At 35.1% G+C, this 57,962-nt stretch overlaps 10 protein-coding genes and 1 non-coding gene across 13 annotated transcripts; 6 read left to right on the top strand and 5 right to left on the bottom strand.

Moving 5' to 3' along the window:
- Positions 1-1,939: 1,939 nt before the first annotated feature.
- Positions 1,940-3,165, bottom strand: LOC125865945 (serine acetyltransferase 1, chloroplastic-like). Its single transcript, XM_049546214.1, has one exon. The coding sequence runs from the start codon at positions 3,085-3,087 to the stop codon at positions 1,990-1,992; it is 1,098 nt and encodes a 365-aa protein (XP_049402171.1). The 5' UTR covers positions 3,088-3,165; the 3' UTR covers positions 1,940-1,989.
- A 1,463-nt stretch (positions 3,166-4,628) lies between these two features.
- LOC125864302 (30S ribosomal protein S10, chloroplastic) lies at positions 4,629-7,916 on the bottom strand. The gene is made up of 3 exons (XM_049544219.1): positions 7,556-7,916; positions 7,303-7,350; positions 4,629-5,136 (listed from the first exon to the last, which is right to left on the bottom strand). The coding sequence occupies exons 1-3, from the start codon at positions 7,760-7,762 to the stop codon at positions 4,825-4,827; spliced, it is 567 nt and encodes a 188-aa protein (XP_049400176.1). The 5' UTR covers positions 7,763-7,916; the 3' UTR covers positions 4,629-4,824.
- A 770-nt stretch (positions 7,917-8,686) lies between these two features.
- Positions 8,687-17,610, bottom strand: LOC125864290 (mitochondrial import inner membrane translocase subunit TIM50-like). Its single transcript, XM_049544203.1, has 10 exons — positions 17,254-17,610; positions 15,969-16,057; positions 15,483-15,519; positions 14,687-14,748; positions 14,474-14,587; positions 14,166-14,270; positions 13,987-14,085; positions 10,541-10,697; positions 10,346-10,448; positions 8,687-9,118 (listed from the first exon to the last, which is right to left on the bottom strand). Exons 1-10 carry the CDS (start codon positions 17,519-17,521, stop codon positions 9,073-9,075), a joined length of 1,080 nt encoding a protein of 359 aa, XP_049400160.1. The 5' UTR covers positions 17,522-17,610; the 3' UTR covers positions 8,687-9,072.
- Positions 17,611-20,706: 3,096 nt separating this feature from the next.
- Positions 20,707-24,741, top strand: LOC125864291 (two-pore potassium channel 1-like). 2 transcript variants are annotated; one of them, XM_049544205.1, is made up of 4 exons: positions 20,707-20,854; positions 20,890-20,933; positions 23,070-23,998; positions 24,145-24,741. In XM_049544205.1, the coding sequence occupies exons 3-4, from the start codon at positions 23,100-23,102 to the stop codon at positions 24,293-24,295; spliced, it is 1,050 nt and encodes a 349-aa protein (XP_049400162.1). In that variant the 5' UTR covers positions 20,707-20,854; positions 20,890-20,933; positions 23,070-23,099; the 3' UTR covers positions 24,296-24,741. The 2 variants fall into 2 exon arrangements, with proteins under 2 accessions (XP_049400162.1, XP_049400161.1); XM_049544204.1 differs by having other exon boundaries at positions 20,713-20,933.
- LOC125866462 (U6 spliceosomal RNA) lies at positions 21,185-21,287 on the top strand. Its single transcript, XR_007446519.1, has one exon. It is a non-coding gene; the product is annotated as a U6 spliceosomal RNA (small nuclear RNA).
- A 902-nt stretch (positions 24,742-25,643) lies between the features above and the next one.
- On the top strand, positions 25,644-31,779 carry LOC125864285 (DEK domain-containing chromatin-associated protein 4-like). Its single transcript, XM_049544196.1, has 12 exons — positions 25,644-25,759; positions 26,136-26,750; positions 26,861-26,894; positions 27,898-27,977; positions 28,609-28,668; positions 28,926-29,036; positions 29,152-29,232; positions 29,324-29,389; positions 30,081-30,417; positions 30,612-30,724; positions 31,118-31,148; positions 31,296-31,779. The coding sequence occupies exons 2-12, from the start codon at positions 26,196-26,198 to the stop codon at positions 31,451-31,453; spliced, it is 1,626 nt and encodes a 541-aa protein (XP_049400153.1). The 5' UTR covers positions 25,644-25,759; positions 26,136-26,195; the 3' UTR covers positions 31,454-31,779.
- A 942-nt stretch (positions 31,780-32,721) lies between these two features.
- Positions 32,722-35,920, top strand: LOC125864279 (septin and tuftelin-interacting protein 1 homolog 1). The gene has a single exon (XM_049544191.1). The coding sequence runs from the start codon at positions 32,825-32,827 to the stop codon at positions 35,423-35,425; it is 2,601 nt and encodes an 866-aa protein (XP_049400148.1). The 5' UTR covers positions 32,722-32,824; the 3' UTR covers positions 35,426-35,920.
- A 419-nt stretch (positions 35,921-36,339) lies between these two features.
- Positions 36,340-38,500, bottom strand: LOC125865403 (uncharacterized). Its single transcript, XM_049545597.1, has 2 exons — positions 37,290-38,500; positions 36,340-36,929 (listed from the first exon to the last, which is right to left on the bottom strand). The coding sequence occupies exons 1-2, from the start codon at positions 38,464-38,466 to the stop codon at positions 36,340-36,342; spliced, it is 1,767 nt and encodes a 588-aa protein (XP_049401554.1). The 5' UTR covers positions 38,467-38,500.
- Positions 38,501-40,134: 1,634 nt separating this feature from the next.
- Positions 40,135-41,160, top strand: LOC125865402 (extensin-like). The gene has a single exon (XM_049545596.1). It carries the CDS (start codon positions 40,135-40,137, stop codon positions 41,158-41,160), a length of 1,026 nt encoding a protein of 341 aa, XP_049401553.1.
- Positions 41,161-45,484: 4,324 nt separating this feature from the next.
- LOC125864287 (fasciclin-like arabinogalactan protein 1) lies at positions 45,485-47,097 on the top strand. Its single transcript, XM_049544199.1, has one exon. It carries the CDS (start codon positions 45,629-45,631, stop codon positions 46,874-46,876), a length of 1,248 nt encoding a protein of 415 aa, XP_049400156.1. The 5' UTR covers positions 45,485-45,628; the 3' UTR covers positions 46,877-47,097.
- A 2,828-nt stretch (positions 47,098-49,925) lies between these two features.
- LOC125864294 (nudix hydrolase 2-like) lies at positions 49,926-55,935 on the bottom strand. 2 transcript variants are annotated; one of them, XM_049544210.1, is made up of 10 exons: positions 55,769-55,934; positions 54,323-54,536; positions 53,511-53,576; positions 52,966-53,103; positions 52,389-52,466; positions 52,255-52,305; positions 52,102-52,136; positions 51,060-51,168; positions 50,322-50,556; positions 49,926-50,169 (listed from the first exon to the last, which is right to left on the bottom strand). In XM_049544210.1, coding segments are annotated over exons 2-10 (873 nt in total). In that variant the 5' UTR covers positions 54,482-54,536; positions 55,769-55,934; the 3' UTR covers positions 49,926-50,167. The 2 variants fall into 2 exon arrangements, with proteins under 2 accessions (XP_049400167.1, XP_049400166.1); XM_049544209.1 differs by lacking the exon at positions 49,926-50,169 and having other exon boundaries at positions 50,231-50,556; positions 55,769-55,935.
- Positions 55,936-57,962: the final 2,027 nt, after the last annotated feature.

Raw genomic sequence — 57,962 nt, 5'->3', positions numbered from 1 at the left:
AATCAAATAACAAACAAACAAACAAACATGGATTTCACCTTATGATAGAGAGAAATAAAATTCTCCAATTAACAGAACTTTATAGAGAGAAAATAACTAGTGAGGTTGAATAAGTTTGCAATAGTTGCAGCTTTATTTATCATAAAATTTTGAAACCCTAACCCTAGATTTAATATTTGTGGGGGATTGGGCCGACGGATGTAAAACAGGCCTTTTCATTTGGTTTGGGCTTTTGTATACTAGGCCCAATAAGAGTTTGGGCCTCATTTTATTTTTTGTATATTGGCCACAAGGATTGATAATGTATCTTTGTTTAGTATATATGCAAAGTTATCGAGTTTGCATCATTACCAAGTAATAATAACCAAAGCTTGAAATTCATTTCACTAAATTCTAATTGTGTTTTATTTTGAGTTTTGGAGTAACGATAAAATTATTGATGTGTGACCTAAAGGCAAGGGCGGATCTAGGAGGGGGCGATGGTGTTTACACGAATCCCCTCAACAAAAAATTGTATGGTATATATAAGTTATTTTTATTGTATATCGATAGATTTTGAATCTCTTAAACACAGACTAAAGGTTGACTAAGCGATTTAGGGGGTTTGAAATTCACCTAAAGCTTTCAAGTTTAAATCTTAGGCGCGCACTACTTTTTTATATTTTTTGAACTCCCTTAATTAGTGAAGTTCCTGGATCCATTGATGGCTACCCATTTTTTTCTTCTTTTTGCTGAAAGAAGCATATTGTTTAAAGAAAAGATGAACATTACTTATGTGTAACTTGTAATGTCTGACATGATGGATACTACTACAACAAGAAAAACTATATATCATGAGCAAGTAGAAGTTGATTATGTGAATCTTCATTCTTCATGCCACTTCGTTGAAACTCGTATTAGTAATAGATGTAATATGTGGCTTGGTGAGCACATCCCTATGTATTCTATATTGTGAGTATTCATTGTTAATCAACTTGTTTTGTATTGACTATCAATCTACAGCGATCCACCTTCTTTATTCAAGTTTGAGACCAACAGGATAAGTGAGCTCACACAAATGAAGTTTGGGACATGGTGGAGCCATAAATGTGAGATGCAATTTCAAGAATTTTTCAAAGAACAAAGTTGATCTTTTTTATTACCAAAGTACCAAATGCTTTCCAAATTTATGCCTCTATTACATGACTATAAATGCTTTTAGTAGCACATCCTTGGCTTGCTCGAAGTGTAGGTCCCACTTGTATATCGTATTTGGAAGAAGATCAAACACTTGACAAGAGTACTCACCTTCTCGAGGCTCCACGGACCAAGATCACTTTTATTATTTGGTCAATATTACTAGATCATATGGATGTAGAGAAAAAATCACCAACTGGTTCCACACAAGAAAAACAAGTTTTGGAGCAACAACTCCAATAGTATGGAAAATATCTAAAGAAAAGTTTTTAGCACTGGTGTATCCTATATGTATTCAAGTTTCTTTAAAGCATCCCAACTATGTAAACTGTAACGCGAAGTACTTCTTGAGGAAGATTGACAACACACCATCACCAAAATTTGGATGCCTAACACCACACAATTTTCCAGTGCCACCCAATGTCACATTATGCAAAATTTACACATTGCTACCAATTATTGATGTCTCTCCAATGACAAATTCCAACTTGCTCGTAGTACAGTTTCCACTTGTATATCGTGTTTGGAGAAAGAACCATTGGACAAGTTGGAGAACTTTACCTTCTTGGGACCTCACGGACACAAGATTTGCTTTTATTATACGATTAAAACTACTAACTCATAAATCATATGGATAAAGAAAAAACAAAATCAACTGGTCTCACAACGAGAAGACAAGATTTGGAGCAATTTAGCTCTAGTGCATCCTATATCTACTCAAGTTTCTTTTAAGTATCCCAACTATGTAACACGAAATGAAACGAAAAACATATTATATTTGATCTCTAAGTCCGTACAGAACGGACTTATAGTCTAAATTACATAATCAGACCAATCAGACATATGTGAAGTATGGTCCATTGTCAAACTAGGAATTTTATCAAGTTTGATTGGATTTTCTTTCCCGCCAATCAACCTAGCTGGATTCCCCACAGCAGTAGTTCTTGCAGGCACTTCCATTAACACAACAGAACCAGCACCAATCTTAGCACCATCTTCAATTCTCACATTTCCAAGAACACAAGTACCAGCACCAATCAACACACCATCACCAATCTTTGGATGTCTATCACCACACACTTTACCAGTACCACCTAATGTCACATTATGCAAAATTGACACATTATTACCAATCACAGCTGTTTCACCAATAACAACACCAGTAGCATGATCAAGCAAAATCCCACTACCAATTTTAGCACCAGGATGAATATCAACAGCAAAAACTTCACACACCCTATTTTGTATAACTAAAGATACAATCTTTCTACCTTTAGACCATAACCTATGTGCTATCCTATGTGCTTGACATGCTAAAAACCCTTTAAAATTCAAGAAACAGTGAACATAACTAACACAAGCAGGATCCCTTTCTTTAACAGCTCTTAAATCATCTGTAACATCAAAAATCAATTCTTGATCCTCTATGAACACCCCCATGAAAAGCTCAAAAAGGGCATCACTAGGTAAACTTGAATTGCTCAATTTCAAAGACAGATGGTATGCCAAAGCACTTTCCATACAATCTTGAACCAAGATTGAATTTTTATAGTAATTTTCCAAAATGGGTTCTTGCTCAACATCAAATCTAGCCTCATCCTGCATTTTTAACCATAAATCAAGAACACCCTCTTTTTCAAAATCATCCAAAATTCCACCATTTTTGGTGTTTTTTAGCTCTTTTTCTGAAATGGGTGTTTGAGAAACATGGTCAGGGAAATTGGGTGTGCAATATTTTGTATAGTTGTAGACATGATCATCAATTTGAGACTTGTTTGGATTAGGGGTTTTGGTTCTTGAAGAGTGTAAACAAGCTTTAATGGTGAAAATGGAGAGTTTATTGTTGTTATAAGGAGAAGTTGTTAGTACATTTTTGAGAAGAAATGGTGATCCAAGTAAATTAGTGGACATTGAAGCAAAATTTATGGAGGGAGGAGAATATGTGGCGGCTAGGAAGGGATATGGCAAAGAAGGCTATGAAGGAATAATAAACTTGTGTAGTTATTTTTATAATGATTTTTTTTTAGTGTAGCGGAATAAATGAGATTTCTTAAATTAAATATTTTTGAGTAGAGAAATTTAAAAGAATTTCCTAAAGAGAACTTTTTTTGACTTTAATGGATCTTATGCGACATGTTATGAGTAATTAAAATAATAACAACGATAATATATTCGGTGAAATTTTAAATATGAAATTATGAAGTCATATTTGTGAGTAACGTTTTATCTGAATATGATTTTTTAAAATTAATTTAAATTTAATCAAATCCTAATATAAATATTACAACGATTAGAGAAAAAACAAAGAACTATCACAATCATACTTTGTGTCTTTCCATGATGACTAATTAAATAACACAAGATATTTTAACATATTATTATTATTCTTTACTTTTCTATTCTTCTCATGTGATGAGTTTAGGTATTTAACAATTCAGAGTGGGGTTTATCAAAAACTTTTTCCCAAGATACTTTATGTTTCCCAATAAAAAAAAATGAACTTTAAAAACTCAGAAGTAACTAGTTGGCATTACTTTTTGTTAATATATGTTGATTTATTGAGACCAATATGAGAAATGTGGACCACAAGACCTTTGGAATCTAGCATATAATAAAAAAAAATGATCACATAGCTATAGCACTTTTTCTGGAGGAGAGGAAATAGCTTAATTTTTATCATTTGTCTATTTATCGTTAGCAAATTATTTCGTATTTATTCTTGTCATTCATAAAGCTTTAACATGAAATCGTCATTCATAAAGCTTTAACATGAAATCAGTGAACTCCACGTGTCTAAATTCTTTAAGAGTAAAACGATCCAAATTTACCCATCAACTTCGACTATACTCTCAAATTACTCTCTACCTGGAGCTTTATTAGAGGCCAAGGAAGAAAACGAGATTTTCTTCTAAAGGCAAAGGTAATTTTATGCCACACATCTAACAGGAGGTAAAGTTATTCATGTTGTGAGTCCTATTTTAGGATAAAATGCTTCCTATATGATTCCATTTTCAAGACTCGAATCATAGATCTCTACCAAAATACTCTAAGCTTATGATAATTTGGAAACTTACCAATCAGACAAAAGTATGTGAACTTATCAAACAATGGTCAAGGAAGTCTCTTTTGGAATGCATAAAACCAAAAGAATAATGGCAACAACAACACACCCAATTAAATCCCACGGAGTGGGGTCTGAAGAGGATAAAGTATACGCAAACTTTACCTAGGCCTCGTGGAGGTAGAGAGATTGTTTCCGAAAGACTCTCACCTCAAGTGAAGCAAATCAAAGTAGTAATGGAAAGGAAAAACACCAGTGATTTCTATTCTAAACCAGAACTAGCAACTCTTATTCAGACTATTCCTACTTTTAGACAAGTACTCAACATCAAAGGACATCAGCATTCTCAAGCAGTAAGCGATGTATCATCAAAAAGAAAATTGTGAACATGTAAGGTAACAATGATATGAGATTGAAAAGATGCTTAGTAATCAAGTAATCAAATCATTACACAGAGAAAAAATATCTGTTTACCCTACTTTTCCCCGAGAAATGATTGGTCTATGAGTACAAAATTCAAAACAAGAAACGAACTAGCAAGAGATAGACAAGGTTACGATGTGAAACAAGGAGGAGAAGCAATTTTCTCAGAGCTTGACCTCCACATCAACACCAGCAGGAAGGTCAAGCAGCATTAACTTGTCAATAGTTTGGGCAGTTGGGTAAAGAATGTCAATAAGGCGTTGATGAGTTCTTATTTCGAAATGGAACCTGGCATCTTTGTGAACATGTGGAGATTTGAGGACACAGTAAATTCTCTTTTTGGTGGGCAGTGGTACAGGACCTACGGTTTTTGCATTTGTCGTTCTTGCAGCGTCCATAATTTGCTTACAAGAGTCTTCTATTAGGGGTACCCAGTATGACCTCAATTTGATCCTAATCTTCTGCTTTGGAGCTGCCTGTAAATATGTTTAGATTGTTAGATGATGCCAACAATAATTAGAGAGAAATATCCACGTTTTTATACTAACTAGAGCTAGTAAAATTTGATACTACACAGCCACTACCAGCTTAATGCTGAACTAGAACAGCCACTGGATGCTTCTCAGCGTAGTTCATAGATTTAACTCATACTGAATAAGTATCCAAGAGTTAGAGGGAGAAGCCCGAGATTGCTTCACACCTCATGGTGCTTACACCTCTTGCATATCAAACAATACCTTTCCAAGTCCATGCTAATTTTGAAATAATATTTTTGCAGCTTTCCAAGGACTCCCAAAGATAAAACTTATAAATTGAGGAAGTCTGTTCTTAAAATTCATAACTAAGTGAGAGTTATAGGCGGAATCTGCAATGACCTTTCCAGTTTCATTAAAACAACATACCCCTGTGTAACCCCACCACCCTTCCAGTTTCATTATAATTCTAATATTTTTTCAGCTTACATGGACTTCTAGAAATGCTTCAAGGATTTTCTTTTAGAATTCATAAGCTGAACAGAATTACCATCAAGCAAACAGGTGAACAAAAAAATTGCTTTAATCAAACCTTTATGTAGGTAGTCTTGATAGAAGTTAACATTTCAACCAATAATATTTTCTGATCAATGGTAATACTAGCCAGAGAGGAATACAACTCAAATTTATCCTTGAAGAGGATTGTACACTAGTAGTAACATTAATGACCTTGGTTACTATAATAATGAAGCATCCCAATACAGCAGTGAAAGGTCCGAAAAGCATCAGATGTAGCTCGTACATGCTTTATCCATTAGACAAATTTCTGTCCTTTTGCTTCTTGATGCATCAACAGAAGTTCTTAGGAGAAAAATATTCAATGCATACAATACTCAGAGGAGATGGCTAAGAGATAATCAATCCACTACAAGGTTATTTAAGACTTTCAGTAATGGAGGAAGACCAATTGGTTCCACAATCACCAACTTGAGGAATCTAAGAGTGAAGAACTTGTATGCTCATTTATCAAAAGTTGTCTGGCTGTTGAGCAGATTATTATATCATTGCAAATTTCCCTATAAGAAACTTCCAATTCACTGCAAGTGAATCTTAGCCTTACTTCACTAAGTGGTATAGACATAGTAGTTTTCTGATGTGATAATCTGCATGTCACAACTATTCTTTTTTTCATGTCTCCGTGTTCTCCTCCAGCCATGAGGCTAGCTTTTGTCAGTACTAAGCAAAAAAATGTTATCATTTCTAATACATTTTAAGGTCACAAAGTAGAAAACAAATAACAAATATTCCATTAACTATGGACAACCATACAGCTTCTATCCTGTTTCATAACTGTTACCAACTAAAAAGAAGTATCCATCTCAATTAAGGCTGCAGCATAAAATTTAAGAAAAAAATGTATTACACACCAACACAAACAAAAATAAGCTTAAGTGATCAGTTACAGACACCAATACTGTACAAACTGTAAATGGTTGATTCCTAACACTTGTCTAGTGTGTAAACTTCTACATGAGAGATAAACGGTTAGAATGGAATCTTCTTAGTCATAATACATCGGCAAAATCTCGACTATATTCTCTTAGCTAGAAACAAAATGCAGATAACATAAAGCAATGCAGAAATCTCAGAATGAAGCACGAGTCATCGAGCATCACCCCTAAAAACACTGCCTATGTGAACTTCACAAAGCACAGCAGTGTCCCAAGCCAATAAAGGTTACGGATTGAGATAGATTCACTAAAATAGTCTACTTCCAATGAATCCTCTCCAAACCACCTCAATAGTGGTGAATGTGTACACAATATTCATCTAGGCAAACACACCAGGTGATTTTTTCCATCTGTCCAACCCTTGGTATATATAGGTGGATTCAGAATTTGAACTCTATGGGTTTTAACATCGAATCTACAATATTTTAAAAGTTATGGATTAAGACCTACTAATTGTTGTAATCTTAGTGAACTTCTACAAAATTTATATTTATACTCAACATCATAGTACTTGGCTCTATAAGGCTACATTCGCCTTTGTTGGTGGACAGGGTTACCCAATACCTATGCTTCCCGGAGCTACCAAGTGCGGGCAAGTTGGTCCAGACACCACAGTTAGTAATTAAAAAATAAAAGGACTGGAAGAGAAAATGTTTACCTTATCAGAGTCACCACCAATACTCAGCGTTGAAGCAGCTGGAATATCCTATAAAGAAAGCAAAATGACAAATACTCAATATCAATTCAGCAAAATGAGGAATACCCAGCAACAATTCAGTAAAAAAGACGGAATACCCAGCAACAATTCAGCAAAATAACGAATACCCAACAACAATTCAGCAAAAAGAAAGCATTTTTTTATGTTAACACACAGTATAGTCTACTGAAAATAGCCCAAATAATTTACAAACCTCAACATCAGCCTCAACATTCTGCGCATCCAAGACTTCAGGAGAAGCAAAAACCTTAGTTGTTGACACTCGAGATTGGTTGAAAACCTGTAACTTAACAGAATTTGAAGGCAAAGACAGAAGAGAAAACTTGGGTTGTGCAGAAATGGAAGATGAATTACACACTGGAAAAAGAGCTGCTGACAGTGAAGACGATGAAATCGCCATTTGGGTATTCACTAAAATTCGATTTTGAGTTCGAAATTGGTCTCTAATGGAGATTGGAGCTCTCCTTCTTAGGAGCTTCTTGAATTTTTCTGTGTTTTTAAGGCTTATCCGAAGAAGAGAAATAACTGTACAATTTTCTGTGTAAGGCTTATCCTCATTATGTATTTTCCCTTTTTTTAGTGCTTCTTAGGCCCAAATTTATTTACCTACCATTTGGACAACATTTGAATTCATTTTTTTTTTAACTCACACTACTTTGGGTAATTATCAAAATGATATTTATATTTGACTTAAGCATGTTGCGAGTGAATATCAAAATGCCCCAATTTGGTCTCAACGAGCAAGTAACCACTCCAACTCGTCCTTGATGTATTTCATGAACATACAATATTGGGGCGACATCAAATTTTTGGATGTGTCGGCATGTTTATTTTGTAAGTTGAAGTATTCAACTATTATAGTAGAGATGAGTTAGGTATCTAAGACGCATGTACTCAAAATTGAATTGCTTACTTGTAAATTTGAGTGTTTATTTACGTATTATATCTTTGATAATTAAACCTCAAAAGTATCGCTATTGAAAAATTGAAGTTATATTCATACATACATTCAACTTAAAAGAATCTTTAAAGTTTTGTGAGTATCAGTCCAAAAACTAGTCTTAACCATTTTTTAGGAACGTGAGAATATTTGAAGATAAAATAAATCTGATCAAATTTTATGACTAAACAGATATTTAAAGCTAAATTTTCAAAATCTATAGCTAAAACGCTAGCTAATTGTGTCTCTATGAGTAGGAGAAAGGACAACCTTATACTTCAAATGAGGACAACTAAAAACTCGATTAATAATAAATCTAGCAATCTGCTCATACTCTTCTCCAGTTAAATATCAAGCAGATGAAAGCGACTTGGAACCCTCACATGCACGTAACCCACACACCATGTATTGCACTCTTACCGCTAGAAAAAAATACCATAGTGGTCAATCTTCCATAGAAATAAATCTTGTGAATCATATGATGCAATCTTACTGTCTTGAAATTCAGAGAAAAATACATACTGATTCAACTAGCTGCTCACAAAACATTGACATTCTTGATTATTACTAAGAGAACATCAAAAGGGAAAAAAAATACAGGCACGTTGTTAGAGGATCAACTACTCTCAACCGGCACAAATATTTTGGCTACACAAAAATGGGATTGTAGAGTATTACGTCTATCTATCAACTATTCTAAATCTTACAAAGGAATAGTTTTTAGGTTCTTTTTTTAATTTATGCCTCTCAAAACCAACCAACTCATATCTCTAGCGGCGCCATAATCGGCCATGCTGCTTTTGCTCTTGCATACGCCTGCAACCACCAGATCCACCGTTAAGACCATCAAGAAAAACAATGTTTAAATAGGAATGGCACATATTGGCAAATATGAAAGAAATACTATTACAGAAGAGTGAAGATGCAATAGTGTTTGCAGCTCGAAGAAAAGAGGTTTGGCTAAGGCAAATCTATGTAGTTCGGGCAAAACAAAAATGTCGATGGTTGTGTGTCAAATTCTCCAAAGGTAGTGCATTTTTTAAGGTTCCGACACGGTTATTGCAATATTTTTGGGGAGTTCGAGCAACATAGACACCAACTATAATAAGGGGTCAAAAACAAATTAAAGTGCACAAATAGGAAAGGTGCAAGTTGGAGGTTATGAAATAAAAGTTACTAAAGCAAGAGTGAAGATGTAAATATAGTAGGAGGCACATAGTTTGCAGCTTGAAAAGAAGACAGGTTTGCTGAGACAAACCACCTTCGACTGCGAAGTATAGTAAGTTGATATTACAGAAATTAATTTAGGGAACAACAAATCTCAAATACGCTTAATCAAACAAAAATACAGTGAACAGAATTATCCACTGTGACTCTAATACACAGCTTACCCAACAAACTAGATGAAGACATTTCCAGATAAATCAGCCAGGAACCAAGGAAAAACAATGTGTGCCTCTAGAGATTCAAAGCCTTTTGAAGCTCATTCAATCCACTTATCATTGTATTCAGATAAGTTTCCCACTAGTACTCTTTCCATTCTCTCTTTTGCATTTTTTTAAAGATTTTTTTTAGGTGGGGGTGGATTAAAACTACCACCTCTCTCGCAAATACTAGATAGGGAAAAATCCATCAATCCCTCACTCCTTGGGGGGGTGGGGGGTGGGGGGGGTAACTCGAAAGGAAACTAAAAGGTGAGAATATAGAAGTCACAGCTCAAATGGCTACAATTATCCGGGACTGTGGGGCAAAGAAACATTTTATGTTTCCAATGTACGAGATGAAGTTAGATTACACCTGTAAACCCCCCTCTAGTCACTCCCCCAATCCCATATACTAATAAAGAAGTAGACCTGTATTCCTAACATTTATTTGACTCGAGGGACAGAGGGGAAAAGGGAAGAGGAACAATATGAAGAGGCAAACTTCATGAGTAAAATTCAAGACAAAAATCAGAAGCATCCTAAGACACGGGGTGTTGAGGATTTGTAATACAATGGAATAGCCAGTAAGAACTGATAAATACAACATGGGAAACATGACCTTTGGTGCTCTTTGGATCGCTCAACGAACTCTTTAGGAATATCACGTCCTTGGTATGAAGCTAATACGGCTCGGATATCACCTGGCCTGTGTTTAGCAACGTCTGCACTCAAATCAAGTAGTCATTAACAGGGACCTCCTAATACTCCCAAAAACAAAACATAACTAGGCAACGTCACTTAAGAATCCGCTTACATTCAAGAAATGGAATAAGATCCAAAAGCACAGTATCGTCAGCCTCTCCTTTCCATGGTTTTATTTCTAAGCAATTTTCTGGCTGTAGGCTACTTTCTAGTGCATGTCCACTCAAATATATTATCTTTGAGGGATCCCGATTCAACTTGGAAAGATCCTGCCAAAAGAAGCAAATGAGCCAAAATGGGATTCACAATCATTATTATTTGCAAGGAATTCAAAAGGGGAAAAAGATGTGTAAATGTATTTTATTTATTTTTAAAAAACAAGAGAAATCTTTCTTCTAGATTTTCATGTAGAATCTAAAGCATATCGCGTAGAATGTACAGAAACTAAAGCAATCATAGAAACATTCACATTACATGGATGACGGGAGATGAGATTCAATGCAGATCGTACTAAGTCAAGCCCTCTGACCAAGTTATATGTGATTTGAACGTTTCAAATGGGCTAAGGTAAAGAGTCAAAAGGCCTATTGAGAAGAAAGCATGCATTTACACATTAACAAAAAAAACAAGACAAATGCTCTATGTTTGATAACTAACCCAAAAGCTCAAGCCTTCCGGCAATGCATGGTTCAAGAACTCTACAAGTGTCTAGACTCTTACTAAGTTCTCTATTCTCACTGTCAATATTAAACATTCATTCACTCTTCGAAACGTTAATGTATCATGTAACAATCTTCCACAAGGATAGCAGATTTGGTCCTGGATCAGCAGGGCATTTTAGCTATAAACTCAGTGGGATCTAAAAACAGAATCTATCCATTTTACTATGCAAAACAGCCACAGGAGAACTTTACATCCTCAATCATGTATCTGAATTTGTCTCCTTCAGCCTTCCTAAAATATCAAACTAGTTGTGACCTGTTTAATTTGCATGCCTCTTGATTCTTTCTAACCTGATCACGTCCCCTAAGTTCCTATAAGCAATCCCCCCCACCCCCTCTTCTTCAGTAGAAGACCAAAAAAGGAGATACAACATAATTACACTGGAGATTATCCATGAAGCAAATGCATAAAAGCAATACATACTTGTCACAAAAATTAGTTAGACTACTCATACATATCTAAGACATCTTTTGCTCTTCATTATACTGTACCCTTGATTTTAATCAAATACTTACCATATACTACAACATCTATCTCATGCTGCTACAAGACTGCATCCCTTTTTCTTAAATCAAGTAAAGGTAATTTCTATTGAAATTGCCACATTAAAACAACATTGACAGTCAAGGATTAGCTATTAACTAAACAGAGTTTGGACAAGTTCTCCTTCCTCTATTTTGCCTCTTAGATAGTATAATTTTCTAGTCTCCACATTCTAGTCAAATGAATAATCTAGAAATGAGTCTAGTGACTAAGGGGGTGTTTGGATTGGCCTTTTTAAGTAACTTCCAAGATAAAAGATAAAAGCTGTAAGTTGGTCATACCCAATTTTTGTAGTTTTCTGGCCTAAAAGTAAGAGCTTAAAGGCACTTTTTGTCTTTCCCAAACACCTCCAAAAATAAAAAATAAAAGCTTAAAAGCCAAAAGCTACTTAAAATAAGTCGATCCAAACACCATTTAAATGTGCTCACAATACAACAACATACTTGGTGTAATCCCACAAGTGGGATGCGGAATGGTGGTGTTTACGCAGTCTTACCCCAACCTTGTGAAGGTAGAGAGGTCGTTACTGATGGACCCTCGGCTCAAATAAAGCATATCAAAATCAGTTGAAAAAAGGAGTGCACCATTTGGAAAACGAACGTAGGCTTGTACCATGGCAGTGTACTATTCTACCACAAGACCAATGGTGATGTGCTCACAGAAATAATTATATTAATAAATCAACGCTCGAGTCTCAAAAGAAGTTCCATTTGCTAACTGATTAAGTAATGGGTCTTAGTATTGTTCCCATATTTCTAGTCATAGAATAATAATAATAATAATAATAATAATAATAGTAATGAATCTATAGATTAAGGAGCCGTTTGGGACACATACTAGTTATGTAGGATTACAACGCAGTGATTATTTATGTGGTAAATAATAATATAGAGATTGTTATACATGACAGATTACTTTGAGAAGGCATTTTTGTCTTCAAATAATTTTATGCATGCATTACTAATACAAATTTTATATTCCATGTTCTATCTCGCACCAAGTATACACGAATTCCCGCAAAAAATTAATGCAGGAATTATTTAATACCGCTAACCAAATGTTGCATTAGTCATGCAGCGATTATATTTCTTATGCAATCAACGGAAAATTGTATTATCTTAGTGGGATTTATGTTGGGAGTAACTATTTCAATATGATCAACCAAACAACCCCAATGTGTCCTCACAGTAAATTAATTTCTATGTGCTATTTTGTTTGCTTGCATAGTCAATCAAATATAACAACTACTACAGCGTCTCAATTCCAAGAATGTTAAGGTATGCTATAACAGATCAAATGATTAGAAATATTTCCCCTCCGAGTGAATAAAGTCCCTCCAACGTACAGTGTCGAACATAATTATTGCCAAAGACTTGCAATAATCATGATAATTTTCTTTAATTTGTGAGTATTTAATAACGGTGGTGCTTAGGTTAGCTTGCACACATTTTAGCTAAACCTACGACCCTCCACAAGCACATTTCCATGGAAACTCTGCTCACTAAGACCTAGGCAGATGGGCAGAAAGCACCTCGTGTTCTTTTGTTTTTGCTAGGATTTGAACCCTAGTCTCCAAGGTCTTTCTCACTTCATGGAATACTTGGTCATACCTTTGGGTGCCTAGTTTTGCGTATTCACTTGTGTCAATTAGTTAAACTGGAAGTTTTCGTTACGTTCTATTTCTATTGGACCAAACATAGTACTCTGATGTTTGATCGGTCAATAACTTCAGAGAGCTGAAATAATTTCACTTTAGTCAATCAACTCAATTTTTCCCGTATTGCCAGGTTAATTATCCTCTCCCTTGCCACATTCCCAAGTATGAATCTATAAATGGGGTTCCCCATCTCCATTGTAATTCCCATCTAGGGACATACAAACCACATTTTCGGTACCATGCAACTTGAAATAAGCTCTCAACTCTTAGGTGGGGGGCAAGGACGCTGTGAACAGAAAGTGTAAGCTTTTTGCCGGAGGGCAACATTACAACTAAAAAACCCTTCTAGAAATAGTGTTCTCTAGTAGCTAATCGTTTGGAGCTAAGACTTCGAAAAAGAAGTATATGAAAGTGGGGGAACGAGAATTCTGGGCAATAAAAAATCCATTCCTACAAGAATGACATAAAACCCACAATGGCACTATTTCTTGGTTCAATCCAAATACAGTGGCAGAAAAATAACAAGAAAAAGAGATTTGGAATCACTAAAGACATTGTAGCTACAGGACAAATATAAATAATAAGAAACATAATTTTCACTGGAGCATTAAGAGGATGAGGCCAAAAAGACCTACTCTGAAATGCTTGCCATCAACATATCTAGTATCACCTCTTGATAGCCTGTACCGGATGCAGTGCTTTGGATCCAATCTTTCGATAACAGGATCAACATACTGCAAAAACCATAAGCACAAGTTTTAAGCACATAACTGAAACAATATTTAGAAGACATTATGAGAGAAGTAAAAGGTACCATGCTTAGTTGATCAGAGTATACAACGATCTCAAAGTATTGAGCCAAATATTCCAAAAAATCCTCAACCCCAGGTCTTTTGAATGTTCTCCAGCCTCTGTCACGCTTATAAAGGACTACAGAAGTCAGTAGTCATGCAGGAAAATATTAAAAGGTGGAAAGATCTGAATGCTTTGAGGACACAAAGCTATATCAGAAGGAAAACCCATAAGGAAACGTCAATATATTGTACTAGAACTGATCCATAAAATAAAGTAAAGCAAGTTCAGGCCACTAATTAACAATATGTTTATGACTTGGATTTCTACCTTCCAATCAGAGTATATCAATGTTTCACTAAGATCAAGAACAAGAGTGAAGACATGCTGCTCAAGTGGGTGCAAATCTGGCAGGAGCTTGTCTGATGTTGGTTCACTAAAACCCTAAAACATAGCAAAAAAACTCTTAGGTGAATTTCCTGAAGGATGAAGCATAAGAAGAAAGGGATTAAAAAACTAAAAATGCCTGTTAAAAAACTCAACTCGAACTTGATCTTCTGTCAACCGCCTTAGCTCAATGTATAACTCAACTAACTTGGCAGGCACTGAAATATAAAAAAAAAGAACAAATATCAGTTAAAAAGAGATATTGGGGCTTAAAATTAACAATAAGTTTGGAATGCATGTAAGCTAATACTATACACCAGCATTAAGAAAGCGTATTATAGCCTTTATCAAAAAAAAAAAAAAATGTATTATAGCATGCGAATGTTCAGCAAAGCCCAGCAGATTATTAAGCATACTAGCTGTGGGATGTGTAATATAAATAAACCCATGGACTACCTCAACAGCTGTGTCTTTAAATCATAAGCCCCAATAAGTCAATGCATGGACAGACCCATAAATCAGTCACACTCTACAAAGTGCAGGACAGACATCCCCAGCAGCCGATACTTTCATGTGGCAAAAATGACACAGCGCATAATCTGAATCCATTACAGGCTTTTGCATGCCACAATGTACTGACCAGTGACCAGGTAGCAGAAATGCCATGCAAAGTAAATAATAACAAACTAATGCTTGAATTGTGTCATTAAAATGGAAAAGCATGGTTGAAAACAAGAGTATGCCTATAATGATAGTACATAATACATACGATAAAGACAATGGTTTTCTCTCCGAGAAATGGTAAGTGCTATACAATAGAGACAATGGTTTGTGATAGCATAATTATTGTTGACATGCATGTGGACAAGGAACCACACAAATAAGAAAACTCAACCCCTTTTTGACTAAACTAAGATATATGTACCGAAGACAAGTATGAATCATCACCAACCTGTCATCGCCGAGGAGTATAGTAAAGCTTGAAATTTCTGCACAGAAAGGAAAACAATTAACCTCTCATTCTACTAGCACTCTAATACAACTACCAATTTCTTTTGAAGTAAAAGAAGAACCCACACATATAAGATAAGCCATATACTCTATAGGCTGTTTATTAGTTTAGTATGTGATTTGGGCTCTAAATTAATTAACATATTCTATCATTTCATTTAGATTCCGATTCAAATTTTGAGCAATCCATGATTAGCTATTTGTTGCAGAAATAGGCACAAACGGTGAACATGAATCAAGTTGAAGCTAAGTGCATTTACTGAAATAGCAATAAGTAGAGCAACCTTCCCCCGCCACCACATCAAGCAGAATATATATGTCTGTACTGATGTGTGTGTCAAAATCTTAATTTCAAACAAGCACAGCTTCACCAAAAATTCACAATAAGCAAATATGTAATACTCAATATATGTAAGGCAAGACTCACATCCAAAGCAGATGCATCATCTCCAACAGCATATTTCGCAGATTCACGCAAACTTTTGGTCTTATCCTCAATTTCATCTGTTGTGTATGCTGTAGATAAAGGATATGTCAAAGATTGCGGAATTATATGCACGATAACAAATACACATTTGATGAATAAACCAGACCAACTAGGCTTTCCAAGAATCATCCCATACTTCTGTGTTTCCACAGAGACGATCTATATAAACATATAAGTCCATTTCAAACATTAGACCAAAATCCACCTTGATCAACATAAACTAAAAATCAAGCATACTACAACTGATTTGGTAAAAGAGTTCTGCTTCCTCCAGCAAACATGTTATCAAATACCAGATAAAAATTTAGCTAGAAACTGCACAGTAATACTTGCTTCATAGCTGGAACTTCGCATGGAGAGAACTAACTGCAGTTATAAAGGTATGACTACATCACTATGCAAATAAAAGTTGTAGGGAGATGAGAACAATTGCAAGATCCAGAGTTGAATGGATGATACCAGAAACAATAAGTTCAGTTTTTTCTGGAAGTTGGCAATTTTCACTGAATTTTCTTAGATTCAGATCACCAAAATTTAAGATGCAACACTTAAGCAAGTGCTGCTGCTACAGCACTGCACAATGAATACTTCCAAATCCTCCCAAGAAGCATCAAACTCCACTCTTACAATATCAGACCAAAAAATTGAAACTTTCAGAGTTTGCATTAGAGTTCAATCCAAATCCATATAACTCAAGTGTTTAAATCCATATTTCACAATTTAGAAACCCGAAAAAAACATGTGTATGGCGTGCCTGAGCAGGTAATACATACACTTTGCAAACTCTTGCAGGAATTTTTATCAAACTGCTTCACAATTCACTCTATTCACATACATAGCACATACAAAGAAGAAGCTCATGTAGCACCCAAGGGTATGTCCTAGAGGTTAATAAAGTGAAATGAGAACCATAAAATCTCCTGTACAAATCATAGCAGAGACCAAAACATTAGGGAATTGCTTCCCATCTGTCCTAGCCTTGGTGGACAGGGTTAAGTGTTACTGGTAGGAGGTGGGAGGTATCCCGTGGAATTAGTCGAGGTAATCAATCAACCAGCTAGAGTACAAAATAGTTGATGTCCCGTTATAAGAATCCTATATATCCATTTCACTTCATTTCAAAATCCAAATCATGCTAGCATGCAAATGCGAATTCAAATAACAGAGCACACAGTTCAAAAGCACTAATTCAACAAACAAACAAAAAAAAAAACAAAAAACGAACCGTAGGTAGCGTAGCCAGCTGTGGCAACACCACCAGTAACAGCAGCAATAACACTATACTTGAGAAAACTCCATGATTTCTTCTCAGCTACAGAAGATTCCGTAGGAGGAGGAAGATTCTGAGATGGCGGAGCCTGATCTTTGAGCAGAGAAGACGATGAAATTATCGGTTCCTTTGGAGGTTCTGAAGCTACAGTTGAAGAAAATCGCCGATTACTCCTTGAAATTATGGAGAAAATGCGCGATTTCGATCGAGCAATAGCAGACATTGCTAGGGTTTAAGCTGAAGAAGAGGAAGCCTCTTTACAGAGAAGAAAGAAGTAGGGTATTTGGATTTGACTTTTTTATATTTGTAGTTATTACAGAAGTAGATTTTGAAGAAAAAAAAATCTATTAAATGTGCAATTTTTGCTTTTTAATTATTAAATTTTCATACGAAGGCTAATAATATGAAAAATACATTCAAAATCATATGTTATATTCAAATTGGATTATTCGTTTTTTAAGAGATAAGTTAAATTGTTACATTGTTCAAAATGACATGTTGTTCACATCGTCTTCCTATTAAAGAGGGGTCTAACCCATCGATAACCGCCTAATATTGGGACAATGTTTCACTTAGACACCTTAACTGAACGATATTCATTTTAGACATTTCAAATAGGATCCCGCTTGTTATTTTGACCATCAAAGACGTGTACAAAATTTGAAAGAGGTACACAATCTTTAGTGTGCAATTTTGAAGGTATGTAAATGATTTTAGTTTTCGATCAATCCTTATCTTTTTGTTTATCATCTTTAGTTATGTTGACAGACGTAGGATATTGTTCTAAAGCTCTACTAACGTATCATATCATTTTGTTCAAAGTTTATCAAATTAAAATTGGGTTCGTCAACTTTGTTTGATCAAGATCTCTTTCATCGATCATGAAAAAGATGAGCAAGTTGTTGACATCAAATTTTGGCATGATATTTTCAAAGTTAGTGTTTTTAAGTATTTTATTCGTTAAATTATACAAAAATGCATTTTTTGTGCCCGTTCGTGACGACCTATTCAATATCGTGCATTGGTTCAAAGAAAAAAAATATTGATATTTACAAGTTCAAACGAGGCCTAAAATGAAAAATAGAATTATTTTTTCACTTTTCGTGTGTTATGTTCCATGAATATTAGGTGATATGTGCATCTAGCGATTTTATGGCAGGTCTTTCGCCCCTAGCCGTACGTTATTCTTGTATTTTACCACATATATAAATTCAATCCTCAAAGAAGTGCTAGAGTTCTCTTCACCTTGTTCGTAACTTAAAACAACAACAACAACATACCCAGTGAAATCCCACTAGGTGGGGTCTGGGGAGGGTAGAGTGTACGCAGACCTTGCCACTACCTCGTTGAGGTAGAGAGACTGTTTCCGAAAGACCCTCAGCTCAAGTACATCAAATCCAAGTAAAAAGGAGAGGGAAACAGTGTATAAAGCATCAATAAAATAATGCGAGAAGTGAAACACAGTAAACAACATAAGGTTATAGGTATGACAGACAAGAACTGCAAGTGTAAGACTAGGACTACTACAAACATTAACAACCCAAACCCTCGCGAGGAAAGCCAATGCGCTAACCCTACTAACCTACAACCTTAATACGCGACCTCCACTCCTTCCTATCTAGAGTCATGTCCTCGGTAATGTGAAGTTGAGCCAAGTCCTGTCTAATCACCTCTCCCCAATACTTCTTAGGCCTACCTCTACCCCTCTGCGTACCCTCTACAACCAGCCCCTCACACCTCCTCACAGGGGCGTCTGCGCACCGTCTCTTCACATGTCCAAACCATCGCAATCTCGCTTCCCTCAGTTTGTCCACCACAGAGGTCACTCCCACCTTCTCCCGGACAACCTCATTCCTAATCTTATCGCTCCTAGTGTGCCCACACATCCATCTCAACATCCTCATCTCCGCAACATGCATTTTTTGAACATGTAAGTTCTTGACTGGCCAACACTCCGCTCCATACAACAAGGCCGGTCTAACTACCACTCTGTAGAACTTACCTTTAAGTCTAGGTGGAATTTTCTTATCATACAAGACTCCAGAGGCAAGCCTCCATTTCATCCAAGCAACCCCAATGCGATGTGTGACATCATCATCGATGTCATTTAATACATTTAAATGTTCGTAACTTAGTTGTTGGTTATTCCGTAATAATACATTTAACAAAATAGTATGTAGTATACATGAATTCTAATTAAAAAATTCTTGAAAACATACCAAATAACATTAACAACTAAAGACTTAATCAAAACTAGAATGTACTAATCTGGACTATAAACAAACACTTTATGTGTACTACATATTAAAAAAGTTTCTCCCTAAAATTACAATAAAAAATGAACATTTCGCTCACAAATGGACGAGCTGCTCCAAATAACGTTTAACTCCGTCTATTCTATTCCAAAATGCAATACAAATATTTTAAGATGGACAAGCTACAGTATTTTTTATTTATTTTTCACTTGGATGCATAGATCTTCTACAACAATAAATATATATTTTTATTCACTTCACATTTAATATTAATTTTTATTGCTAGATGAGTTATTGGACTTGTTTTACTCTAATACTTGAGAGAACAAAAACAATAACATATCAATGAAATCACATAAATGAAATATGAGAAAAATTGAGTGTACAAAAATTATCCTGTGTAGATAGAGAAGTTTCTTTCAAAAAATCACCGATTCAAATACAACAAATTAAAGTAATAATAAAAAGAAAAAATGAAAGTGAAAAATATATAGTACTAATAAAGTAATACGAAAATAATAACAACAAAATAATGTACTCCCTTCGTTCAATAATATACTTGTTCACTATTGATTTTATACACTTTTTAAGAAATTATAAATAGAAGAGTAATTTTACTATATCACATTTTGAATATAATAAACATGATGTCTTGAAAAATGTAGTGTAACATTATCCATTGATTTCGTAAAATAGACAACAATTAATGAACGGAGAGAGTAATAATCAAAACAATAAAAACAAAGGAAAGCAAGACACTCACCAACAAGGATTGTGATATAGTGGTAAGTACTCCTTAATCCTGTTAAGAGGTATCGGATTTGAGTCCTCTTGTCCGAATATAATTGGATTCTAACGTGGATAACAAACGAGTGGGACCACTTTGCCAGCTTCTTTCTTTCTTTGACAAGTTTATTTAATTCAAAATGTCTACATCTAAATTTTGTTTAAAAAAGAATGACTTCTTCTTTTTTTTGTAACATTTTAATTTTAGTTTTCCATGTGACATGTTTAAAGCCACAAGATTGAAGACAATTTAGTATATTTGATATAACTTTAATTTAGGATCACAAGATTAAAAATCTTAATTATTTTCTAAAACTTTGTGCCAAATCAAACCAGGTCGTTCTTTGCGAAACGGAGGGATAACAAAATAATGAGGCAATGATAATCACCATTAAAATTGTCAACGAAGCTTGAAAGCAACAGCAGATTACTCTATGAATATCTGATATTCTTATACTAACCAAATGTGAATCTGCACTTCTTTTTTGACGAAGAAATCGAATGTACAGTTTACTGTTAAGAAGATTCAAGATATTCATTCAATTTCACTAAAGAAGCACAAGTTTCAACAGAGTTAATAACTTTTTTCTTCAGGTAATTCACACTAATGGTTTTTTTTCCTTTTTGTTGCTTAGATCTATACTCAGTGTTGTAGTATTGAGTGTTTGACTTTACATTACTATTTTATTTTATTTTTTTGGATAATTTTGCTGAAATTCTGCAGTAAGTTATAGCTGAATAACTTGTTTTTTTTATTTGTGAAAGAAGGTGGATCTACATTATGAGAAACTATGTTGCTTGGATACTCAAAATCGAAATCGAAACTGAAATCACATAGTATTTGTGTACCTTTGGGAACATTCGATAAAACTGGAACGATACAGAGATGATTAGCATGACCCCTGTGCAAGGATGACACGCACAAATAGAGAAATAGTTCAAACTTTTCCAGTTTTAAAAAAATCACATAGTATTTGATATCTTCCAATCTGCCTGAGACTTGGTGAGCAGAGTAAATCTGCGGCGGATGTAGGATATATATTAGCTTAAACCTTGTATATGCATTAAATTTTTATTATAAAGTACAAATAATAGATTTTGAATCCGTTAAATCAAGTGGGTTGGGGTAGAATCTTGAACTCAAACTCATAAAGTTCAAGTTCTTAATCGGCCTATGTTGCTTGGACACTCGGAAAATTGCATAGCTTTTGAAAGATCCGACACACCCTGACATTATTTTTGAAATGTCCAAGCAATATAAATGAGAAATGCTTTTGGATAAACTATCTATATAGTATTTGATTTCTTCCAATCTGTCTAAGACTTGGTGAGCAGAGTAAATCAAGGGTGGATGTAGAAGAGGAATTAGCTTTGACCTTTGCATATGTGTTAAAGCATTTATTATAAAATACAAATTATAGATTTCGAACCCATTAAATCAAATGGGTTGTGGTAGAATTTCGAGCTCGAACCATAAGGTTCAAGTTCTTAATTCACCTCTTGTAGAGTAACCCAATGTTGATGCTGGTGGGAGTTAGTAGGTATCTGGTGGAATAGTTGAGCTATGCGTAAGTTGGCTTGGACATCACCGCTACAAAAAACAATTTTTTTGAAAAAAGTTATGGATAACGTATAATTCTACTCACTCTAAACCCATTTACTCTAGCTTGTGAAATTGTGTGTATAACGTATAATGGTTGTGTGTACAACGTATAGTGGTTCTTCTTTGATTCTAAATAGGGAGTAATTTTTCTTACACCTTATTTTTTTCTATTTGAATTCACTTTAGGAGCTTACTTCTATCTTTATATTTTTTAGTTTCCTTTACTGTTGTTGTCTCCATTTGGTTCCCGCCATCATGAAACCCGGGGGTGGATGTACTATTTATGGTTTGGGTTCGGCAGAATCCACTAACTTTTGCTCAATCCTGAAAGTCCATGTAGTTTGAACAATTTATAAATTTAAAACCTAGTAACTTCAAAGGATTAGTATCCCGAACCTGTAAGCTTCAAATCCTGAATCCGCTGTCTTACCTAGAACTAGCTAGATGAGGAAAAAATGGAGTTCTTCGAGTTTTAGTTAGACTTTATGATTAATATTGACATTGACTTGATCAGACTCTACCTCTATATCCTAAAGAATTAGTTGATAAGGATGTAATACGTTGTAAGATCCGACTGGTAAATTATGCCAGAAACTATTTGCTAGCCAGAGCATCGATGATGATCTCATACATAAGTTATCATAGGCTTCATGATGCCAACATAAGTTACATTATAATTGTGTGGTATCATGTACTGAAAACCATAGCTTTTGCTGAAGTAGTATGCTGACAAGTTCATTACAGTTTTATGCGTGTATGTCAGATCCTTCCAGTATTCTAGTTACTTCACGCATTAAAAACTAAATTGTCTTAAATTGGCGCAATTCTAGTGTATGAAGAATGTGACAACATTGTCTTGTTATTATAATGTTACAATCTTGTTAGTTTTTAGCCCAATGTCTACCGAAAACAACCTCTTTACCTTCTCAAGGTAGGGGTATGGTCTGCGTACACACTATCCTCTCTGAACCTCACTTGTGGGATTACATTGGGTTTTGTTGTTGTTGTTAGTCTTGTTAGTTTCTTGTGGCTTAAAATTTGAGCTTCTCTGACAAAAAGCCCCAATTCGTTGGGATTAATTAGTGAACTTAGAGGACTTCAATATTCTTATCGTTAATTTCTCTCAGGATCTCTAGAGGCAGTTGATTCTGCTTGGAATGGAGGGCAGCAACATAAATCAGCCCTTATTAGACCAGCTGCCTAAAACCCTTCAAAATGTTGATTCAAGGAGAAGAAGACTTCGTCGACTTAAAAGTGCTCCTATGCCGGAATTTGTTCCTGGAGAAATGAATGACATAAAGGACGACCAATCACTCTCACGTTACGAGTCAATATTGGATAAATTACATCCGAGTTTTAGGAAAGTCATTCTTTACTTGGTTATATACTTGACAATTGGTACCACGTGCTTTTACTTTGTTCAGAACCAGATCCAGGGAAAGAAAGTAAATGGAGTACTTGATTCTGTTTACTTCTGTGTGGTAACAATGACCACTGTTGGATACGGGGACCTTGTGCCTAACAGTGCAATTGCTAAACTGCTTGCTTCTTTCTTTGTTTTCTCTGGGATGGCACTTGTTGGAATGGTTCTAAGTAAAGGAGCAGACTACCTAGTGGAGAAACAGGAAACCCTATTAATCAAAGCATTGCATATGCGTGATAAAGTTGGCCCGAGTGTTATTCTAGAGGAAATTGAAACCAACAAAGTAAGGTACAAGTGCTTCGTCATAACGGCCACTCTTGTGGTGCTAATAGTTGTTGGAACGGTGTTCCTTGCTGAGGTAGAAAAGTTAAGTACCATTGATGCCTTTTATTGTGTCTGTTCTACCATCACAACACTAGGATATGGAGACAAAAGTTTCTCAACTAAAGCGGGGCGTATTTTTGCTATATTCTGGATTTTGACCAGCACCCTTTGTTTGGCTCAGTTCTTCCTTTATGTAGCTGAATTTAACACAGAAAGGAAACAGAAGGAGCTGGTGCAGTGGGTTCTTTCGAGAAAGATGACAAATGTGGACTTGGAAGTAGCTGATCTTGATAACGATAGGCTTGTAGGGTAAGTTATACTATAAAACTTCAACCCCTGCTACCAATAATGAATTCGTTGAATCTGTCCAGCAATTGCTTATTTCTCTTTTATTCTACTATGTTGCACTACTAGTTCAAATTATTCTAATTTCTCTTCACTTTTCATTTGCAAAGGGCTGCTGAATTTGTGCTGTATAAACTTAAGGAGATGGGAAAGATCAGCCAAGACGACGTATCACTCTTGTTGGATGAGTTTGAATGTCTTGATGTTGATCGGTCTGGAACTTTGTCAACCATAGATTTGTCACTTGCCCAATCATCTTGAATTGGAATGCAACTGCAGTGCTACGTAAAACTCTGTCTTCAGCTACCGTGTCACACTGTTTCCACGAGCTTCTGAGTTTTCCTGGGACAAATACATTCTTTACCACACTTGCAGACTCGTATCTGAATCTTGAACGCTATTTCCTTGTGTCTTGAGTGCTTTTGCACATGTATTTCAGTCATTTCCGTCCTGATTTAGCTCCCGAGTGATTTTCACTCTACCCACTTCATAGAATCCATCATGTACATGCAGTGTTAATTATACTAAAAAGTACAGTTATTGTTGCTTTGCTGGTGGAGTAGGCTACTCAACTCAGAAATTGTACTCTGAATTGTGTTTCTTCTGAAAGTTTGTTTACAGAAATCGCGTAGCGCCTTTGTCTGGTGGAACTTGTAAGCCAACTGAGCTATTTGATGTTCAATATACAAGTGGTGTAAATTTACCAATTTGAGATATGTTATAGCATTCCTTCGCTATGTGTTACTTGAGCTGAGGGTCATTCGAAAACAGCCTTTCTACCTCCACGAGGTAGGGATAAGGTCTGCGTACATTCTCTACCCTCCCCAAACCCCACCTCGTGGGATTACATCCTTCATCTGCAGAAGGAACATAAATATGAACTACACTGGATTATATTCTGAAATATATGTATAGTTTTGTGATATGATTGGTGCAACGTGATAAATGGCAGATGCAGCTCTTCTCCGAATCCATTATTTTTATGCGGATACATATATATCAAGTTTAAATTTTGAATTCGCCTCTTGAAACGTCTAGTGCAATGTGATGGGCAACTGATAAAGTTTGTATTGGTGGTTGACACAAGGATAAATACTTCAAGCATTGCAAATTTGGAGTATGAAATATATTGGGATGAAAAAAATAGTTAAATGGCTATTGGTTAGTAATTTTTCTATAACATGTTTGGATTAAGCAAAAGAAAAATGTATTAGTCAAAATTAATTATTTTTAAAGATGATTGGATGATATATATATTGGCAAATAAAAAGGAACTAATATAGTATTTCTGTGGTATATCACTAGACGCTAATGTAAAATAACAAGTTTTAAATTACATTATTTTTAATATAAAAAAGATGATAATTTTCTTTTTGAAATAGGCTAAAAAAGAAGATTCTAACGTGGTCAACATACTTATTGTTATTTTATTTGACCTGACACAAAGTTTATGAACGATACAAAAGGTTTTTTGAGGTTATGTTCTAAAATGAGAAATAGACATGTGTGAGTTTAAATACTATTTTATTAAGTATAGAATAAAATAAATTTAAATTTTTAAATTTTTTTTTACAACAAAGCCAAAAAATAAATAAAAATTCTACATAAATATAAAATGGCAAATGCTGTGGCTGTTTGAGAGAAAACAAGAAAGAATAGATTCACTTCAGTGAGGAGAGGGAGAGTAGCAGTAGAACGCAGCAAACTTAGCTCTCAAAGTTCCCTGTAAGTACTTAAATTTTTATTAATTACATGCAAATTTTTAGCTGAAAATTTACATTCTTGATGTTGGGTTGTTTGATTATGGTAAAAAGATTGGATTTTTAAATTATTTTTTTTTGCAGTTTAGGGTTCTTTATTGATTTTAATAATGAATTTTGTGTGTCAGCTGTTTTTTTTTGGATGGGGTGGGGGTGGGGTAGTTGAAGGCTAATTTAACGTAGTGAATAATGTAGAGAGGATTTTCATGAAGCTCTTTAATGGTGAGGATTGTTTTTGGGGTTCATTTGTTGGTGCAAAGTTGGAGGTAATGACAACATGTTGAGTGCATTATTTGCATGTTGGATTCTTCAAGCTCATGACTTGACATTGTTATATGCAGATTATCTTCAGCTGTGAGCTCAAGGGTTTTGTTTTGACCTGTTAGAGTTGAAGTTTAGTTATGGGAGAGGAGGGGGTTAGTGTCACTGAATTGGCTGAGGTATCTGCCGACAACTATGTGGCAGCGGAAGATAAGAGTGAAGCCTTTATAGAGAAGAATGCTGAAAAGGATGAGTTAAAGGAAGTAGAAGAAGAGAGCAAAGAGGCTGATGAAAGGGATATTGAGAACATGGATATAGACGAAGAAGAGGTAAAAGAAAGCAAAGGAGGAGAAGAGAAGGAAGAAACTAAGCTTGAAGTGATGGAAGAAGAAACTGCTGAAATACCAGATAATGACAAAGAGATGGTTGAAGATGTAGCCAACGTACAGAAAGAGAAAAAAGAAAGCACTGAATATCATGCCATTGAGAAAGGATCAAAGGAGAGTGATAAATCTAAGAGTAGGGCTCAGAAGAAAGATCGGAAGAGGAAAAGGAAAGTGGAGGACAAGAAGGAACTGAAGCCTAAAACACCTCTGGCTCCAACAATTGTACGCCCTGTACGCCAACGCAAATCTGTTGAAAGGCTGGTTGCATCTATTGAAGGAGAACTCACCAAGGAAATCTATATTGAAAAGGTCCAAGATACCAGTGCAACTTTGTTGTCTTTATCCTTTTATGATTTGGGTCCGGACTGCAAATTTATGATTGTTTATGAAATTAATTTTATGATCCATCTTGTTTGCAGGGTCGTGGAACTGCACTGCAAGATATTCCGAATGGTATATTACTTACTAGTCCACTGATTAAACATGCATTCTTTGAAATGGTCACATATCCCACAGGATACAGATCTTAAGATAGATATCAGTTGGAGATGTTACTTCTGCTTTGCTTTTTCTTATGCACGCTGTACAATCTTACTTTGTAGTTGTTTGTTCTTGATTTAGCACATGACTATTAACTTACCAGGGTTAACCAACATGAACCAACCTGTCCTCCAAGTTGATTGCTGGGACTGAAAAATATGGTGGGTTGTGATGTACAGTAAGAAACTACAAGAAAACGAAAAACATATAAACTCATATGAGCTGCTTCTCCCAGTTTCTATTGTTTTATTAGATGGAGCTTCACTTGGATCATAAAAAACAAATAGTAGTGAAAAAATTTGAGGCATACCATTTATATTTGTTCAAATTGATATGCCTGTGATTATGACCAAATATAATTGGTATAGGAAGTATCTTACGCGCGCTATGTGTTGCAAGTTTGGCTCAGTGAGATGTTTGCTTTTGTTGGGGTTCGTTTCCCATCAAATAGAGGAGGAAAAAGGGAAAAATGAGTTAAATAGTAGTTCAATATGTTAAAATGTGACGAAAGATAGACCACTACCTACATTGCTTTTATCTTGTTCTCGTTTAAGTTGTATCTCCATACAACTTATCTAGTGGTACCCTCTGATCTGCATGAATCCTGATCTGACTTGTGACTTTTGTTATAATACCTTCTTTTCTGCATGTGTGCATTCTACAGCTATAGGTATTTGATTTAATCTTGGCTTTGTTACCCCTCTCACTTGATTATATTTTCCTTTGAATCACAGTTTCATTTGTCCCCTCGTGTATGAGAATGTGGTAATTGGGGGGGTCCTAGTCCCCAAGACTTTGTTACCCAAGTTCTTTGTTGTATCTAGCGTTGGTTTTGCTAGTCTGTGAGTTTCCATTTTCTTTTGTGTGTTTCTATTGTTTTTCCTATAATGTGTTGATTCAAAATATTATGTATCAGTGGCATACAAATTATCCAAAAGGAAGACTGATGACACTCTCAAATTGCTACACAATATTCTCTTTGGACGACGAGGAAAGGTGACATGTTGATTTATAGCTTACTGCTGTTGATTGGTTTCTCTTTATTGTACCGTTTTCTGCTTACCAGTGATGTTCTGGTTGGCATGCTGGCTTATATGCCTTGCATTCTTAATTCCCACTTCCTGACAAAGGAAAGGTGTCTTGGTGTTGCTATTGATTTCTCTTCTGTAAGTACCTCAACAGGTATTTGAATGAAGGAGGAAGCTATGATCCCATTTTAGGGTCAACTTATGTAATCCTGAGCTCTATCTATATTTATACTTATTTATATAAAAAATCTATATATTTACTGACTATTTTGTAAATTAGATTACCCAAAAGTATTGGACCGTAATTATCTTTATATATTCTCAAATGTGTGCTATTTCAGACAATCATATGTTTCTAGTTTCCAATTTTGGTTGGAATTAACTCTTATGGCTCATTTGGTTTTGTCATATAACTTTGCATTTCTAATGTAATGTTTTGTTTTCAGTATTCGTATTGGATCACTTGCTCCCCAAGTCCCGACTCATGGAATTAAGAAACATCTTCAAGAATGCTTAAAGACAATATGCTATTTCCTCTCTATTTCTTCTTCACTTTCTTTCTGTTGATACTTTGTGTTTATAGTTCTTTTTCTTTGCAGGCAGCTCAATTCAAGAGTAATATTTCACAGTTTTCCGGCCTTGTGTGGCATGAAAATGAGGTAATCAATGAGTCTCATTTTTAAGAAAGTGAACTCTTCCTTTTTTGGTTTATGCCAGGTGTGGGTATGGCAGGTTGGGATAGAGAAGATTTGACTATAAAATTTCTCATTGGCCATTGCTTTCTCATGCGAGGCTGTCTATATACCTTGTTCATTGTCTAATTGTTGGGCTCTTAATCTAATTTGAGTAATTTTCGTTTATAATGATCCAAAAATTCTTGAGCTAAGAGCCTTAGACTACTTGACTTTTTTTGCAGGAAAAACAAAAGATGAAAGTAAAAGAAAAGCTTGACAAGTGTGTCAAAGAGAAGCTGTTGGAATTATGTGATGTACTAGATATACCTGTTGACGAGGATACATCAAGAAAGGTGTGTTCATATATTACCCCATCATATTAAGCTTTATATGCCATTAGTTATTTCTTCTGTGTGTTCGTGACTTATCTTAAAAGATTCTCAACTAATTCTATGTTTTATGTTTCAGGAAGACTTAGAATCACAGTTGATGGATTTTTTAGATGCTCCTCATCCTACGACATCTGAGTTACTTGCTGAAAAGGAACAGGTTGGTTGCACGACCTTTTTGATTGCAATGAAATATTTGTGACTTTTTCCAGTTGTACAGCATGCTTATTCACCCCTGGTGCATTGAACAGTCAAGTAAAGGAAAGAAGAAAAAAAGTCCTTCATCAACAATTGGTAGTTTGGAAGGTTCAACTAAGGTATCACTCTTTCTTATTAACATTTGAAAGTTGACTTGATTGCAAGGCAACACCTTTTGAATGTTTTAGCCATGGACTAGTGAAATTGTTCTAACCTGTTTGAACTTACTAAATTTGAGACACAACCTTCCATTTACTGTACTTAGGTTTACACCCTTGAGATTTGAGATGTGAAATCACGTTATCCGGCTTACTGGTATTGAAGTTGTCAATCACTTTTGTGAACGTAATTCTGCTGATCTAAATGGTTTTCTCTCTGAAGCTCCACTGAGTTCTGATCTGGGGACGAGAGTACAAAATCTTTCATGCCAGGACACATGCCATATTTATCTGACATTATTCACTGTCTAGTAAGGGAAGTGTTTGGGTATTGGGATTTTGTGAACCCTTAAATGGTGTATTTAGCTTTTTGCGTTTGAGGTTGTTTCATTCTTTCAAATTTTAAATAGACAACAACAACATACCCTGTATAGTCCCACAAGTGGGGTCTGGGAGGGTAGAGTGTACAAACCTTACCCCTCCTACCTTGGCAGGTACATAGGTTGTTTCCAATTGACCCCTGGCTCAAGGAATCAAATTTTAAACAGAAACCAGAGAAAATCTAGAAGAAAAAAAGGAGACTCACCAACCATGTAATTGTGTTTGTGGGAACTTTTCCTATCATGATCTCTGTGTCTGGTATGTTCTGCAGAGTCACAAGAAGAAGAAACCGCATGAACCAAAAGATGACCAGGAGAGATCAGATGACGAGATGTCAAAACAAACTAAAAGTGAGGAGAAAGACGGTAAATCTGAAGAAGGATCCGAGAAGGACAAGAAGAAGCATAAGCGAAGTTCAAATAAATCATCAAAGAAGGAATCTGCCAGAGAAGTTAAATCCAAGAAAACACCTTCAAATTCATCAAAAAGCTCAAAGAAAAATGAAAACAATGATGCAAATCCAAAAGTGCATTCAAAGAAGAAAACTACTGAAGTAGTTAAGGGAAATTCATCTACACCAAAGAAGCCTAGTTCAAAAGACAACACTGGTGAGAATCATTGTTTACTCCCATTTGAGTGTACTCTCAAAAATTCTCGTCAAGATGATCAATGATTTGTATACGAATATCTTCATAAATTTCTTCGTTATGTGTGTTGTGTATCCATCTGAAATTGTTTTCTTTGTTTTTGTATATTTTTTTTTGCTTAAATCCTTTCTTTATTAGCTTATCTGATTGTGCAGGGAAAAAAGTTCCGAATGGAAAGGGCCATAAGAAAGCAGATAAATTGAAGCCAAGTGATGATGAACTCAGAAGTGCGATTTGTGAAGTTCTAAAAGAAGTTGACTTTAACACGGTGAGGAATGAACTTTGAGTTCTGTACTTTTATCACGCTTCTGTTTCTCTCCTTAATAGTAGATTTCGATTGTCAAATCCCTGTTTAGATGTTCCATGCTAATTTAAAATAAGTTGTTTTTCCCATCTGCCTAAGTTTTGGTGGGTAGAGTGACTCGATATCAATGGTGAGAGGTAGTAGGTACCCAGTGGAATAGTCGAACCGCATACGAGTTGGGCCAGGGCACTACCATTATCCGGTTCGAAAGTGAAAAAACAGAGGACATGTTTCTTTGACCATTTCAAGATGGTGCTCTTCGTCCTTCACATTTTGGTGATCATAGTTCCCACAATAGGTATTGATATTCCAAAATTTATTTTCCTATGTGGCTAACATCATTTGTTTATGCTGCAGGCCACCTTTACCGACATTTTGCAAATACTTGGTAAGTGTCCTGTAAAAACGGTTTTTCTGTTCTTTGTAGTACGCGGTTTTGACTAAGTTAAAAGTTTAAAAACTTGATATTACATCCTCTACGAGGCCATGGTAATACAATTCTGGAATCCAACTGATTAGTTTGTCTTTTTTCCAGCCAAGCGGTATGATACAGATCTTACACCCAGAAAGATATCTGTGAAGAATATGATCCAGGATGAGCTCACTAGGCTAGTCGATGAGGCTGATGAAGAGGACGAGGAAGAAAATGCTGAAGATGAAAAACAGCCTTCTGTCCAGGGTGTAGAGGCTTGAAAGCATAGAACATACCAAGGAAAGGTAGCCTATATCGTCTCTGTTAATGTCTGAATACTGTTCCATAATGATCTCGAACGGGTGTAGTTTATTGATAGTGTTTCACCTTGTTGTTCAACTCAATGGCTAGTAAGTCATGGAACTAGAAATGTCTGGTTTTTAATGCTGGATTTCAGCTTACTGTGTAAACAGCATTTGTAGTCTTTTTTCCTCTTGGAAGCACTGATCTTTTCATGTACTATAAAGGGGTCGTTGTGCTTTCAACCTATGTATAACTAATACATGTATTATTCCTAACAATTGATAAAAAAACAAAGCCAACATAAATAATCACAACATTACTAATACACTTTATTCAATATTCTTCTTATACGCTCTATAAAATGATCCCTAAATGCTAGTGTTGTAAGTAACACTCATTTGAGACTATCTTAGCCATTGTACAACTACTGTGCCTCAATCCGAATTAAGTTGGGGTCGGGTATATGAATCCTGTAGTAGAATTTGTAAGCCAATGAGTCATTTGATTCTATTCAATATACTAGTGATGTAGATTTACATTCCTTCATCTGCAGAAAGGAATATATGTTAACTACTCTTGTCTCTGGATTAGATTTCTGAAATTACATGTCAAGTCTTGTTCTTAAATGAAGAAGTGAGTATTAATATAGCCGACTTCAATTTATCTGTTGTTACATATGGTTGTAAGATATGATTCTTGCAATGTGAATTTAAGAAAAATTTAAGAAAAACAAAAATATTGGACGAATAATTCAGGAAATCTAATTTATTTAGAATTTGTAAGTTATTATAAAATGGATGTTCACACAATATACTTTGTGTCCAAGTAAAAAACTTTGTGGCCAAGTTTTTTAACCTATATATATATATATATATATGAAACAACAACAAGAAGTAAAAAAACATACAATAATAAAGGAAAGTTTCTACTACTATTACTTTGTGTCTTTCTATCTCTACTTTTCTTAATTTCAATTTATTATCTTTTTTTTTTTTTTGATTTCACACCCGATGTCCAGAGCCCACATTGGAGCTCTGATTAAATTTGGATCGCGCTCTGCAGGGCCCATTCGAAGGTGACACTTTTAACAAGATTTTTTTCATACCCAAGGCTCGAACCCGAGACCTCTGATTTTATAAGAAAAGTTAATTTATACCAAATTTGGTTAAAACTTGGGCAGCAAATCGATAAAAACCCGACCCGTCGGACTCGGCCCTATTTTAAAATACGGAAAGTGAAGTCCGTAATCATAACCCTAATTTCATCTTCTCGTTTTTACTCTCCTTTATTATCCGGTGACTGGTGATCGGAGATTTTCTTATCGTCTTTTCTATATCAAGTTGTTCAGCATGGATGATTATCAGGAGATGGAGAGGTTTGGTATGGAGAACGATTTTGAAGATGGACAGTGGATCGGTGGTGAATTCTACTATCGGAAACGTAAAGAGAAAAAGCAAGTTCAAACCAAAGATGATACGCTCTATGGTGTTTTTGCTTCTGGCGATAGTGATTCTGACTACGAAGGATCATCCTCTAAGAAGCGAAAAAAAGGTTTTTCATCGAAACCTGACCTAACCAAACCTGTTAATTTTGTATCAACTGGAATTGTTATGCCTAACAAAGAAATTGATCAGAATTCCAAAGAGGAGAATGAGGAGCAGCTAATGCCAGAAGAAGAGAATAAAGGTTTAGGATTGGGATTTGGGGCAGCATCTGTTGGCGGCCTTGGATTTGGTACTAGTAGTAGTTCGAATAATAATAATAATGCTGATGAGGTTGAAGCTGATGGGGGAAACTTTCTGCCCACTGCTTTTGGTAGGAAGATCAAAGAAGGTGCACTAAGACGTGAGAAGGAAAGGGAAAAGGAGAAATCTATGTTGGCGAAGAAATCTTCGCCGTCTGAATCAGGGAGAAGGGAACCTGGTGGTGATGTTGGTGGCTTTGAGAAGTTTACCAAAGGGATAGGGTTGAAGTTGCTTGAGAAGATGGGTTATAAGGGAGGTGGGTTGGGTAAAAATGAGCAAGGAATTGTGGCTCCGATTGAGGCGAAGCTGAGGCCTAAGAATATGGGAATGGGATTCAATGACTACAAGGAGACTAGTAGTGCACCAGCTCTTCAAGAATCAGATGGAAAGCAGACTGTTGCTCGTCCTGCGATACTACCTGTGGAAGGTCGATCAAAAGAGAAGCTTTGGTCAAAGCAAGCTAAAAAAGTGAAGAAGGTTTATGTTACAGCTGAAGAGTTGTTAGCTAAAAAGCAGGAGCAGGGCCTGGAAACTGTTCAGAAGGTGTTTGATATGAGAGGTCCACAAGTTCGAGTCTTGACGAATCTGGAGAACTTGAACGCCGAAGAAAAAGCAAGGGAGAAAGATGTTCCAATGCCCGAACTTCAGCATAATATCAGGTTGATTGTGGACTTGGCAGAACTTGACATACAAAAGATTGATAGTGATTTGAGAAATGAGATGGAGACAGTTGTTGCTTTGCAAAAGGAGAAGGAGAAGCTTCAAGCTGAGGCAGCTCGTCAAAAAAGGCAGTTTGATAATATGGAAGAGATTGTAGGTGTATTGGACCGGATAGGGGAAGAGAGCACATCTGGTACCCTGACCCTAGACTCCCTTGCAAAAGCATTTGCAGACTTACAGCAGCAGTATGTTGAGGAATACACACTCTGCAACTTGTCAAGCATAGCGTGCTCATACGCTCTGCCATTGTTCATTCGAATTTTTCAGGGATGGGATCCACTTCAAACTCCAACACATGGATTGGAGGTGGTTTCACTGTGGAAGGATCTTTTGCAAGGTAATGACATTTTTGCTATCTCTGATGCTGCATCTCCTTATACTCAACTATTTATGGAAGTTGTGTTCCCTGCTGTTAGAATATCTGGCACCAATACTTGGCAGGCTAGGGACCCTGAACCAATGCTTCGTTTTTTGGATTCTTGGGAGAAGCTATTGCCTTCTTCAGTTCTTCAGTCAATACTGGAAAACATTATTTTGCCCAAGTTATCAGCTGCTGTGAACTCCTGGGATCCACGTCGAGAAACAGTTCCAATACATTCCTGGGTTCATCCATGGTTGCCCTTATTGGGTCAAAGATTGGAAAGTTGCTACCACACTATACGTAGCAGATTGGAAAGTGTACTGCATGCTTGGCACCCAAGTGATATGTCTGCATACTACATACTGTCTCCGTGGAAGACTGTTTTTGATGCAATTAACTGGGAAAAACTAATGGTCCGATTTATTGTTCCAAAGTTGTTAGCAGTGATGCATGAATTCCAAATAAATCCAGCAAATCAGAACCTTGATCAGTTCTATTGGGTCCATACTTGGGCTACTGCTATTCCCATCCATCACATGCTTCCAATACTGGATATATTCTTCAACAAGTGGCAAGAAGTTTTGTACCACTGGTTATGCTCAAACCCGAACTTTGAAGAAGTCACAAAATGGTATTTGGGTTGGAAGGAACTTATTCCACCTGAACTTCAGGCAAATGAACACATTCGCTATCGTCTAAATCTTGCTCTAGACATGATGAACCAGGCTGTTGAAGGCTTGGAGGTCGTTCAGCCTGGTTTAAGGGAGAACATAAGTTATCTTAGGGTTCTTGAACAAAGGCAATTTGAGACTCAGAAAAAAGCAGCAGTACAAGCTCAATCCCGCCCTTCTGTGGGCTCGAACAGTGGTATCCAAATGGATGGTGCGGTTGACATGAGCATGAAAGAAGTTATTGAAGTTCATGCTCAAGAGAATGGCTTGCTGTTCAAGCCTAAGCCTGGCAGGATGCAAGATGGTCATCAGATATATGGTTTTGGTAACATCAGTATTATTATAGATTCTCTCAATCAGAAGGTATTTGCGCAAGTTGAGGACAGGTGGTCTTTTGTGTCACTTGAGCAGCTGTTGGACCTGCATAATCGATCTGGGTCAAAGCGTCGATAGATGTCTTAAGTTCTTAAATGTTATGTATGTAAGCAACTCCAGCCTCTGATAGATGTCTTCATGGATATTTCTGCAGTGGATCTCTTAGTATGCCATAGTAAGTCATGAGAAGATTAAACACGTTTTTTCACTAGTGGCATTTTATCTGCTCTTTAATGACCTTATTAAACTTGTAAGTTCTCATCATCCTACTTCGGCATCCAGGCAAAATCACTAGAAATGAGGGAGATGTGAGTGCCAATCTTTCTAGCTCAGATAGCAGTCCTTCAAAAGTTTTGCGTAGACGTTGTATTGTAATTGTTTGTGATTTTCTTTATAAGAGTATTAAATGTTCCATAAACTTTGCAACTGTTTCATAGATTTGTTATGATTGACCTTCTAGATTAGGACTCTAATCTGTTATATTTTGTGGATGAATGCAAAGGAATTGCCTTGTTCTCAGAACTCCAAATTACTTAGTCTCCTAAGAAAGTAGACTATAGACAATAATATGCAATATATGATCATATAAAAGACATGTGTAAGTTCTACAAGTATTGTTTTATGCTTTAGCTCTTTACTAGTAACCAGTATAGATGGACGTAAAACTTTGAAAGAAGATGACATCTACTGTAGCAGTAGAGACACACCGAAAACTATTCAGAAAAGATAACAAGATGGTAATGGTTCTAAGACAGGATTGATAGAACCTATTCTACCAAAAGCATTAATGAAGAGTGAAATCATGAACTTTTACATCATATTAGTGATTAGTGGAAATGCTCCTTTCAACGGGAACACTGAAAGAAAAACAGCAATTACGCGAGAAAATATTCAATGGACATGGCAATTCCTCAGTTGATATAGCTTTCCTAGTCTATGTAATTCTATACTATCCAAGAATGTATGTAATAGGTCAGCAGATCAATCTGTAGTCAGATCATGGGGGCCTTCCCCTTTGATTTGGACTGTGATTTGGCCTGTGTACTTGATGATCTTCCTCTGTCCTGTTCATCATCATGTTCTTTCTTTCGGTCCCTGTGCCTATGACGATCAGCATTATCATCCCTATGATGACCACGCTTGTGTTCCCTATCTTGATGCCTCACAGGGTCATGGTCACGGCCTCTAGAGCTTTCAACATCTCTATCATCTTGGCGTCTCCTTTCTTGCCAATCATCATCACGCCCTGAAGGTTCTCTGTCGTCTATATATCTTCTGTCTGAAGAATCAGGCCTATCATTTTCTCTGTTACTAGGCCAAGTGCCCCTATCACGGCTTTCTTCTCCATACTGATAATCAGATTCTGCCACATTACTTGACTCTCCTGCCCTGTAGCCATGCTCATCTCCAGTCCATCTGCCCATATTAGGTCCCTCCATACCAGCACGAGGCATCATTCCTATACTATTCATGGGCATTCCTCTCCTAAAATGTGCAGGTGGAAATGGAGTCAACCTACCTGAAAAAGGTAGAGTTAGACCACCAGAGAATCCTCCATAACCACCTATTCTCCCCATAGGCCCTCTGAAAGCAGAATAAAAGCCTTGACCCATCATTGTTTGAGGATGAATCAATGAAGACGCAGCACCTATACCTTGTCTGAGTCCACCTCCAGACGCAGCACCTATACCTTGTCTGAGTCCACCTCCAGCATTCCCCATAGGCGCTCCGAAACCAGGATGAAATCCTTGACCCATCATTGTTTGAGGATGATTTGATGAAGATGCAGCACCTATACCTTGTCTGAGTCCACCTCCAGCATTCCCCATAGGCCCTCCAAAACCAGGATGAAATCCTTGACCCATCATTATTTGAGGATGATTCGATGAAGATGCAGCACCTATACCTTGTCTGAGTCCACCTCCAGCATTCCCCATAGGGCCTCCAAAACCAGGATGAAATCCTTGACCCATCATTGTTTGAGGATGATTCGATGAAGATGCAGCACCTATACCTTGTCCGAGTCCACCTCCAGCATTCCCCATAACCTCTCTTCCTACAACGCCATCAACTCTATTTCTCTTAGGACCAAGTGGACCCCTATCCCCCATCATCTGAGGACCTGCTCTGCCCAAATCCCCACCATCTTGAAAATTACCAACAGTAGCATTGTACCGATTAATTCGATTCACTGAAGCAGTCTGACTTAGACTATAGTACAGATTAATTCGATTCATCCGTCCCTCTTCCAAGCTCTTTAGCGAAGATGGTGAAGCAAATCTGACCACACAGGCCCGCCCATTGAAATAATGTCCATCCATCCCTTCCCTACATGCCATGGCAGCTGCAGGTTCAGAAAACTCAGCCCGACAATATCCATTTGACTTCCCAGAAGCTATTTCATCAAAAAACTTAACATCCTCCACAGTTCCATATCTGCTTAACTCTAACTCCACTTGAGCATCTGTTGTCCACCAATGCAGATTACCAACAAATAAAATCGTCCCTCCACTACCGTCTCCTCCACCTAAGGCCCTGGAACTGCCCATACTACCCATTGCATTCCCACTAACCATTCCTCGTCTAACCATATTACCGTTCCCTGAATTCCCAACATTCCTAGCATTTCCTAAAACATTAGCACTAGCAGCAGTAGGCCTTTGAATTATCTCTCGATTCACAATATTACTGCTAGCATTCTTCGCTAAATCTTCCATCTTACCCGACGGATCACTACACTCAATCTTTATCCCACCAGCAACAGAAGTCTCTAATCTTGCTGCCGGTGCCAAATCTCTATCTCTCATTTCATTCCCCCTAACTGCCATATCCCTAGACCCATCAACTCCACTCGAAATCCTAGACGCTACAATTGCAGCCGTCACAGCAGCATTGCCAGTCTCCTGACGCAGCTCAACCGCCTTCTCTTCCTCCTCATTCTTCCGAACTGACTGAAGAAAATTCTCTCCAACATTGATATTGTTATAAAGATCCCCACAATCATCATCATCATCTTCTTCTTCTTCTTCTATTTCAACAAGAAACCCATCATCCGCAACAGCTGGAATAGCTTCATTCCCATGGCCATCCCCCAACCCCCCACCTTCATTTTCTTCCATGGCTTCTTCAAGAAAGAAGTTGGGGTTAAGTTCTTGACTATTTGTTACAACCCCAGAAACTTGATTTTGACGATAGCAATATGAAATGCTTCAAAAAAAGAACACCAAAACACACCCTAATCAAAAGAAAACTTCAGAAATTGAGAGAACTAATTGATCTTCCATTGATGAACACTAACAGTACACACAGACACAAACTGTGAAAACGAATTTCGGTTCCAACTGTATGTATTACTCTTCAAGATTCTGCATATTCTGTTATACTTCTGGTTTAGGAATGGTTTATGGTAGAGACAGAGAGGTTACATTTATTGGTGTAGTATTTGAACATGGTGGGTATATATAGAGAGAGATATTTTGCGAAGAAAAGACTAGACGTGAAAAAATTATGTTTACCATGTTAAAAAGTTATATATTAAAGAATAAGAAAAATTGGACTAATACACATGAAAATTCATGTACTAATACACTCCCAAAACGTAGATAATCATGAATTACAATTTTGTGACCTTAAAAGTCTAAAGAAAAGTTGACGTCAGTCCTACAGAGGCAATGAATACCGCTCTCTAGATCATGTCTAATGGATCCATAGAATTTAGGGTCAAACTGAGTCGATCTGATATATTCTGAAAATTTTATGAAATAATACACATGAAAACTTAGATAATCGGAGATTCATGTTTCATGATCCCTTAACTCCTAAACAAGTGACTCGATCCTATAGAGAATTAGAGTATCATAGTCATATTTCAAAAAAAAAATCATGAATTAATACATACGAAAAGGTGAAATAATTCTAACTTTATGTTTCGTGACCTGAAATTGCCAAAAAAAATGATATGGTCCTTGAGAACAATGAGTATTGTTCATTGTATCGTTTCGAATAGACTAAAAAAAAATTGAGATCAAACGAAGTCTATCTATCATATATCAGAAAAATCATGAAGTAATACACACAAAAATCTGAGATAGTTGTAAATTATATTTCGCGAGTTAAAAATTATCAATCCTATAAAGAAAATGAATATCATTCACTAATCAATCAGACTAATAAACACGAAGAAAACTCTTCTTTGCCGTGGAGAAATACATTTCAAATTGCACATCTACTTTTCTCTTACAAATACTAGATAAAATATCTACCTTAAATTATAAACTCAGATTCATATAAAAAAGTTAAATCATTATATAAGTTAAATATTTTATAGCAAAACATTCTTTATTTTAAAGTTAAAAATCTACTAACAATAGGAGTAGAGAAAACAAAATACAAATGGAGAAATCAAATTCAATCTTCATCAACAAATTTGAAAAATTCAACAAGTAAATTTTTGCATTTGGAGTTTTTTTTTTTTAATCCCAAATGCAGCTCTAAAACCGTTTTTTTTTTGGGGTTCAAATATATAATTTTATTTTGTTTAAATGTTTTTCTAAAACTAAACGTTGCAACGTTTAGTATTTGATTTTCTTTCCCCCACAAAATTGCAACGTTAAGTTTTCACATTACTATATTAATTATAAGAAATTAAATTTGATTAACATTAGCGATTATCCATTCTGTTTAATTTCCCGGTGACCGGAATATTCCCTGTGATATCAATTATTCCCTCTGTTTATTTTCCGCCCACCGGGATATTCTCCGTGATAGCGCTTTGTTAAACTACAAAAATGTACAGAGCATTTACCATTGCTTTATTGTTGCTTCATGTGATAAACTCCGATGGAGCAGCACCGCCGGCGAAATTGGATCCCCCTGTTTTTTCTCCGGTCTTTGCTCCGGCGAGTCCTTATACATCGCCTGACAAGTCTCCGACCACTCCGGAAACTTCTCCGGCAATTGCAATGTCTCCTGAAAGTAGTCCGTTTGCTTCGCCGGTTCAATCTCCGTCGAGAACTCCGCCGACGACTTCAATTTCGCCGGCTAGGCCTCCATCGTCCAATGACAGTGCTCCGGTACCATCTAAGGCTACTCCTGAAACGCCGGTGAACACTCCTACAATATCCCCTAAAGCGTCATCAATGTTGCCGGCGTCTACCCCGTCTATCTCGCCGATAAATTCTCCTGCGCCAATGCCGCCATCCAATGTGGCTGCTCCGGAACCATCGGCAATGACTCCTCTGCCGGGATTTAAAACTCCGGTGATCACTCCTGCAACATCTCCCAAAGCATCGTCAATCGTACCGGCGTTTACGCCGATAAATTCTCCTGCGACAACGCCGTCATCCACTGTGGCTGCTCCGGTTCCATCTGCAATTACTCCTCGTCCAAAATTTCAAACTCCGGTGATCACTCCTTTATCATCACCAGTGCCGAAGTATCCTAAACCGAGACCGTCCGTTTCACCGGCGTACTCTCCGGCGACAACCTCTTCCCCGGAACTCTCTCCATCGTCCACTGTGGTTGAAAATCCAGTAGGTGCGCCTGTATTCTCCCCTCCAGTAGCTTCACCAACAAATATTCCGACAAGGGCTGTGACTCCATCAATATCCTCAATCATTCCTTCAACTTCAATAACTCCGTCAGAGGCACCGGAGATGTTGCCTACAAGCAGTAGCTCTCCGATTCCGGCACCGGTCAATTTTTCGCCGGAGAGTTCACGAAGCGTTGTGACTGATACTTTCGCGGGAACTTCAAAATTTGAGGTGCCAATTTTTCTAAGTGGGCTTTCTATTTGGGCTGTTTTGTTAATTTGAAATTCAGTAAAGGTCCAATTTTTTTGTATATGTAGAATTTTTTCCCCTTTGTAATATTCTTCTTTATAATATATTTTTATTTTTGGTATATAAGTGAAAAATGTACAAATCTCCCTTTAATACGTGTGTAGCGGAGATATGAATTTCACGTAAGAAGATTCAAATAATATTATTACGTTACTATATTGAACATATCTTGATACTTACCGTTCAATAGATGAGATATGAGACTCAACCTAACTAGCACGTTCTTTACCTTAATGTACACAAAAGCTAGAACTAAGATGTGTCAAAGGTGGAATTCATTCTGACAAGCTAACACAAACTTTAGTACCTTGGATTTGAATTTGTGATCTAAAATAATTCTTTAATTTCTTTAGTTAGTACACAAATAGGTAATAACATTGGCTGGTGCATTGATGCTAAAAATCAAAAAATATTATAACGATAATTGTATTTTAAACATGTCACGATATTTATCGTTCAATGGATAAGATAGGAGATATGAGAAAGAAGAAATAGTAGTAGCTTAAAAGTGTAAAAAACTATTTATGATAAGACTGAATTTGGGCCTCAAAAACTCTTTTACATCGTAATGATCAAAGTCTATAAAACTTGCTTTTTGAATTTCTTACTAATTGAAGTTGACCAAGTTTTAAAAACAAATTTGTAATCAAAGTAAAAAAAAATGTATTTGAAAGTTAAAAGATAAAATTGATAATCTAAAATTTTTTTAGACCATGGTGTATTTATAGATTGAACTCGCTGGTTAAAATCATTAAGAATTGTGGTGAGATGAATAGAATTTCTCTATCCTTAATCACACGTTTAGACTCTTGAGTATGCAGAAATCCTAGCTAAGACTGTTTTACCCTTAAATTAACCTTATACGATATAAATTTGAGTTAATTAAAATAACAGGATGAATATCCAATATTGAATTTGTATAAAACAAAAGAAATGATGCATGCATGAAACTTCCTTGTTCGACTCATAGTAATGAGCTAAATCAATCATGTATCATACGTATATGTGTTTGAATTAGCTCATTACTATATGAGTCGTACAAGGAATTTTCATATTATGACACACTTGGTTTGGGAAGTTTTAAAAACAAAATTGTAATTGAAGTCTAAAAAAGAGCATTTTAAAGTTAAAAGAATAAAATTGATAATCCTTATTTAGACGATTTTGTAAATATAAGTTTAACTCTCTCATCATAAAATGTGGTTAGATGGATATAATTTCTTCATTCTTAAGTTAATGGTTCAGATTCAAGTTTTGAATATAAAAAAATGCTCCCCAAAAGCATTTCACCTTTAAATTTATATCTTACATAACTCAAATCTAAATCAGTCGGAACTTCAAATAACAACAACAAATACCCAATAATTACGTAAGTGAGGTCGGAGATGATAGAATATATGCAATCTCTAGCTCTACTTCGTGGAGATAGAGAAGTTATACATGTTTGAAACATGTTTGTATTAGCTCATTAATATGAATCGTACAAGGATTTCATTATGACACATATTTCGTAGGTATTTCTTAGTGTGACATTAAGCACACAACTAATTATGAGTTGTTCAATGGCAAATATATACCAAAAAGTCTTCAATCATAGTCGATTATTCTTTTAAATTAGGTAGTCATTTTATGTCAGGACATAGCACAAACAATTTCCAATTTGAAAACTTCACATATTATTTTTCTTTCAACATAATAATATTTCGATTTTCATCAGAGAATTGAAAAAAAAAATGATAAGAAAAATAAAATTACACTCGTAATTGAAGAGATTTTTGTGAATAGAAAGCAAGAAATAATGAATGTATTTATCGTTAGCTATTGTTTAATATTAGAGATATGTTAGATTGAAGTAATTAAATTTAAATTTGTATTGAATAATTTTATTAAAAAGTAAAAAAAATTTAAAAAAAATTGTAGAAGCTTATGGAGTCTGTCGGTGGACACGTCAGTGGTTGTGCTGTCATGTACACGTGGATTTTATATTGCCACCACATTTCAGCTGGATTTGGTGGGGCCATATTAGTCATTCAATAATATGTTTTTAATATTCATGAATTCATTTAATGGCCCTCGTATTTTTCTTATATTATAAATTCACCCTTCTTACTTATCTTTTAAGGGAAAATTACACGTATAAGCAAATATGTATATTAGTTAATTACTTAATATAGCTATAGCTTACTTTAATTACAATTTGGGATTTAATTTTAGCTATAATTATATGACTCTGCATTTTAGTTTTGTATAATTCACACGTTTGTATAATTCGGTATTTGTATAACATAATTTATATAACTTTTGTATAATTTAAAATTTGTATAACTGTTTACACTTTTGATGTTTGTAATTGTATATATTCGTTATTTCGAATTTATACAAAAATAACTGAATTATATAAATGTACCCGCAAATTATACAAATGAGACAACTTAACATGTAGCTAGAACTTGTAAATATGTAAACTATAGTTATGGAGCATAACTAAATTTATTATCGTGGCTATTTGCGAAAGTTCGTTTGCAGTTAATTAATTTTAAAAAAAGAAGCACGAATTTCAGAAATGGACCAAAATATAACCAAAAAAAGAAAACAAGAATCAGACAGCAATACCCCCCTTTAACGGCCACTCTGTAAATTAAAACCTAATTTACGTAGGGGCCGTTTGGCTGGGAACAAACTATTTCGAAATAAGTTAAGCTATCCATCATATATATGAGATAACTTATTTTAGATACCTCAAATCAAACATATGATAAAATAATAATTCTATGTTTTATCTCAAAATTATTATACCTTGTACTCACATCAATACTCCATAGAGCTTATTTGTTACTATAGATAGAGGATAATTAATTATGGACTTAATTTTAAAATAAATTTATTTTATATTTAATTGAGATAAAATTGTGAGATAATTTATTTTAGGATTGTAGCATTATTTTTATTTTATATACAATTTTAGAATAACTAATTCTGAAACAACTTATTTTCCAACCAAACAAGCCTTCATATCATACTTATATCATATTATGTTCTATTAATACTCCCTCCGTCCCTATTTACTTGTCCATATTTCCTTTTTTGGTTGTCCCTATTTAGTTGTCCATTTTGACAAATCAAGAAAGGACAACAAAATTTTTCCTATTATACCCTTATTTACACTACTTGAAAATTGTAAAAGTGTATGTTGTTTTCCTCCAATTTATTTCACTTTAATTCAAATAAGTGGTTGTAATTTTGAAGTGAAAAGTTGTCATAAGGGTAAAATTGTAACTTCACTGTGCTAATCATTGTTGCCTTAATCTGTGTGTCATTTCTAAAGTGGACAACTAAAAAGGGACGGAGGGAGTATATTGGAGTAAGATTTGAGTATATTTTATCATCTTTATACACCATTTTATAGAATTATACTATATATATGTTGTTATTTTTTATATAATTAATGTTCGATATACTTATTGAATAATTTAAATTCACACATTTTAGGGCTCGAAAAAAAGATTGTTTTCATATCAAGTTTGAAACTAAGACCTTTCATTAAGCTTGTAAAAAAAAAATCCCAACCACACTACGATCCATATTAATTCATATTTTGTTCTCCAAAAGTTAAGCTTTAAATATACACTTCATCGTGTCTCATTTTAATTGCCATTTAAGCTAAAATTTATTGGAGTATACTTTGTACTTATGTCTCATTTTAATTGTCATTAAAGCTAAAATATAATAAATTATACTTTGTATCATTATTTTTATTACTAAATATGAAAATAGTTTAAACAACCATTAAAATGTGACGAAGGGAATAATACCACCATACTCGTATGAATAGAATTACAATTAATAATATTTGTTACATAATTTTTAAATATTAAAATTTAAAATCTTAGAGATTAAGTTCATCCATGCTACATTAAATTGAGTTTTAAAAGTGAAATTTGATAAATATTTTAAAAATATATAAAATATTATTCAAAATAGCTCGGTTAATTTTGAGGGTGATAATCCACACAAATAATCTTAAGGATTGATCCCCCAACGCCTTCTGAATCAACCAGACAGATGATGTGGTAAAGATTATAGCGGCAACAGATTATCGTAAAGTTTAATATATATATATATATATTACCTTTCAGTGATTAATATCCTAATTGGATACTGATTAAATTTGACTTTGCACGTCAAATGGTTCATTTCTGAACACGACACTCTCAACATAGTAATTTATTTTATTTTAAAATTTGAACTCGAGACCTTAATTAAGCATGGAGTAATCTCAACCGTGCCACTATTTTCAAACTTTGTTCCCACCTCACAACACACTTGAGATCTACTTTATCCCCAAACCCATCTTTCTTTATTTTTATACTGCACACTGTCCCTCTTCTTCACACACACACACACACACACAGTGTTTACTCTCTCTCTCTCTTTAGCAATAATGCAGCTCCGGTCAATGGCCGCCATGGCCACGGTGGTCCTTTCATTAGCTCTTTTGCTTTTACCCCATACAACCTCAGCTCACAATATTACACATATTTTAGCAAAATACCCACAATTTTCCACTTTCAACCATTACTTAACTGAAACCCATCTCGCCGCCGAGATTAACAGCCGGGAAACCATCACTGTCTGCGCCGTTGACAACGTCGGCATGGCAGAGCTTCTCTCTAAGCATCTCTCCATTTACACTATCAAAAACGTCATTTCTCTTCACGTACTTTTAGATTACTTTGGTGCGAAGAAACTTCATCAAATCACTAACGGCACTGCGTTAGCTGCTACTATGTTTCAGGCAACTGGTTCAGCTCCCGGTTCGACTGGGTTTGTTAACATTACAGATCTGAAAGGTGGGAAAGTTGGATTTGGGCCGGCGGAGAATCACGGTACACTTCCGGCTACTTTTGTTAAATCTGTTGAGGAGATACCGTATAATATATCTGTTATTCAGATTAGTACGATGCTGCCGTCTGCTTCAGCTGAAGCTCCGACGCCGGAACCGAGTCAGATGAATCTGACTTCGCTAATGTCGGCTCATGGGTGTAGGGTTTTTGCTGAAACTTTGTTGAAATCTCCTGCTGAGAAGACTTTTGATGAGAATGCTGATGGTGGGTTAACGGTGTTTTGTCCCGGAGATGATGCGATGAAGAATTTTATGCCTAAGTTTAAGAATCTGACTGCCGACGGGAAGCAATCGTTACTTGAGTATCATGGGGTTCCGGTGTATCAATCTATGGCGAGCTTGAAATCGAACAATGGCGTGATGAATACTTTAGCTACTGATGGAGCTAAGAAGTATGACTTCGTTGTTCAAAATGACGGCGATGTAGTGACTTTGAAGACGAAGATTGTGACGGCGAAGATCACCGGAACTCTTATTGATGAACAACCTATTGCTATTTTCACGATTAATAAAGTTCTAATGCCTAAGGAACTATTCAAGGCTTCAGCTGCTGCAGATACTCCGGCGCCGGCGCCGGCACCAGATGCCGATTCACCTGAACCATCTAAGAAGAAGAAGAAACACAAGGCGCCGGCGGCAGCTGATACTCCGGCGGACTCACCGGCGGATGGTCCCAGTGACGATTTTGCAGATTCGACGGCGGATGATAACAGTGCGTTTAGTTACAGTGCTGGACCAGTGGTTGCCGGAGTTTTGAGTATGTGGGTTTTCTTTTTATTGCTTTGAGTTTTTTTTTTTTTTTATATATGATTAAAATTTAATAGGGCTTTTATTGTGAAATAATTATTGTTTATTTATGTTATCAAATTGTTATTTGTACTTTTTGTAATAGAACAGCTAGGAGTTTTTGTGAGTGTTTTTTATCTTCTTTTTTTATTATTTTGTTCTTTGTTGTTTCTTGGACTAGTGTATTTTGTTTATTAATTTATGAGTGATATTTTTGGATATTGTGCTGTGACTTGTTACATGTTTCAAACTTTTAATAGTCACCCTGTCATCTATATCCACTTATTTATTTTATTCCTAAAAAACAATGGTAGTTAAATTTTAATAATTTAATTAATTTAGATTTGCCTGTAATCGAAAAATATGTTGGATAATATAATATCCTTCCATTTTTAATCAAATGTCAAGTTAGAGTTTGGAAAGTAGGGTTTATGTGTTATTCATAGTTTATGTGTATTTCGTTAGCTTTTGGTTATAGACCTTTTTTTGTTTAAAATGAGACTTTTCTTATTGCAAATTTGAACTAATGGAGACCTTTTATGTTTAAAATGAGACTTTTTTTTTTTTTTTTTTGTAAATTTGAATTAATGTAGCCTCAAAGCACTATGGAGTAGAGCCCAAAAAAAGTTCAAAATTTCTTATTAAGAGATTCAAAGCTGTCCCATCTAGTATAGTAAGTATTATGAGGATTCGTTTGATTGGTGGGATAACAACAACAATATATTCAATGAAATTTTATAAGTGGGGTCTGAGAAGTGTAATGTGTATGTAGACTTTATCACGATCTCGTAAAGGTAAATAGACTGAATCTGAAAGATTCTCAACTTGAGTATAGCGAATTCAAGTACAAAAAATAAAAAAACAATATAGAAAATATAATAACCGACATAATGAACCAATAAATAGTGCAAATATTGAAATACAACACCTAAATAATGATGCGAGATATCATAAGTGAAAAACGGTGAGATAAGACTAATAAAATTAGAATAGTATTGCATAAAATTATTTTACCCTGCATGATATATTATTTTATCGCACCAACCAAACGATCTCCTATTTATTTTGGCCTTATTAGTCCACTTTGTTCCATTAAATCCAAAAAAAGTTAAAAACTTTGTGTTCCATTCTAGGTTTTGTAGTGGACCACATGAGTGGTTAGTGGTAGATGGCTTAAGCACCGTTGCTTGTGAGTTTTTGACAGCTTACATTGTTTTAGTGGTCCTGAAAATAGTTGTCTACAGCATTAGATGGGGACTTATTTTGTAGTTCGATTAATTTTATCAAATATTTTCTATTTTTAATCTAATATAGATATTCGTATTTTACCCATAATGAAATCTTCATATGCTTTCTAGTAGAGCAAATGCATGTTTCTTCCCTTATACGATTCATTGTTTTAACACTTCTTGAAAAAAATCTCTCTATTCTACAGTATTATTGCGTGTTATTTTGTAGTTGCCCCATTTTAATAGCAATTTATCAACTTAACCGTTAAAAGAAGTTACCTAATATCATTTGTCTTTATTGAAATATAAATTGAAAACTTATCGACCATTAGACCACACTATCACAACTTATTAATCGTCACTTCCATCCTCTTTACAGCTAATAATTCAATACAAGTATGGTTGGTCAAAATCCAACCTAAAGTTGAAGTTAATGGATGCATTTTACTTTTACACATGCTACTATTGTATAGTAATCCAGAAATTTTGGACGAATTTAATCATTTTATATGTTTTTCACTTTTTTAAAAAAAATGCAATTTTACACAATATTATTTGTATAATAATCAAGAGATTTAGAACGAATTTAATCATTTATATGTTTTTTCCTTTAAAAAATTTAGCCATATATGTATACCAACTATAATTAATTGAAATTTAAGACGGTAGATGTAGTTTGTATTTATGAAGCAACAGAAAGACTGCTGGTTTTATTAGTTTTTGGTTATATATTCATCAGCCTAGCTTCAATAATTGTAGTATAGGCTTAAATTAATCATTTGGTTCTCAATAAGTTACTTTTTCAGTCCCCAAAGACCTTAACAGTGGAGAAAAATATTCATCCCTATGTTCCAAAGAGTGATGCATCTTTTATTTGGCAAACATTTAATGACATTATTTTATTCAAGTTAGGTTTAATTTATTTGGCAAAAAAGTCCACAAAGGTGTACTTTTGTGTAGTCTTCCATATTTCTTAAACTTTCTATCCACTAAAACTATATCACATAAATTGAGACAAAAAGAATACTAAGTTATTTCATAACATTGCGCCAAATGACCCAACTCTCGGACTTTAATTGGAAAGGATAGAGAAGTGAGAGTCCATCATTCTCGAGTTTTGAATGTTATAGTTAACCAAGGGATTATCTCCAAACGAATTTCTCGATCATAAAAAATAATACTATACTAAGTTACTTTTGGTCTTTATCTCATTCTTTTATTCTTATCCTCTATGTAGCTCCCTGCTACATGAGCCAAAACACGAGAACACAAATCTTTGCCTTCGCAAATAGGCAAAGGATGTCATCAGCTTTTCCCTTCCACCAAGCTATGCCTTATTCTATATTGTACAAGTCCCAAAACTAGTGATTTTATAGTGTGTAAGACATCTTTTTCTTCCATGACGGTGGTATCAGGGTCAACTTGCACACACTTTCGTTATTCCACCAGATATCTACTATCTTCCACCAACATAAGTACAAGGTAATAGCTCATCAACTCATAATTTATAGAGTATATAAAGTACTAAAATCTCGATAAATATTATATCAGAACCCATAATTTTAATGGTTCAATAAGCTTAGTATTACCTATTTTAATGATTGAACTCGTTAAATTAAAATTTTGAATTCACCTCTACCGACATTAAGATCGTGCATCTAATTCCTCTACCAGGCATTATGCTGTGATCAGTTAAAACACATGAAATGTTAGGATACCAGACGTACCCATCTCCCATTGATGGGTCCAATTCTAACAAAAGAAAGGAATAAACAACAATATATGTATGAGATTTGAACATCACTTATAGAGGTGCATCCAATAACAATTGCATCATATGATCTTTAAGCTTTGGTATATATTCAAATACTTATGAAGAGATATTACATTATTATACATGGTCTAAGGAGGAAAGCATGGGTGCACGTTAACTCATCACGCCTCCAACATTGATCCGCCATTAACCAAAAGGGTTTTTGGTGAAATGCTAAAGGTTCCTCTACCCTTAATTAGAAGTATCAAGTTAGAGTCCTACGGGATCCCGATTAATAGGACCAATCGATTCTGAACATGGGATGGTTAATGGCAAAAAGAAAAGAAAATCACGTGAGACCATGACTAAACAAAAATTGAAAGTACACATAATTTCATCGTAGAGGATAGAAACAATTACTAGAGAAAATACTAACTTATAAATTAGATCAAAATAGTCTTACAAGTTTCGATCTCCAAATCTTCCTTGAGAGATGAACTTGCAGAGCTTTCTTGGTCCAGACCATCCTTGTTGCAATACAGGAAACTCGTGCTAGCATCGAAAAATGATGTTACAGGCACAGGAGTAAACCCCGGGTAATTCCTTTCAGCCTTAACCAAGCATAAATCTTTGATGTACTTGAAAAGACCATGTTTCTGGACAAAAGGTAGAACTGCATACTCTTCAATTGGCATCCACTGAAAGGAAGTAACAACTACGTTAAGATTTGTTATGACTCGAGTAGTGGCGTAGCCAAGTGTATTGAAGAGGGTTAATTGAATTCCTTTATCAGATAGTTACACTATGCAAATAGGATAAAAGAAATATTTTTGTATACACATAAGTTGTTGAATCCCCTTGATATGAGGAAGGATCTCAAGTATCATTCTCTTTATGACCAAAGAAGTCATCTAGAGCCAACTCTATGGCCAATCGCGAACTTTGAAACTTGGGGATGTTGGGCCCACCCTCTACCTTTCTCTACTTAGATACTGGACTTAGTTCACTTTGCCTAGAGCTCGAACTTGTGACTAGCACACAAGTCCCTCAACCTTTGCCAATTGAGGGCTAAACCCTGGGGAAGATCTCAACTCTCAAGTGTCATTTTTACACTTATTAAAATCCTCTTGTTAGAATGCTTAGCTCAGTCACTTGACTCGAGAATACTGTTACAAATCTATAGAATTGAACTAAGACATACCTGGGCAGCCTCAATTTCTAAATCTTGCTTTTGAATGTCAAATGACAAAGGGCGCATCATGCAAATGAAGAATAAGTCTGACTTGCCAAACAACACCTTGTGTGTTTGCCTGTAAAAATAGAAATGTTATTACTGCAGAAATCCAGACAATGGGGAGCATTTTATAGGTCTAGAATATGACAAGAAACTTCTACACTACAATCATCTGGTCATTCAAGATGTTACTTCCTTTTCCAAATAACATTTCCTCCTTGTCAATAGTTCCATTTAATCAGCAAAAAAGTTTTAAAAGACGTAGCGCTTGAAACTAATCGTTTCCATAACATACGCAAAATGTATACTTCATTTCGGAATATACAAATGTATTCTCCAAACACACACTCTAATCAACTTCTGATTTCCCTCATGAATAAGTTGAGTTGCACTTGTTCTCAGAAAATACTCAATTTGGAATAAAGGAAGTATCATCTTTTCAGATATTTTTTGCATATTTACCGGTTCTCCTTTTCTTTAGCCATAATGTATCACAGTAATTAAAGCAATAACATGGTGGAGAAAACAGTCATGGTATATAGTTGGGCATAGAGAAAGTGCCTCAAATCAAACTAGAACCTTTCTTTTTCAAGCTCTATGGCATAAGTGACCTAACTAATAACAACTGTGCCTCAGTCCAAAACAAGTTTGGATCGGTTATGTGAATCCTCACTTCTTCATTTAAGCTCAACTCAAATTTTGTACCAAATAAAATATAAGTGGAAAAAAATAAGTTCTATTGTAATAATAATGATAACATTAGAGTTTCTCTAAAAAGTATAAAACCTATGCCCAACTAGTAGATGTCACTTACATAAATCTTTTTCTTCCATTGTGTCCTTTAGCTAAGTCTACATTGATTCAAACAAGGGAATCTAAGGTGGCAAAAGGAGGCTATGGGATCACTATAAAGCATAAGATACAATTTTCTCTAATCTAAAGTCCTTTGTGATCGTAGCTTATTATATAATTATTCCTCACATAAACAACATGGCAACAGTATCCCTACCTGAATGCAAGTACTTCCATAAATTCAGTATCAATCTGCAATAAATGGAACCCAACAAATCTTAGAGAAGCAATAACAGTCACATGTACAGCAGGAAAATGGCATATGTTGGTTTATTTTAATTGTGTGGCTTTCAGTATTCAATAAACTTACTCCTGTTTCTTCTTTTACTTCCCTTATTGCTCCTTCAAATATATCCTCGCCCTGCAGAATAAGAGCTCAAAATACAGTTTAGAGGGCGTGTGACTAGTTGTGCAGCTGACTTTAGCTCCAACTAATGTGCATACCTCTTCGACAATGCCAGTAGGGATCTTCCATACAGCAGTTCCCTTTAATCTGCCACTATTTTCTTGGACAACAAGCAACTAAAAGCAAAAGATTTCCAAAAGTTAAGACTGGAAAATCAGCACCAAGATGCTCAAGCATAGTGGTGCGAGACATGAAATATTTCTAGTGATCAAAATATGCTTCCTCCATCACAAAATTAATGTGCAATCAAACAATTGAGGCACAGAGATCTCTGATAGGTCAGTTAATCTACCAGTACGTAACAAATGACAATTGACAAGTGAAGCAGAATCCAGATTTGAGTAGAACGATTTGAAGTGTAGGGAAGCTTTTTTCACAGGCATAAAATGAAAATAAGCTTGGGCATGATTGACAGACACTAATCGATTAGTTGCAACATGTAATCATCTGGAAAAGCCATTTCAAGAAATGAGTGCATGCTTTTTATACCACTTTAAAGTAACAGAAGTGTAACCATTCAATCAGGGAGTAGATACTGAGAAAAACAGAACAATCACAGACGAACACATTATTAGGAGCAAAGAGTTATATACAATGAAAATAGATCTGAGTTACCTCTCTTTTGTCATTCAAGACTATAGCGCCAATACCCACTCGGTGTGAGGCATTTGCTGGGATGGTATTCTCAGTTTCAGGAATCCAATATACTAGCATCAGGTAATGAGGTTCCGCGTGGTGGTACCAAAACCCTTCCTGAAGTCAATGTCAAACATTTGGGTCAATTTCATAGCAAAGCTAGTGATATATTTTCCTCAACCTAAAGTATGATATAAGAACTTGAGTTCGTGAAACGATGTTATTATGTAGTTTCTTAAAGTAGATTTCAATGGTGTACATTCAGTATCAAGGGTGATATCCAATTTCAACCTCCAACATCTTAAACAACAGCATGATATATCGCAATGTCATCATACAATGGCTTTCTCTATTGCTAAGTTTCTATTGTCTGACTCAAATATTGCATTTGGTACAGATTTTAAGTCTCTAGTAAGAATAGCAAGTCTAGGACACATTTAAGTGTACTAATGGAATCCTGTGAGCCTCCTTATGTCAACATGAACGCTATCATATTCAAGTTCGGAAAAGTAAAGTGAAATTACCTTAACTGCAGTTTCAACCAAATTTACAAGTTCAATTGGTAGTTTAATCCAGACACCCTTCTTCCCCTGCAAAATATATATTATCATAAACACTAAACTAGAAAGTTATTCTGGCCACACAACTCATTTTGATAGTAAGAGGTCACAACATCATGCAAATTGAAGACTGTCCAACAGCCGTAAATGAAACCAGGAACCTAGTTCTTATGAAACTGCAAGAGTCTTGTCAGCCAAACTGGAAAACTGATGAGTCAAATTCCAAAGCTAATTAAGTTTTCACCACCACTGCTGTCAATGGAAGCTTCTCATCTATACAACATCAACCACAAACACAATGGTAACATAACTTCCTGGTTTAAAAGAAGATTCACTTAATTCTTCATACTGTGCTTTTCTTCCTGGTTTAAAGGAAGGGGAAACATGTGGTGTAACACACACCATCTCATCTAAAAGCTTAAGCTGTTAGAAAGGGCACACATCGAAATTCTTTTTGATATGGGTGGCGTTGAGATTCGATCACAGGACCTCTGCCTGTTGCTTTGATGCCATGTTAAAGTGTGTGATCATTTCATCTAAAAGCTTAAGCTATTAAAAAGAGCGCACTTTTATTATATAATTAAATTCTTAACACATTTAAGCTCAACTCAGGTCATCATCATACAATAACATAAATAAAGAATAAACAAATACGATTGTGTTGTCCGGTGGTTCTACTTTTCAACCATAATTCAGTGGGAAGCTACAAACAGGTGGACAGTCAACATCAAGATAATGCTCATCTTTACTCATAACTAAGAAAAAAGGCAGCATACCTGCAACCTCCACTTGGATAATGAAGCTTTAAGAATGTTTTGAAAGACATTGGGGTCCATAGGCTCCTTCAATTCCACTATAACTCCACCATGATAATCATTTACTGCAGAAAGCAACTGATCCTTCTTGACACCATTTTGAAATACTAGTTTCTCCATAAATAGGATCTCAACTTAGTCCAATTTTGTGCAGTAGAATTTTCTACTTGGACGCCTGAAAAACACAATCGCTGGATTAATATAAAGCAGAGGTAAAACCAGGATTTGAAGTTTATAGGTTCGGAACTTGCCAACGAACCCATAGCTCATTTTATTCCTGCTTAACACCGGATATCTTGTCATGCGTCCTAACCACACATACACCTCTAATTTAACAAAAATGCAGATCATGTCATCAACTATGTCTCAACTCCAAATTAGTACAGCATTAGCTAAAACTATGACTAAACACACAAAAAGCTCAATAAAATTGTTCACCATCACAGATGCAGGAAAATGACTTCATCCATCACAGAAATACATCCGTAACAAACTAAATTAGTTTTCCAAGTTAAGTAATAAAAACGAATTCCGCTTATATGAAAAGCTTTTTCACAGTCAGTCCAAGTAAGAAAAAGATAAACAAATCCTAATGAATAGAGTGAAATGGATACATATGATTCATACGATTACGTATTGAGATAATTCTCAAAGCAAAATTTCACGCAAAGGACCCAACTATTCGATAAAAATTGCTCCAAATCACAGAAATACATTTTCTCAACAAACTAAACTAGTTTTCTGAGGTAAAATCTAGAAGAACGAAAAATGTATAAACAAATTATAATGAACAGAGTAAAATGGATACATATGATTCATACGATTACAAATTGAGATAATACTCGAAGCAGAATTTCACGTGAAGGAGTTGGATAAAAATTGCTCCAAATCAGAGAAATACATTTTCTTAACAAGCTAAACTAGTTTTCTGAGGTAGAAGCTCGAAGAATGAAAAATATAAAAACAAATTATAGAGTAAAATGGATACATACAATTCATACGACTACGAAAAGCAGAATTTCACGCCAAGTACCCAAACTGCTTGATAAGAAATGCTCTAAATCACTCATGCAGACAAACTGAACTCGACTTTTTCGAGGTAAAATCTAGAAGAACGAAAAACGTAAAAACAAATTATAATGGATACATATGATTCATACGATTACGAAAAGAAAAATTTCAACTCAAACTGTTTGATTAAAATTGCTCCACATCACTAACGCAGAGAAAACGAACTCGATTTTTCAAGGTAAAATCTAGAAAAAACGAAAAATGTATAAACAAATTTATAGTAAACAGAGTAAAATTGATACATAATTGAAAAAAAAAAAAACTGGAGATTTGTAAATTCATAGCAATAATGTTCACACTCACTGATAAAAAATTGAGGAAGAAGCTCAAAATTACCTTGAAAATGGAGTTTTCAGCTGAGAACGAGAACTCTGCAAGTGAAATTGGAATGCATTGAATACTGAATATAAATAGGCGGGGGTGGAGCGTACTGTAGCAACGAAAAAACTAGTGTGCGCCGTATGCGTAAATGAATGATGAGCATTCCACTAACATGTTCCCAACAAATAAGCCAATTAATTAATTGGTTGCATCATTTGGGTTACCATTCCATTACGAAAGCCGCCACGATGAATGTATGAGATGTGTCCGTTCGTCTCAATTTATGTGATTAACGTTGATATTATTTATCTCAATTTATGTTACTAACTTTAATATTATTTGTCTCAATTTATGTGACTAACGTTAATATTATTTATCTCAATTTATGTGACTAACATGGATATCATTTATCTCAATATATGTGATTCATGTGATACTGTTTGATTTGATATATAATTTGAAAAATGAATGGATATTTTTGAAACTTATGATATAAAATATTATTTCATTCATTTAAATTTGTTTGTTCTACTTTTCTTTTTATTGACCACAAAATTAGATGTCATTTTGGTACATTTGACAATTGACATATCTTTAATTTAAAACCATAAAATTTAAAAGAATTCTTCACTTTGCTGAGCTTCGTGTCAAGTTAAGAATAACATATAAACTGAAATGGAGGGAATACTTGATCATTCGGCAGCTATAATCATTTCAGTAAAAGTAAAAGAAAATTTAAAGTTAAATTGTTTTCAATTATAAAAGTCATATATATTTTGTGCAATTACTTTTGATTTGGTGATTGTAGCGACTGAAGAAAAAATATGTTGAGAATCTATCGAAAATAATTTTTATTTTTTAAAATAAAAATAATATCTACTCAATTATAAAAGTCATATATATTTTGTGCAATTACTTTTGATTTAGTGATTGTAGCGACTGAAGAAAAAATGTGTCGAGAATCTATCGAAAATAATTTTTATTTTTTAAAATAAAAATAATATCTACGTAAATTATAATTTTTACAAACTTCACTTATACGATTACACGGAATTATTTACCACCAAATGACTTGAAGCTATCACTCATTGACATTGACATTGACACATTAGCACTAAGTGTGCACTAAGCTCCAAGCAAGTCACACGGTTCACACTCAAATCATTCGTTTGTACGGTTTTAAGAAAGTGGATATTGTGAAAACTTCGGTTTTCTAGTTCAATTTTTTAATTAATTATCTATGTTCGAAATTTATTGACCTGATTAATATAATAAACGTTTAAATATAGATTTAATTATAACTTAAAAAATATATATTTTAAATAATGCTTCGTGTGATAGCTAACAACAACAATAACATATTTAGTGTAATTCACAAATGATGTATGGAAAGATTAGAGTGTAACACAATATCTTATATTTACCTCGTGGAGATAGAGAGACTATTGTCAAAAGACTACCATCAGCTCAAGTGAAGCAAATCAAAGTAGTTATGAAAAAAAAAATTACGATAGTGAAGAAAACATGTCAATTATGTAATAATATGGTAACTAAAACACAATAGACAACAAATGATAGCAAATATAAAAAATAAGAGATTGCATGTATACGACTAATACTACCACATACACAATGCTACCGAACTCCCGCTATGTCCAATCCTCGAAAAACTATGTACCTACTAATCTTCTATCTTGATAGGTGATTTTCATACCCTCCTATCTAAGACCATATCATCGATAAGCTAAAATTGTGTCATGTCTAGTCTATTCTTCCTATGACAACTGAATTCATAAATTATAATCGAACAAATCTTTTAAAATTTAGCTACTTAAATCTTTATCAAAAGGGCAAAAGTTTTTTAAGAGCGAAAAAATGATACTAGTAAAATTTATATCGATATTTATATTAAATTAATAAATATATGATATGTATTTGCCCGAACACTTTTAATTAACACTTAATTTCATGAATTTCCTAGTCAAAGTTGTAACATTAGGCAAACAAATATGTCAACGATTAATTGTTTGAATTCAAAGTCAAGTACAGATTTTGTTTGAATTCAATGTAACAGAAAATCCTAATGTAATGATGTTTTGTCTAAATTTATTTTTCTAGAACATCTGTTTTTGAATTTAATTAATTTAAATTTGTATTAAAAAAAATCGATTTTTTAAAAAGAAAAATAACTTTAGTTTAAGAACTCACG

Source organism: Solanum stenotomum, chromosome 5 (genome assembly GCF_019186545.1).
Source record: "Solanum stenotomum isolate F172 chromosome 5, ASM1918654v1, whole genome shotgun sequence".
NCBI classification, from domain to species: domain Eukaryota; kingdom Viridiplantae; phylum Streptophyta; class Magnoliopsida; order Solanales; family Solanaceae; genus Solanum; species Solanum stenotomum.
This window is presented reverse-complemented; position numbering and strand designations above follow the sequence as displayed.

Excerpts from the sequence above, each read along its gene's own strand:
- LOC125865945 (XM_049546214.1), bottom strand. The coding sequence starts at position 3,087 with ATGTCCACTAATTTACTTGGATCACCATTTCTTCTCAAAAATGTACTA.
- LOC125864302 (XM_049544219.1), bottom strand. The coding sequence starts at position 7,762 with ATGGCGATTTCATCGTCTTCACTGTCAGCAGCTCTTTTTCCAGTGTGT. Across the intron at positions 7,351-7,555 it reads ATGTTGAGGCTGATGTTGAG|GATATTCCAGCTGCTTCAAC; the intron begins GTTTGTAAATTA and ends CTTTCTTTATAG. Across the intron at positions 5,137-7,302 it reads TTGGTGGTGACTCTGATAAG|GCAGCTCCAAAGCAGAAGAT; the intron begins GTAAACATTTTC and ends ACATATTTACAG.
- LOC125864290 (XM_049544203.1), bottom strand. The coding sequence starts at position 17,521 with ATGTCTGCTATTGCTCGATCGAAATCGCGCATTTTCTCCATAATTTCA. Across the intron at positions 16,058-17,253 it reads AGCTGGCTACGCTACCTACG|CATACACAACAGATGAAATT; the intron begins GTTCGTTTTTTG and ends CTTTATCTACAG. Across the intron at positions 9,119-10,345 it reads CGATCCAAAGAGCACCAAAG|GCGTATGCAAGAGCAAAAGC; the intron begins GTCATGTTTCCC and ends TGGTGGTTGCAG.
- LOC125864291 (XM_049544205.1), top strand. The coding sequence starts at position 23,100 with ATGGAGGGCAGCAACATAAATCAGCCCTTATTAGACCAGCTGCCTAAA. Across the intron at positions 23,999-24,144 it reads GATAACGATAGGCTTGTAGG|GGCTGCTGAATTTGTGCTGT; the intron begins GTAAGTTATACT and ends TCATTTGCAAAG.
- LOC125864285 (XM_049544196.1), top strand. The coding sequence starts at position 26,196 with ATGGGAGAGGAGGGGGTTAGTGTCACTGAATTGGCTGAGGTATCTGCC. Across the intron at positions 26,895-27,897 it reads ACTGCAAGATATTCCGAATG|TGGCATACAAATTATCCAAA; the intron begins GTATATTACTTA and ends ATTATGTATCAG. Across the intron at positions 29,037-29,151 it reads ACGAGGATACATCAAGAAAG|GAAGACTTAGAATCACAGTT; the intron begins GTGTGTTCATAT and ends TTTATGTTTCAG.
- LOC125864279 (XM_049544191.1), top strand. The coding sequence starts at position 32,825 with ATGGATGATTATCAGGAGATGGAGAGGTTTGGTATGGAGAACGATTTT.
- LOC125865403 (XM_049545597.1), bottom strand. The coding sequence starts at position 38,466 with ATGGAAGAAAATGAAGGTGGGGGGTTGGGGGATGGCCATGGGAATGAA. Across the intron at positions 36,930-37,289 it reads ATTTCATCCTGGTTTTGGAG|GGCCTATGGGGAGAATAGGT; the intron begins GCCCTATGGGGA and ends CTGCTTTCAGAG.
- LOC125865402 (XM_049545596.1), top strand. The coding sequence starts at position 40,135 with ATGTACAGAGCATTTACCATTGCTTTATTGTTGCTTCATGTGATAAAC.
- LOC125864287 (XM_049544199.1), top strand. The coding sequence starts at position 45,629 with ATGCAGCTCCGGTCAATGGCCGCCATGGCCACGGTGGTCCTTTCATTA.
- LOC125864294 (XM_049544209.1), bottom strand. The coding sequence starts at position 54,481 with ATGGAGAAACTAGTATTTCAAAATGGTGTCAAGAAGGATCAGTTGCTT. Across the intron at positions 53,104-53,510 it reads TGGTTGAAACTGCAGTTAAG|GAAGGGTTTTGGTACCACCA; the intron begins GTAATTTCACTT and ends CATTGACTTCAG. Across the intron at positions 52,306-52,388 it reads CTACTGGCATTGTCGAAGAG|GGCGAGGATATATTTGAAGG; the intron begins GTATGCACATTA and ends CTTATTCTGCAG.